Source organism: Schistocerca americana, chromosome X, assembly GCF_021461395.2.
Source record: "Schistocerca americana isolate TAMUIC-IGC-003095 chromosome X, iqSchAmer2.1, whole genome shotgun sequence".
Taxonomy (NCBI): domain Eukaryota; kingdom Metazoa; phylum Arthropoda; class Insecta; order Orthoptera; family Acrididae; genus Schistocerca; species Schistocerca americana.
Window position 1 is genome coordinate 768,346,653 of NC_060130.1, and position 72,089 is coordinate 768,418,741.

The window sequence follows — 72,089 nt, forward strand, 5'->3', positions numbered from 1 at the left end:
TGAGTGGCGGTGGAGATCCTGACGGAGGGGGGGGGGGGGGGGGGGAAAGCGACACAAATGCCAACTGGCAATCCCACCTGTGGGTGGCTGTTATGATGGAGACATCCCTCGTTTACTAAGAGGGCAGGGTACACGGGATGGTCAGGGAATCGGCGAATGGCGATTGCGTAGGACACCAAGAGTTGACTCTTGTCTTGTTTGTAGAGGGGGAACACCCACTTCTCCTAGGAGACTGTCAATGGGGCTAGTGGGAAGGGCACCAATAGCCAGATGCGCCCCACAAAGGTGAACAAGGTCAAGTATTTTCAGAGTGGAAGGAGCTGCTGAGTCATAAACTTGAACACCATAATTATTCCAGACAAGATCAGAGCATTGTAAAACTGGAGAAGAGTAGATAGTACCACGGTCTGCACCACCAAGATGCATGGGCCAGGAGGCGGAGAGCATTAAGCTTCCACATGCATTTAGTCTTCAGGTGGTAAATATGAGGCAGCCACATCAGCTTCTTATCAAAAATGAGGCCCAAGAAACGGGACTGTGCTACAACATCTAGGAGCTGGTCGCCTAAATAAAGTTATGAATGTTACTTAAAATCCGTCTTGATTGCAAATTTTTTTATTATTCATATGACCGGTTTCGGTTCATTCAGAACCGTCTTCAGATCTGTAAAAATAATTATACTAATTTACTATTTCACGAAATCAAATCTTTTTTATCCTATCTAATCAACATTATTTATCTTATCTAATCAACATTAGATAGGATAAAAAAGATTTGCTTTAGTGAAATAGTAAATTAGTATAATTATTTTTACAGATCTGAAGATGGTTCTGAATGAACCGAAACCGGTCATATGAATAATAAAAAAATTTGCAATCAAGACGGATTTTAAGTAACATTATAAAATCACTGATTGCTGTTATCCCATAAGACAATATGTCTGTTTTTGCAAAGTTATGGATCGCAATGTACTGTGGGTCGACGACAAAAATGCGTAACTCACGTTTTGGAGGGAGAAAACTGGAAGCCACAGGAGACAGCCTATGCAGAAGCCGGTAGGATGGGGCCTTGGAACCAGCTCTCGGCAGATGTAAAAATCGTTGGCATACAACGCTGGGATATCCATAGACCAAAACAGAGGTTACAAGCCCATTGGTGGCTATGAGAAAGAGTGTGACACTTAACACACAATCCTGAGAGATACAATTCTCCAGACACTGTGGGGTGCTCAGTGAAGTTCTAACTCGAACCTGGAAGAGCCTGTGGGATAAAAACTCGTGGATAAAAATCTGAAGGAGACCGTAAAAGCCCCAGTCATGGAGAGTAACTGAAATGTGATGACGCCAAACCATGTCGTATGCCATATGTAGACCAAAGAAGACTGTGACAAGGTGCTGGCAGTTAGTAAAAAAGCCCAGCAGTTTGCAGTTTCAAACCTGAGTAAATGGTCAGTTGGAGATCGTCCTTCCTGGAAGCCACACTGATACAGGGACAATAGGCCCCAAGATTCGAGTACCTAACATGATCGAAAGCTAATAATCTTCAAGGAGTTTACAAAGTACATTCGTCAGGCTAATTGGGCAGTAGCTGTCGAGAGATATTAGGTTCTTCCCGGGTTTAAGAACAGGAATAACCATACAATTGCAAGGGGAAGGCAATAATGAGCCAAATGCGGCTGAAGACCCTGAGCAGATGTTGCCTCTGGGGAGCATCTAAGTGTTGTATCATCTGGTTGTGGATGGAATTCAGGCCTGGGGTCGTATCATGTGAAGAGGTAAGAGTCTGCAAGAATGCCCATTCAGTGAAGGGTTCATTATAGGGTTCAGTTTGGTGGGGGTTGTAACAGAGAGGGGTCTGTTCAACACGGCATTTCTGCCAGGAAAAGGTATCAGTACAGGAAGAGGACGCTGATGCTGTCGCAAAGTGTGTCATGAGGTGTTCTGGAAGAATCAATGTATCAACACACGGAGCCCCTTGGAGGATAAGGTCCTGGACAGTTCATTTTCACTGGCAGCCCAGAAGGCTACAGAGCTTGGTCTGAATGTGCAATGAAGAGGCATACAGCCCCAGGGGAGAAACATAGCGCTCCCAGTATTTCTTTTTATTCTGCTTCATAAGGTAGCAAGCCTTAGCACGGAGATGCTTAAAAGCGAGGTGGTCTGTCTGAAAGATGTCGCTTAAATCGCTGCAGCATCTGTCGGCAGTCTTGGACACTGATTGCTACGTCCTTTGCCAACTGCGGTACTGATCGACGACGAGGGGGACTTTTGGATAGGTGGATAGAAGTGCCAGCCGCATGAAGACTAGTCACACAGACGCCCTGCCCGATCGCATTAACGCAGTTCGAAAGAGAGGTGATGAAGTGTATAGCGGACGTATATAATGGCCAACTGGCCCTGCGGAATGCTCAGCATGGAGGCCTGTCTGCCTGGCGGCGGAAGGAGAACGATAGAATCATCGGAAAGTGGTCACTGTCATGAAGATGATCATGGGGTGACCAATGTAGAGAAGCCACAAGAGCAGGGGAGGAGATCGCAAGATCGATAGCAGAGAAGGTGCCATGAGCAGCACTGGAGTGGCCAGGGTAACCGTCATTGAGGAGACAAATCGAAGTCTGTAGTGAGTTGGTTAATTACAAGACACCTACCTACCGAAGTGGCACTCCCCCACAGAAGGTGGCGTCCACTGAATTCTCCAAGGAGAAGATACAGGGTCGAGAGTTCTGTGTTAAGGTAGACAGTTCAACGAAAGGAAGTGGCCTACCTGGAGGGAGGTAGACATTGAAAACGGTGATTGCTGGAGTCGTTTGCATTCTTATCACTATTGCTTCCAGGTTGGTACGAAGGGGTATCCAGACACTAATGATATCAGTGCGAACCAAAGTGCAGACCCCCTCCAGATGCTATTCTGGGGCCGGCACATTCCCGACAGAACGCCTGATGACCACTGAACGTTGGTGAGTGGTCATCACGAAGTGCTTTTCTTAAAGAGCAAGACAATGCAGAATAATAGGAAACAACTTTTTGTTTTTCCGTAGGTGACGATAATATCTGTTGTAATTTCACTGGATTATCATATGGTAACAGCCCAGGTAAGAAAAAAAAAAAAAAAAAAAAAAAAAAAAAAAAAAAAAAAACTAAGGAGAGGCCATGTCAGTCAGTGGTCGTTACCATCAAGGATGGGGGTGACATCCATGAATAAGACATCAGATTGTGAGTGCGGAGATGGCACCTCTGTAGGCATTGGGGGTGGCGGGGGGCATGTCCTGGGAGTTATGTATCTTCTCTTTCAGAGGTGGAGGGTGGCAGGGCACAGAGAGACAGGAAGCTTCTGCACGATCTGGAACTGAAAGAGAGCAGACGACCTTGGGGTGCACAGATGGTGCATCTCATGGTTGAGATGCAGTACTAGGCTTCGAGCCTGAGAGGAGTGGAGGGGAGTGGAGTGGAGTGGATGTCCACAGTCGCCACACAGAGGGTCAGCTGCACAGTGGGAAGACATGCCCAAAATACAAGCACCGAAAGCACCTCATGGGTAGTGCGACATACAGCTTCACGTTGCATCTGTAACACACAACCTTGACCTTCTCTGGGAGAGAATCACCCTTGAAAGCCAGACTAAAGGCGCCAGTATCAGTGTCATTGTGTTTGCGATCCTTCTATACATGTTGAACAAAATTAACGCCACGTCACTCCAGATTAGCCCGGAAATCTTGAAAAGTTTGCAGGATGAAATCCCTATGAAAAATCTCTCCCTGGACCATATTCACAGCTTGGTAAGGGATAATAGACACTGGGACATTGCCAAGACGATCACAAGCTTGAAGAGCTGAAGATTGGGCGACAGAAGCTTTGATCAACAGAGAGCCCAATGGCATCTTACTGAGACACCCTAATTCACTTCACTTAACATGTCCTCAATAGTCTTCACAAGAAACAATGGCTTTTTGGAGGTGAATGTGATCCCGTCTGTCCTAGTACAGACCAGGTAATGGGGAAAGTGTTTCATCCCAAGACAGTGAGCCTAGCTCTCCTCCAATAGTGTAGCCAGGGAAGGGAATGCTGCTGGGTCATTCCAAGTAGTATTCAATGATACTTTACCATTTGAAAATACGGCCATTTGAGAACGGCCAGATTTTTGCAGCTTGATACACTTCATGTGTCAAGCATCCACCCTGATACCACCCACTCCTATCGGGGCCCTCCCAATGGGCGCCACCTAGCCACAGCAAGGGCCACCTGGCACAGCAGCCGTTGCCTGGAGTTCCAATGCTCCAGGAAGACAAGCAACCACTCCTTGGCATACATGGAGAGGGACCAGCTCAGGTATCAGTAGTTTTTTTTTTTTGGGGGGGGGGGGGGAGGGTTTAAGGGCGCTCAACTACTGAGGTCATTAGCGCCCAGTCACTGTTGTTAGAGCACATGGAATCTAGTAAAACTCAAGGGGATGGGGGGGGGGGGGGGACACCAGAAGGACCTGACAAAGATGCAGAGAAAATAAGTAAAAAGGTTAGATGTCTTTGGACAAGCCAGTCAAAGTTATAAAACGCAGAATACGAGCAGCTGCTCGAGCGTCATCAGCTAAAACATCTGGTAAAGTAGATGGCAGGGACAGGACAACACGAAATTGACTAAAACGGGGACACGACAATAAAACATGGCGCACTGTTAAAGCCTGACCACAAGGGCACTGCGGGGCTGGGTCACTGGAGAGCAGGTAGCGGTGGCTAAACCGGCAATGCCCAATCCGCAACCTGGTCAGAAGGACCTCCTCTCGCCGAGATGGTCGGGAGGAGGTTGTCCAAGCAGTTGGGAGCGGTTTTACTGCCCGGAGCTTGTTTCCTGGGAGAGATGACCAAGCATCCCACCACAACGACACAAGCCTCTTACATACATCCCCACGAACGTCAGATGACGGGACACAATGGGAGGCTGGCCGAGGCAGGGGGACTGCAGCCTTGGCTGCAGCATCTGCAGCCTCATTCCCAGGCACTCCTACATGTCCGGGAACCCAAAGAAAGCTGACAGGAGAACCATTATCAGCGAAAGAATGGAGGGACTGCTGTATCCGTTGAATCAAGGGATGGACCGGATAGGGAGCTCCAAAGCTCTGAAGAGCACTGAGTGAGTCAGAGCAGAGTACATACTATGAATGGCGGTGGCGGCGGGCATACTGAACGGCCTGATGGAGAGCAAAAAGCTCGGCCGTAAAGCTCGAACATTGGTCGAGGAGCCGGTATTTAAAGGTGGCGGCCCCGACGACAAAGACACAGCCGACACCATCGTCAGTTTTGGAGCCATCGGTGTAAATAAAGGTGTGACCGGCAAGTCGAGCACGAAGTTCGACAAACCGTGAGCAATACACTGCAGCCAGAGTACCCTCCGTCGGGAGTGAGCTGAGGTCGAGATAAATATGAACCGGAGCCTGGAGCCAAGGTGGTGTCGGGCTCTCACCCTCTCTGAAGGTAGTAGGGAGGGCAAAATCCAATTGTCGAAGCAGGCGACGAAAGCGGACTCCGGGGGGGCAGCAGGGCAGACACATACAACCCGTACTGACGGTCGAGAGAATCGGCGAAGAAGGACTGGTAAGAGGGGTGGCCGGGCATAGACAACAGCCAGCAGGCATACCGACACAGCAGTACGTTGCGCCGGTAGGTCAATGGTAATTCGGCAGCTTCAGCATAAAGACTCTTGACAGGACTAGTGTAGAAGGCTCCGCTCGCAAGACGTATCCCCCGATGGTGGATGGAGTTAAGCCGGCGTAAGAGGGATAGCCGAGCGGACGAAGCTCCCATAAACCAGCTTCGATCCGACAATGGACCGATACAAGCGAAGCAGGACAGTGTGATCCGCTCCCCAATATGTACCGCTAAGAACTCTGAGGACATTAAGGGAACGTGTACAACGGGCCGCCAAATAAGAGACATGTGGAGACCAACACAGTTTCCTGTCCAACGTGAGCCCTAGAAACTTTGTTGTGTCCACGAATGGGAGAACAACGGGACCGAGATGTAAGGATGGCGGAAGGAACGCTTTATATCGCCAAAAGTTGATACAAACCGTCTTCTCTTCAGAGAACCGGAAGCCATTTGCCACGCTCCATGAGTAGAGGCTGTCTAGACAACGCTGATGGCAGCGCTCCAGGAGGAATGTTCGCTGGGCACTGCAGTAGATCGCGAAGTCATTGACAAAGAGAGAGCCTGAGACATTAGGTGGAATGCAATCCATAATTGGATTGATCGCGATGGCAAAAAGGGCTACGCTCAAGACGGAGCCCTGAGGCACTCCGTTCTCCTGGAGGAAGACGTCGGACAATGCGGAACCCACACGTACCCTAAACTTTTGATCCGTTGAAAAGGAATCAATAAAAAGGGGCAGACGACCACGTAGGCCCCACCTGTGCATAGTGCGGAGGATACCTCCTCTCCAACAGGTATCATAAGCCTTCTCCAAGTCAAAGAACACGGCTACCATTTGGCGCCTTTGCAAAAAGTTGTTCATGATGACTGTCGACAAGGTCACAAGGTGGTCAACAGCGGAGCGGCGGCGACGAAAGCCGCATTGGACATTAGTAAGAAGTCGTCGAGATTCAAGAATCCAAACTAACCCAGCATTAACCATGCGCTCCATCACCTTACAGACACAGCTTGTAAGAGAAATGGGGCGGTAACTAGAAGGAAGGTGTCTATCCTTCCCGGGTTTGGGTATAGGAACAACAACAGCGTCACGCCAACGCATGGGGACTTCACCGTCGGTCCAGACGCGATTGTAGGTACGAAGAAGGAAGCGTTTGCCCGCCGGAGAAAGGTGTGCCAGCATCTGAACGTGAATGGCATCTGGCCCCGGAGCAGAGGACCGGGACAGTGCAAGCGCACGTTCGAGTTCCCGCATAGTAAAGGGGGCATTATAAGTTTCCAGATTCAGCGAGTGGAAGGAAGGTCGCCGAGCCTCGTCTGCCTCTTTCCTGGGAAGGAAGGCAGGATGGTAATGGGCGGAGCTTGAAACCTCCGCGAAAAACCGGCCAAAGGCGTTGGAGACAGCCACAGGATCAACAAGGACCTCATTACCTGAGGTCAGGCCAGGTACCGAGGAGTGGGCCTTAATGCCCGACAGCCGGCGCAGCCTACCCCAAACGACGGAAGAGGGAGTAAAACTGTTAAAGGAGCTGGTGAAAGAGGCCCAACAAGCTTTTTTGCTGTCTTTGATGACTCTACGGCATTGCGCTCGGAGTCGTTTGTATCCAATACAATTCGCCAACGTAGGATGGCGGCGAAAGGTGCGTAAAGCACGTCGTCGAGCACGGATAGCGTCCCTACAAGCCTCGTTCCACCAGGGGACGGAAACGCGACGTGAAGAAGAAGTAGTACGAGGAATGGAACGTTCGGCAGCATTGATGATAACAGCCGTGAGGTATTCGACCTGACTGTCACAACTGGGAAAATCGTGGTCCGGAAAGGTCGCCAGGGAGGAGTAAAGTCCCCAGTCAGCTTTCAGTATGTTCCAGCTCGAAGGACGTGGGGATGGGGTGTGGTGCAGGAGATGAAGGACACAGGGGAACTGGTCGCTCGAATAGGTGTCAGAAAGGACATATCACTCGAACCGACGGGCAAGAGTGGTAGAACAGATCGAGAGGTCCAAGTGGGAGTAGGTATGAGTGGAGTCCGAGAGGAAAGTCGGGGCGCCGGTATTGAGGCAGACAAGATTGAGATGGTTGAAGACATCCGCCAAGAGTGAGCCTCTTTGACAGGATGCAGGAGAGCCCCAAAGGGGATGATGGGCATTGAAGTCGCCAAACAATAAGAACGGCGGGGGAAGCTGGACGATCAGGTGCATCATGTCAGCCCGACTAACAGCAGATGACGGTGGAGTGTAGATGGTACAAACTGAAAAAGTAAAAGCAGAAAGAGTAATGCAGATAGCCATTGCTTGGAGTGGGGTGGTCAATGGGATGGGATGGTAATAGACATCGTCCCGAACGAGCAACATGACCCCACCATGAGCTGGGATTCCGTCCACAGGGGTGAGGTCATACCGCTCCGAGGTATAGTGGGTAAAGGCAATACGGTCAGTCGGGCGCAACTTGGTTTCCTGGAGACCAAGGACGAGCGGACAGTGCAGGCGGAGGAGCAGTTGTAATTCCTCCCGATTAGATCGAATACCTCTTATGTTCCAATGAAACAACGCCATTGCCAGTCAAAAAGTTGGGGGAACGAGATGGGGGAAGAGCTGGTCACCTCGATGGCCGCGGAGGGCCAGTTTGCGAGGGAACAACGCTACAACCGACGGGAGGCGGATCCGGTTCCATCGACTCGTCGCCAGCTGCGGCCGCTGTCCCTGATTGTGTAGGAGGGGCCGCATCATTTGCCGACGAAAGGCCGGCGGAGCTCCTGGCAGCAGAGCGTCCCGGCGAAACTGAGGACGGCCGGGAGCAGCGACTCACGGATGAAGCGTCAGACGAAACGCGCCGGGGTGGAGAGGGGGATAGAAACTTCTTCTTGGAGGCCTTCTTGGAAGGCCGAGGAGGCACAGGGATGGTGGGCTGGACCCGAAGAAGGTCCTCACGCGCGGGGTCCGTTTTGGAACGCCGATCCTCGGAAGCTGGGGTCCGGAACGTTTCCCCGATGGACGCCTGAGAAGAGGATCGCTTCTCAGGTGGCGGGGGGAGAGGAGGAGAAGGAAGGGTGGCCCCTGGGGCAGAGGGGATCGGGGGCCACGGGGGAGGAGGATTTGGAAGGGAGGGATTTGGGAGGCGGAGGCAGAGCCCCCTGACGGGCGGAGGAGGCGGAGGGGGGACAGGATAGGGGTGAGGATACTGCGTAAGGAGTGGACACAACTGAGGCAAACGAAGTGGTCAACGGCACGGGATGGAGGCTGTCATACTTCTTCCTGGCCTCAGAATAAGAGAGCCGATCCAAAGTTTTGAATTCTTGTATCTTCTTCTCCTTCTGATATGCGGGGCAGTCTGAGGATCTAGGCAAGTGGATGCCAGGACAATTAATGCACCGAGGTGGTGGGGTGCATGTATGTTCCTCACGAAGAGGACGTCCACAATTGCCACAACGGGGCTCAGCCACACACCGTGACGACATGTGCCCAAAGCGCAATCACCGAAAACAGCGCATAGGAGGCGGGACGTAAGGTCGCACGTCGCACCGGTAGCACATCACCTTGACCTTCTCTGGGAGAACGTCCCCCTCGAAGGTGAGGATAATGGCCCCGGTGTCGATGCGACAGTCTTTGGGGCCGCGCTGGACTCGCCGGACAAAATGCACGCCTCGGCGCTCCAGGTTGGCCCTGAGTTCCTCATCAGATTGTAGCAGGAGGTCACGATGAAAAATAACCCCCTGCGTCCTATTTAGTGCCAGATGCGCGACTATGGACACTGGGATGTCCCCTAGGCGGTCGCACGCCTGGAGCGCCGCCGACTGTGTGGCGGAGGTGGTCTTGATAAGAACGGACCCTGAACGCATCTTGCTGAGAGCCTCGATTTCCCCGAAGATGTCCTCAATGTGCTCAACAAAGAACATGGGCTTGGAGGTGGTGAACGTCCCCCCATCGGTTCGAGAACAGACCAAATAGCGGGGGAAGTACTTCGCCCCAAGCCGGCGGGCCTGTCCCTCCTCCCAGGGAGTGGCCAAGGGGGAAAGGGCAGGAGAACCAGAACTAGAAACGGTACCTTTTCTTTTGAAAGACTCGGCCACAGAGCGACCTGATACATGTTGACGTTTCATCTGCGAAACGTCCGCCCCGATACCACCCACTCCGACCAGGGGCTCTCCCCACGGGCGCCACCCAGCCTCAGCAAGGGCCACCTGGCAGGATGACCGTTGCCGGGAGTCCTGATGCCCCAAGGAGACGGGCATCTACTCCTTGGCCGACGTGGGGAGGGTGCAGCTTAGGTATCGGCAGTACGATCCCTGTGTTGTCAGGGGGCTACAACCTAGAGGGTACATGACGACCCCACCACAACGGGCTGGCTATCGTGCTGGATTTCTGGTGCCATGGAAAGCCCATCATGATCGCTGGTGCAGATGGGGACTCACTATGGGCGTAACTTGAACAACCCTTCAGGCGTTTAGGCCCAATTTGAGGAATAGTGGGTATGGTTACAACGCCAGTACAATGCTGAGTGCCAAGGTCTTAGTGCACTTAGGACCAGTGGTACACTACGTAAGGTGTCCTTCCCCAAAAGGCTCGTACTTCTGTAGAATTTTGAAAAATGGAGGTCAAACCCCAAGGGGGACCATCACATGGAAGGCCGAAACGGTTGAAACTCCTTTTAGTCGCCTCTTACGACAGGCAGGAATACCTCGGGCCTATTCTTACCCCGGACCCGCAGGGGGTATCAGTAGTGTGTTCCCTGTGCTGTCAGGGGCTCAGCCAGATGGGTACAGAACAGCCCCACCACATGGAATGGCTACACATGCTGGTGACATAGCAGCAGGGTGGAGGGGGGCTCAGTTGGAAAGGAAGGGGGGAGAGAGAGGAATCCACGCCATAGACGATAGGGAGTGAGTTCTTCCCTAAATGGCTCACACTAAAAACAGGAAATTTAGAAGGTCAGACACCACATGGGGACCAAAACACAAAGAAAGATGGAAAAGAACGGACAGGAGGAACAAAATTACAAGTAATACAGGGAACTTAGTGGATAGCCGGGTCGACCTAAACCAGAACACCAAGAGAGAGGTAGGAGGGGGCAATTGGGAAGAAGCGAGGATAGGGAGGGGGGGGGGCACTGAAGAAAATGCAACCAAGGAAGAATGGGCTGCAATAGATAGGGGCTAGATTTGCACGCACAAACTCTCAAATCGTGAGCCCCTGGGGTTGGAGAGAGAAGAAATTCTGGATAAAAATAGGTAAACTGCCCCAGAAACCCTACTCATGCACTGTACACAAGGTGTGATGTCACCATATGGTATCGTATGCCTTCTGTAGACCAAGGAACAAAGCAATCAGATTTTGATGATGGGCGATAGAATTACACACTGCTGATACCAGACGAACTAGATGATCTGTGGTGGACCTGAGAGTCCAAAAGCCACTTTGGAATCATGATACTCTTATGCACTCTGGCGTCAAAGCACCAATGTAGACAGTGGCTGACCAATCTGTTCGAATAGCTTACACAGCCCATTTGTCAGAGATTGGCCAGCAGTTGAAATATCTGGGTGCTTTTCTAGTTTTAGGACAGGGATAACAACAGGTTCCCACCATTGAGTGGGGAATTCTCCTTCCCCCAAATACGATTTAAAAGCCCGAGGATATATTTCATGCTGCTGGCAGGAATATGTTTGAACATTGGGTTGTGGATTTTCTCGGGTTCAGGGGCTGTATTTCGACAGTCCGCCAAAGTGCTGCGAAGCTCCCATTCACTAAAAGGCATGTTGTATAACAGAGAGCCATGTGCGTGGAACCATATCAGGTCGCACTCAGTGAAGTAGTTCTGGGTCAGGAAATGAGGGTAGTAAATTACTGCAAGTGGACACTTGACGGAAGGGCGCCACAAAACATTCAGCAAGTACCATGGGATCAGTGCACACGTTACCTTTGGGTATGATGCCAGAAACCACCGTGGGTGGTGGATGGCCGCAGATGCGATGGAGTTTATTCCGTACTTGGGACGATGGGGTGTGGGATTGGACAAACAAAAATTACGCGAAGCGAAATTTAGTGTGGGGAGGGCTATGCGAGAGGCGTTCAATGAATTCGAAAGTAAAGGTCTATGTACTGACTTGGCAGAAAATCCTAAGAAATTTTGGTCTTATACACTCTGTGACCAAAATGGTACTGAAACAGAGGTTGACAGACTAAAGGACGAAATACTAAATGTCTTTTCCAAAGATGTTTCACAGAGGAAGACTGCACTGTAGTTCCTTCCTTGCTGGCTACATCCGCCTTAAGGTTTGCTCGTTTGTTCCTAACCCCATGCGATGCTATAAATGTCAAAGATTTGGCCATACCACTATGGGATGTAATGGGAAGGCTACGTGTGGCAATTGTGGAGGCTCCGGTCACGAGTCAGGGACTTCTTGTACACTTCCTCCAAAATGTTTAAACTGCTCTGGGGATCACCCAGTGAGGAGCAGAAAGTGTGGGGTTTACACCAAGAAAAAGAAAATTCAAGAGCTGAAAGTACAGGGATGCATACCGTATGGTGAAGCTAAAAAGGCTGACAAAACCATGCAACCACCGGTTTTTGCAACTCTTTTGCATCAGCCCTTAAAACACCAATAGCTAAGTGTGACTCCTTCACAGATGAGAAAATGGTGGATATCGAAATAGACGACAGAGGGATAGAGAAACAATTAAAATCGCTCAAAAGAGGAAAGGCCGCTGGACCTGATGGGATACCAGTTCCATTTTACACAGAGTACGCGAAGGAATCAGCAGGTGTACCGGATACATTTGGTGAAGTGCACAGAGTAAGCGAAGGAATCAGCAGGTGTACCGGATACATTTGGTGAAGTGCTTGCAGTGCACTAAGAGAGTCGGAACAGACAAGAAACTCGTATGGTAATGTCTGTGAACCCTCTCCAGTGCTATTAAAATGCCATAAAACTCCACATTGTAATTTGTAAATTGTTCTGGTAGACGTACTTTAAAACCACAGAACAACCGAGAGGATTCCCCTGCTGGGATCCATCTGTATAAATAACGATAAAACTACGGTACATACTTAAAATAGACTAAAGAAAGTTGTAAAAACCATATCTGGAATACAATGTTTCGAGTACTGCGTCAAGCTTAAAATCACTTTGGGCCTCCGAAGACACCAAGGCGGCAGTGCGTTCCATCCCTGGGTGTGTATTTTCATGCCCGAGAGATCCAGATCCATGAGGCAGTCCGTATCATGTATATCAAATGGCTGGGTCGCTTGGGGTCGATTCCTGAACAGTCGTTCGAAGGTGGGTTGGATCACTGGACTAAATACCAATGACTGGGGTGACGCTGAGATTTTCAGCGCCTGTCGAGCCAAAAGGATACGTCGCCGAATCCAGAGTGGTGGTTCACCAGCCTCTGCACACAGACTCTGAACTGGGCTGGTCCGAAAGGCTCCAGTCGATATCCGAATGCCTGCATGGTGGACAGCATCTAACATTCGAAGGTAGGAAGGACGGGTCGATCCGTAGACCACGCTGCCATAGTCTAAGCGTGATCGAACAAATGCCCTATAAAACTGTAGGAGGCATCACCTGTCAGCTTCCCATGTTTTTCCGCCAAGGCATTTCATTTCAAAATGTTTAGCAACTGGGTGCCCTTTGCACGCAGGTCTTTCAGGTGTGGGAGCCATGTTAATTCCTAGTCAAATAGACCCCTAAATAGCACCTTTTTTTTTGAAAATGTAAAATATTGTCCCCCATTGTGAGCATTGGTTGGTTAAAGCTTCGACGAGCACAGTTAAAATGTACTCATGTCTTCTTGGGTGAGAACCGAAAACCAATTGCCCTGGCACAGGTTTCCAGTCCCCTATTGGTGAGCAGTAGCTGCCTCGTCTTTGTAAGATCAGAGGAAGAGCAGAAAATTTTAAAGTCATCCACAAGCAAAGAGCATTTGACAGGGCTCCTGACTGAAGAGGAAATGCCATTGATAGGGAAGGCAAACAATGTGACTGAGGACACTGACCTGGGGCACACCATTCTCCTGAACATAGCAATCAGACATGGCATCGCCAATGCGATAACGAAAACGCCTGTCCTCGAGAAAGGATTCGATCAGAAGCGGCAGGCGTCCACGTAGTTCCCATTCATGAAGTTGACGAAGGATGTTTTACTTCCAAGTAGTGTAATATGCAGGTACAAAGAACACACTGTGATAGTAAACGGTGAGAACTTTCACAGCAATTGCTTGGATGGTCGTGGTAAGAGGGACAGGAGAGGAGTGGTATCTGTCATCAAGAAAAATAGCCACTCCACCTTTAGCCCTGCCTACAGTAGTATCGTCTTTCCTGTATATGTGGTAGCACCGTAACGTAGGTGTGTCTGCGACTTTAAGATGCGTCTCTTGTAAGCAGATGCAGAAAGGTTTATCCTGGACCAGCTGCTGCAATTCTTTCAAATGTGAGCGATATCCACTCAAATTCCACAGCAACACAGAAGTCCTTATGGAAGTCATTGGTTAGGAATGGTGGTTCTTTCCTTTCTCCCTCTGAGGCGGTGATTTACCGGGGAGATCAGGGGGAACGTTAGCCGGTTCCGCGTTCTCTAGTTCCCCGATTGAAAGCCCATATCTTCAAGAGCATAGTCGCCATCAGAAAGGGAGAGCGCTCGTCGATCCCAAGTCTTACCTACTGCTTTTTGGAATTAGAACTATACTTAGAAGGACGTTTTTTTTTACTGACAGGAGGAGGAGGCTGCCTGAGTTGCTGGGATGGCTTAGGTGGGTTCTGAAGTTGGGGAGTGGTATGTGGCTTAGGTGGCAAGTCTACTGCTGACGGCTTCCGAGCGACATCAGTTGCAAGTGGATGGTTTCCCCCACAGGTACAGCGACAAGTGCATGTGCTCGTACTTGAATCTGTGGTCTGAGTGTGTGTGAAGGAGTCACACTTAGCTATTGGTGTTTTAAGGGCTGATGCAAAAGTTGCAAAAACCGGTGGTTGCATGGCTTTGTCAGCCTTTTTAGCCTCGCCATAGGGTATGCGTCTCTGTACTTTCAGCTCTTGAATTTTCTTTTTCTTGGTGTAAACCCCACACTTTCTGCTCCTCACTGGGTGATCCCCAGAGCAGTTTAAACATTTTGGAGGAAGTGTACAAGAAGTCCCTGACTCGTGACCGGAGCCTCCACAATTGCCACACGTAGCCTTCCCATTACATCCCATAGTGGTATGGCCAAATCTTTAACATTTATAACATCGCATGGGGGTTATGAACAAACGAGCAAACCTTAAGGCGGATATAGCCAGCAAGGATATGTTGCGGTAATTCTGGAATACTAAACGTTAGAACAAACGTTGCAGATTTTTCCAATTTGCCATTGACTCTCCTCATATAGTTCTGCACCTCCATGACGCCCACATTCTTCCACTCTTCACGCAACTCTGTGGGATCCATCTCCATTAAATCAGAGCAGGTAACCACGTCCTTTCTATAGTTATGGGTGTTATGCAATTCAACTTCGATTGGGTAGTCACCTAAGGCCTTACGTCCCAGAAGCTTAGATATTTGGGTGGAATTAGCAGTTTCAACCAAAAGCGTTCCATTACATAATCGTTTGACACTTTTCAGAGACCCAGCAATACCTTCCAACGCCTTATTCATATAGAAAGGGGATTTCTTCTCAAAGGTTCCCCCGCTTCGCTTGATTACAATGAAAGTGTTATGGCACACTAATGCCCTGCTGGTATTACTTGGAGACTTCTTTTCAGGAGGACTGACCAACCGAGCTCTCTTTGAGGAGTGGGTGTAAGTGTTGCCTGACGGTACACACATCCCTTCAGTAGTAGTAGTTTCATGAGACAGTTCCATAAGGATCCCACGAGACGATAGGGAAACAACTGTCGACCCAGGCACAGACCTGCATGCCTCAGCAAGCCTGATTCAACTGGGGTGTGGCAGGTGCCCCAGAGGTTGCTCGCTAAAGACTGTTTCACGTCAGCAGCCATTCACCTCCTCAGCACGTAGCACAACTTGAGGTTGAGGGCTTTTTCATAGAGGTGGGTACCTTCCTCGCAGTCCAGGCAGAGAAGCCAAGACCCCTTTCTCCGAAACACACAACATTCCACTGCTGCGCCGCACGGTGGTCGTTGAAGTATGATCAGAGCTTACGGTGACAGAGCACTGGTGGTGCTTACCAGTCCCCAGCTCAGGAACCCCAGGGTCGCCAAGCCCGTACTCAGCAAACGAATGCTGACCCTCGAGGGGATCAGAAGAGGAAAATAAGGCCTGACATCATTCTCATAAACCATGACAAACTTCTCAGGCCAGTTTAGAAGCTCCAGTGTCCACTCTATGATCTTTGGGCTCCTTCCAGATGCGGCAAACAAGACTGACGCCACGCCACATGAGTATGCAGCTCTTTATCAGTTTACAGCGTTAGGTCCTGAAGGAAGATAACACCTTGAATTCTACTAAGATTGTTATGAAGAGAAATGGTGATTGGTGTATCACCTAATTTGTAACAGGCCTGATGTGCCTGCGATTGGTTGGCATGTGATGTTTTGACAGCAAATATCCATTTTAAATCTCTATCTCAGCAGCCTCCCGAATCCTATCTTCAATATTTTCAATGAAAAACAGTGGCTTCGTCCTAGCGAATGATTCGCCTTCAGTTCAGGAAGAAGCCAAGAACTCGGCAAACTGTCCACTTCCATTTCTGCTTAACTGGCTCTCATCTTGAGGCATGGTCAAAGACGGAAATGCCATAGGATTGTAGATCTCTGCATTAGAATGACCGTTCCTCACTGTTGAGACAGTTGTTTTGGCGTGGACACTTAAGTCTGGTCCGTTTCATTGTGGATCATCTGCCCCAATGCCACTCCGATTGGAGGGTCTCCCCACGCGCGCCACCCCACCACGGCAAAGGCCACCTGGCACAGTAGCCGTTGCCTGGAGTCCTCGTACCCTGAAGTGGATAGGTACCTTACTTTGACTGACACGGAGAGGTTATAGGTCATGCATCAGCAATGCGATCCTACATTGTCAGGTGGCTACCACAGAGGGCACACGAGAACCTCATCATGACGGACTAGCTACTGTGCTGGGTTTCAGGTGCAAAGATAGATCCACTTGATTGGTGGGTGCAAAAGACAACAGTGCACAGTGGAGAGTTCATGCACCACAGTACGACGTCTCTCCCCAAATGGCCTACACTTGTGTAAAATTTGGGAAATGAAGGTCAAACTCAGAATGGGGAACCAAATTTAAAAATCAATAGAAGAGGAGGGGAAAAGCGTTAAGAATCCAAAAGAGCGAAAACCTTCAGAAGTCCAAAGATTAGTCAAAATACCAAGGTTAAAAAGTGATCAAATAAAGAGACACTTATCAGTCGCCTCTTACGAGAGGCAAGGAAACGCTGCTGGTCTGCTCTAGCCCCCGACACGACAGGGGGGGGGGGGCTGGGAAAAAATCTGCCGCTAGAAAACATTACAGCTTTCCCCATTCTGTGGGTGAAAATTTTGCCAGTCGAAAGTGCCAAGAAAAAATGCATTTCTTGACATGTTTAAGTATATCCCAGCTGAAAAACATTTCTATGAGCTATTATGAAGTATATAGCTGCTTTGCACGTCTGTCTGGCAAAACTCATTGACTGAGGTCACGAAATGTAATGCTTATGATCCATGTTTAATGTATTGCAACAATAACGGTATTAAGTTTTCGCCTGCCTTCTTCTTCTTCTTCTTCTTCTTCTTCTACTTCTACTGCTGCTGCTGCTGCTTCTTCTTCTTATGAAGATATGGATTGCAGCAAACTTTATGAGCTTTGACCTGTATTGCTGTACGTCTTCAAAATCAATTTCTGCAATAAGTAACACAGGAAAGCCCGTCTTTCAGGAGCTCAAAATTGGAACAGCGCAGATTCAACATTATTCGCCCAGGAAAATAAAAAAGGTAGCCCTATTTTTATCAAAGATAACATAAGTAACTGTGTAGTAACTATTACAAAAATATGCAAGATAGCATTTTACCCCTTAAGCATAAAATAATTAAGCATAACATCCAGAATACAGAATATTTCAGTTATATCAATAGCAAAATCCCATTTCTCATACATTACTTGCGGGAATACACGCCATTTGTCCGACAATACTTTTACAACGGGTAAGAAAAATTTATGTATACTGTTGGATCCGCGATTATATACTTCTAGTTTTAAAATGAAAATAACTCTGAATGCAATAGTAACTTAACATGTTGTTCTAGCTGCCTTTATAAATCACATGCGAAAAACTAGCCACAAATAAGTTTAGCGCGAGGCCATTATGTCGAGTGTTGCGCGTCGTAGCTTGTCGAGGCCAAGCGTCAAAATACAGGGTGATTCAAAAAGAATACCACAACTTTAAAAATATGTATTTAATGAAAGAAATATGATATAACCTTCTGTTATACATCATTACAAAGAGTATTTAAAAAGGTTTTTTTTCACTCAAAAACAAGTTCAGAGATGTTCAATATGGCCCCCTCCAGACACACGAGCAATATCAACCCGATACTCCAACTCGTTCCACACTCTCTATAGCATATCAGGCGTAACAGTTTGGATAGCTGCTGTTATTTCTCGTTTCAAATCATCAATGGTGGCTGGGAGAGGCGGCCGAAACACCATATCCTTAACATACCCCCATAAGAAAAAATAGCAGGGGGTAAGATCAGGGCTTCTTGGAGGCCAGTGATGTGCTCTGTCACGGGCTGCCTGGCGGCCGATCCATCGCCTCGGGTAGTTGACGTTCAGGTAGTTACGGACAGATAAGTGCCAATGTGGTGGCGCTCCATCCTGCTGAAATATGAATTGTTATGCTTCTTGTTCGAGCTGAGGGAACAGCCAATTCTCTAACATCTCCAGATACTGTAGTCCAGTTACAGTAGCACCTTCGAAGAAAAAGGGACCAAAAACTTTATTGGCTGAAATGGCGAACAAATGTACAACTAAATGAAACTTTATAGCTGCCTTAATTCGCCGACAGATAGTGCTTAGCTCTGCCTTTTGTCGTTGCAGAGTTTTAAATTCCTAAAGTTGTGGTATTCTTTTTGAATCACCCTGTATATCATTTATGTACTCGGAGCTCGGAAGAGGTACATCTCTCCTCTCACCGTTACATTTCGTTCACAGAAACTTATGTCCTAAAAACCCACCACACGTAAACAGGCTAGTGACCACAATCGTCATGCTAACTCTTCAAAATATGTCTGGTGGTTTACTTATTTGGGAAGTATCACAACAACTCTGTGCAATAACTAAAATAAAACCAGTTCACTATCAACCTGTGATGTCAGACTACTGGATGTCGAAAAATCAATTTTGACGAATAATTTCCTCAACATGATTGAGAAAGGCTATACAACAGAGAAAACATGCGAATCCCAACGAGTGATTTGTAGTGTTTTACGCAAAAAGTAAGAGTTTTGCTGAGAAATCACCTACAAAGACGGCTGCAGCTTTACTTTGAGGTCTCCGCCACGCGTCCCTTCGGTGCGCCACTCGTGACAAAGGACGAGGCGCGGACCACGAAGCGACGCGTCCAACGCCAAGCTAAGTGTGTGAATTGCTCCATTTGTTAATACACTACTGACTATTAAAATTGCTACACCACGAAGATGACGTGCACAGATGCGAAATTTAACCGACAGAAAGAAGATGCTGTGATATGCAAATGATTAGCTTTTCAGAGCATTCACAAAAGGTTGGCGCCGGTGGCGACACCTAGAACGTGCTGACGTGAGGAAAGTTTCCAACCGATTTCTCATACACGAACAGCAGTTGATCGGCGTTGCCTGGTGAAACGTTGTTGTGATGCCTCGTGTAAGGAGGAGAAATGCATACCATCACGTTTCCGACTTTGATAAAGGTCGGATTATAGCCTATCGTGATTGCGGTTCATCGTATCGCGACACTGCTGCTCGCGTTTGTCGAGATCCAATGACTGTTAGCAGAATATGAAATCGGTGGGTTCAGGAGGGTAATACGGAACGCTGTGCTGGATCCCAACGGCCTCGTAATCATAGCAGTCGAGATGACAGGCATCTTATCCGCATGGCTGTAACGGATCGTGCAGCCACGTCTCGATCCCTGAGTCAACAGATAGGGACGTTTGCAAGACAACAATCATCTGCACGAACAGTTCGACGTCGTTTGCAGCAGCATGGACTATCAGCTCTGAGACCATGGCTGCGGTTACCCTTCACGCTGCATCACAGACAGGAGTATCTGCGATGGTGTACTCAACGACGAACATGGGTGCACGAATGGCAAAACGTCAGTTTTTCGGATGAATCCAGGTTCTGTTTACAGCATCACGATGGTCGCATCGCCATACTGGCATATCACCCGGCGTGATGGTATGTGGTGCCATTGGTTACACGTGTCGGTCACCTCTTGTTCGCACTGACGGCACTTTGAACAGTGGACGTTACATATCAGATGTGTTACGACCCGTGGCTCTATCCTTCATTCGATCCCTGCGAAACCCTACACTTCAGCAGGATAATGCACGACCGTATGTTGCAGGTCCTGTACGGGCCTTTCTGGATACAGAAAATGTTCGACTGCTGCCCTGGCCAGCACATTCTCCAGATCTGTCACCAATTGAAAACGTCTGGTCAATGGTGACCGAGCAACTGGCTCGTCACAATACGCCAGTAACTACTCTTGATGAACTGTGGTATCGTGTTGAAGCTGCATGGGCAGCTGTACCTGTAAACGGCATCCAAGCTCTGTGACTCAATGCCCAGGCGTATCAAGGCCGTTATTACGGCCAGCCAGAGGTGGTTGTTCTAGGTACCGATTTCTTAGGATCTATGCACCCAAATTGCGTGAAAATGTAATCACATGTCAGTTCTAGTATAATATATTTGTCCAATGAATACCCGTTTATCATCTGCATTTCTTGCTGGTGTAGCAATTTTAATGGCCAGTAGTGTATATAGGTGGCACGAAACAGAGCCATGTCCGCGCGACGCCATTTCTGCGTGAATTGGGTCTAAGGTACTGAGCATGCGACCCCTCGAGAGACTTTCAACATCCTGTCGCTCTTTTACGACGACTGCCAAGTCGGCCATTTCGTTAACATTACTTTAAACTTTCTCCTGAGGGCAATTAAAGAAGGAAGACTTTTGTAAACCTAGTGCAAAAACTAACTCCGTTGACAATTCGATCTTTACTGAACCCTTATAAGAACAGCAATTTCATACTAAGGGGGCGGAGGGGGGCACAAAAACGATTTATTTGTTTATTTTATACTGTAAACATTCACAATATTTTAAGGTTAAATTTAAAGAAACGTAAACTTTGCGTTTTTTAAGTGTACGAACAAGGAAATGTTAATATTCACGAACGATTTTAGCCAAAATCTCGTGCGCTGCGCATGCTCTGTAGGTTATGTGGCTTTTTGTAGCCTAATTTGATGCATATCCGGTTCGATAGACTACACGTGTCCTATGTAAATTTGTTCGCCCCGACTTCGCATTCACTGCTTTGGAACGTAGTGAACGGTTGTCGTTTACAACCTAGTATACGACAATTTTCGCCAAACGGCCTTGCCGCAGTGGTAACACCGGTTCCCGTCAGATCACCGAAGTTAAGCACTGTCGGGCTGAGCTAGCAGTAGGATGGTTGACCATCCTGTCCGCCGAGCGCTGTTGGCAAGCGGGGTGCGCTCAGCCCTTGTGAAGCGAACAGAGGAGCTATTTAATTAAGAAAGAGAGGCTCCGGTCTCGTAAACTGACATACGGTCGGGAGAGCGGTGTGCGGATCATATGCCCTCCCTATCCGCATCACAGTGACGTCTGTGGTCTGAGGATGACACGGCGTTGGGTCTTCATGGCCCGTTCGGGTGAAGTTTAGTTAAAGATAACTTTCGAAGTAGCATTTTTCCTCTCTGCTTTATAATTAAACAAGAAAAAACTGTTTCCAAAGGGATAAAGCGATGCCGTGGTGAATCCTCCACTGACCACGCTGAAGTGGCAAATTTAATGACTATCCCTGTACTGGGCTATTAAAACAGTGTTGTGTTAAAGCCTACTTGAAAAATTGACTGACGTATGATATGGAAAAGAACTGGAAACGAACAGTGCACACTAAAGTCGTGTGGCTGCTTCATGAAGCTCTGTCAACATCTCAGTGGAGAATATCGTCAGTCCGTCGATAGTCTACCTCACACGCTCAGTACTTATTGGGAATACTGAGAATGTTTTTGAGAATATCAATATTGTTCGTCAGTATTTCTGGTACTAACAATAGGTCAATACACGCCTTTAGACAGTCAATATGTTGACGGTTTTACGATATTTTTGAATGTGTGAGGATCCCTTAAGCGACTTCGCCCAGATATCAATTTGCGACCTGTGTCTGTATCCAGATGATAGAAACATTACAGTGAGCGAGCTCGACAGATGATGTGGATACGACATTTTGAACACTCAATACCTGACGAGAGGACACGTGCAAACTGATAACAGAAAATTTAGCTGTTGGATGAACCAAATACTGATTACAAGGGAGTGTCTGAATTCCATGACCTTCATAATAACTGGAGTGTAATTCCAAATAGGTCTTCGAGTTTTACTGGCTGCTTCCAGAGCACGTGCGCATACGAAAAGCGAACAATGTTGGCGGCATATGCAGAAATTATCAACGTTGGTTATCCATTGTGCTGCATGTTGTCAGTGACTCAGATCACAAATTCAACGCCATTGGGATGAACGGTAAGGAGAGTGACTGTGATATGTTTTCCAAATCCAAACTTGCCGCACTCCTTTAAAGAGGAACTGCATCGTCAGTTGGTTTCCACATTGCCCAGATCGAATATTGAAGTTCTGTAGGTGCTTTTTGGGATGAAGCACATCATGTTAAAATATAGCAAATGGGGCCATTTCCTGTCTCTCAACCTGAGCTACGTAAGCAGTATTTAATAAGCGACTTTCAAAAGGCGGGCGAAGTCACTGAGTGTACCTCCCGTTTCATGACCGACAAGTGGCGAGTGTTTCAGAAATGTATTGAGGTTGAACCTTGTTTCGCTGATGTTATTGTTAAATGTGTTTGCTTGTTGCGCAGTATTGTCACATAGGAGAACGATGTGCTGCTGCATTACAAGAACAACAACAAACAAAGCAGCAAAGCTCCCTCTAGATATGCTACCACTACATGGAAACAGAAGCGTCTCTACTATTTATGCAATCAGACACATTTGGAACATCCTCAAATTATCTTTACAACTTAAGACATAAATACCTTTGAAACTAAACTACATATTAACAAACAGTTATCAGCATGTGATAACTCAAAGTTTTGTTTCATCATTCATACCCATCAATGTGTGCACCCTTAGTGGCAAGGATAACGTCTAGTCTGAATTCCATTCTTCTCAACGGACGATTCGAGATCTTCACGGTCTCATGTTCAGCTGCATTGCAAATATGTGCCTTCAAGTCCTGCAGGCCTGTAACCTTGGTTCTGTACATCTGTTCCTTTACAAAACACCACAGGAGGTAGTCTAGTGGTGTGAGGTCAGGGGAGTGTGACAGCCACACACTGAGCCTTCTCCTCGTATGGCGCCCACATTTATCAAAGTTTTATAAAAATTGCGTCACCAGAAGGTAGAAAAAGCTGATTTATCATATTTTGAAAACCATTTATTAATATATATTGTAATTGTAAAGTTATTGAAGTCATAAGTTTTAAAGATAATTTATGGACACCCTGTATTTCTGTGAACATTAACGTGCGCGCGCGCGGGCCCTGCATTTCTTTATTCAATTAATGCCACCAAAAACATCTGGTACCATTAAAATTACACACATATACTAAACAAGTTGAGGCGCAGTATACCGATCCTGCCTTGGAGGCGGTTAAGTGGGAGATGTGTCTCAGAGCTGGATAGTGACAGATGGTGACACGAGACTGGACGCGCACTTTAGTTCGTGTATCAGCCAACAGAGGACAATATTGGATAGGGGGACTGATTTTAGTTTCGATTGTGCCCACTAGAGTGCACTAAAGTAATAGAATGTTTTTCATAAACTGTTCCAGTATTTTCATAAAGTGTTATGTCTTTTTGTGTATGTAAAATGTTATAAATGTGTTTTAGCAGTATGAATGATGCGTGAGCGTGGTTTGATGTTAATATGAAGATAATTGTTTAACGAGTTGTGTAGTGAGATTTAGTGTGGGAACATTTCGAAGAAGTATGGATTTGGACAATGGGGATTTTTGTAGAATAGATTTGTAATGTAAGTTTATGGTGAAGGGAAAGTTAATTCAGGTATAAATAACAATAGTAAATAACTTTATGCATCAGTAAAACTTCAGCATATTAGATAATTACTAATTACGTCGGTAAAAAGTGCAGTCGTTAGGTTTACTATTTTGGGATTGGTTATTGATGAAAGGCGCGGACTGACGCGGGAGAATGTTTTGCTATTGGCTGTTGAGTAAACTGACCAATGGTAAAGCAATATTCTTCGCGCGCCTTTCTCTGCTGGTAGAGAAGGCTTAGAGTATTCTAGAGAAGAGTGGGAGCCTAGCCACGAAACAGTTCGGACGTGTGTAGTAGTAGTAGTAGTAGTTCCGATGGAAACGATAAGTTGCCGGATCTAGCAGTGTTTCATACATCAAAAGTGTGGTAAAGTGACGGCACAATTATTCCGATGGGCGTGTAGAAATTTCGGAATTTTTAAGTGAATTTGGTGACGAGAAAAGACATTCCGCGTGGCGTATTGAGCAGGTCGGTGGCTAAAAACTGTGACTGCATTTGGTACAGACAGACTTAATATTTGGCGAGCATTCTCAATCAAAAACAATCAGTATTTTTGTAGCTATTACGTTTTCGGGAAATGCAACACAAACTTGCTAACGTGAGTGAAAGGGATTGTGAGTGACTGTGTTAAGACTAGCACGGGCTTGGCAGTGACACTTGTTCACCTAAGCTTCAGAATATATTAAGGGAGGACAAAATTTCCAACCTTTCATTTCGTGTGAAAACTTTCTCCCGAAACGCAGATTAGTGACTTTCATTGCAGCCTGGTTCACGTCGAAGTACAGTAGGTTTCGCTCGGCTTTCCTACTGATGATCTGCTGAGACAATGTTCACAGGTAGGTGCAGGTTCGTCGTAAAGGAACGGAAGGAACCGCGCCGCCGCAAAGTTAATACATACTTACCGCTGCTGCCACCCAGTTCCTCTGCATCTTTCGCTGATAGTTTTCGCTGAATATCACGAGAACGATACTGACTGTCTTTCACATCCCACAAAAGTGTTGTGCAAATTACAGAAATTAATTTCTCACAGTCCACATTCGTGAAGATTGTTGTAGCAGCATGTGTACTAGCATAGCTAAGAGTGCCTACAAACTAATAATCCCGTTCCAAGCTGATCCGTCGCTAATAGTCGCATCGAATAGTCACTGGTAGTGGATGCTGTTCCACATTACTATTCGCTCTGGGATCGGTCACACGACACCGCTAGTATTCGCTTTTTCTCATAGTCATGCATAACTGCTTCCAGTGGTAGATCAGCCTCAGACGGCGATATTTCTGAGTCTACACCTATGTCTATACCCAGGTAATCACTAAAAAGTCTGAGGCAGGGGACGCTTTAGAGTACTTGAGGCCCAAATTTACACAAATGGTGGAGGTTCATAAGCCGATTACATAGAGATAAGGTGCTAACTGCTTGGAATGTTTATTGACATAACTTATAGTGTCCAACTACATAACCTTTCGAAATGACAACCGCCAAAACATGATCCATGGACAAAACTGAACTCTGGGTTCGATATCAACTGGCCCCATTACATGTACATGTTTATGATCGCAGTGCGACTGCAGGTCGAACAATGCTCTCCACACTGTATTGTTGGTAGTGTTCTCTGTTTTGCCACATCGAATTAGCATGCACCTTAAGGTAGGCAACCCAGTGAATAAAATTCCAAAGTGCCCTGCAACTGTTGTGACTACAATGAACTGCATGCATGTGATCTTCCGCCCATATTGGCTTTTGTCGTTTCACGAACTGTGCCTATACTGCGCACCTGTAACTTGAGTTAACAACTAAAATGCTCTATCCAATGATGCGTATTTTCTGTATATAAGAATTTTCTATACTTCGTCAAAAACTTCAGCCAGGTCAGTGTGGATGAATAACTCGCTTTTTCGTAAGTTTCTACCCAAGGTGATTAATTTCTCTATCTATAATCATTAGCAGGAGAGCAAGGAGACAACGAGGACAATCTGCATTATTGCAAAATTTATTCAAGATGTCATCAGCAGATGTGGCAACATCATACAAGTGACTGTAGTATCTTGTACCACAAGGAAGAGGATGATGTTATGGAAGGCCAGTATCCTCTTTCTACAACAAAATGGTTCAAATGGTTCTGAGCACTATGGGACTTAACATCTGAAGCTGATCCGTCACTAGACTTGGAACCCAGACTTGGAACCCAGACTTGGAACCCAGACTTGGAACCCAGACTTGGAACCCAGACTTGGAACCCAGACTTGGAACCCAGACTTGGAACCCAGACTTGGAACCCAGACTTGGAACCCAGACTTGGAACCCAGACTTGGAACCCAGACTTGGAACCCAGACTTGGAACCCAGACTTGGAACCCAGACTTGGAACCCAGACTTGGAACCCAGACTTGGAACCCAGACTTGGAACCCAGACTTGGAACCCAGACTTGGAACCCAGACTTGGAACCCAGACTTGGAACCCAGACTTGGAACCCAGACTTGGAACCCAGACTTGGAACCCAGACTTGGAACCCAGACTTGGAACCCAGACTTGGAACCCAGACTTGGAACCCAGACTTGGAACCCAGACTTGGAACCCAGACTTGGAACCCAGACTTGGAACCCAGACTTGGAACCCAGACTTGGAACCCAGACTTGGAACCCAGACTTGGAACCCAGACTTGGAACCCAGACTTGGAACCCAGACTTGGAACCCAGACTTGGAACCCAGACTTGGAACCCAGACTTGGAACCCAGACTTGGAACCCAGACTTGGAACCCAGACTTGGAACCCAGACTTGGAACCCAGACTTGGAACCCAGACTTGGAACCCAGACTTGGAACCCAGACTTGGAACCCAGACTTGGAACCCAGACTTGGAACCCAGACTTGGAACCCAGACTTGGAACCCAGACTTGGAACCCAGACTTGGAACCCAGACTTGGAACCCAGACTTGGAACCCAGACTTGGAACCCAGACTTGGAACCCAGACTTGGAACCCAGACTTGGAACCCAGACTTGGAACCCAGACTTGGAACCCAGACTTGGAACCCAGACTTGGAACCCAGACTTGGAACCCAGACTTGGAACCCAGACTTGGAACCCAGACTTGGAACCCAGACTTGGAACCCAGACTTGGAACCCAGACTTGGAACCCAGACTTGGAACCCAGACTTGGAACCCAGACTTGGAACCCAGACTTGGAACCCAGACTTGGAACCCAGACTTGGAACCCAGACTTGGAACCCAGACTTGGAACCCAGACTTGGAACCCAGACTTGGAACCCAGACTTGGAACCCAGACTTGGAACCCAGACTTGGAACCCAGACTTGGAACCCAGACTTGGAACCCAGACTTGGAACCCAGACTTGGAACCCAGACTTGGAACCCAGACTTGGAACCCAGACTTGGAACCCAGACTTGGAACCCAGACTTGGAACCCAGACTTGGAACCCAGACTTGGAACCCAGACTTGGAACCCAGACTTGGAACCCAGACTTGGAACCCAGACTTGGAACCCAGACTTGGAACCCAGACTTGGAACCCAGACTTGGAACCCAGACTTGGAACCCAGACTTGGAACCCAGACTTGGAACCCAGACTTGGAACCCAGACTTGGAACCCAGACTTGGAACCCAGACTTGGAACCCAGACTTGGAACCCAGACTTGGAACCCAGACTTGGAACCCAGACTTGGAACCCAGACTTGGAACCCAGACTTGGAACCCAGACTTGGAACCCAGACTTGGAACCCAGACTTGGAACCCAGACTTGGAACCCAGACTTGGAACCCAGACTTGGAACCCAGACTTGGAACCCAGACTTGGAACCCAGACTTGGAACCCAGACTTGGAACCCAGACTTGGAACCCAGACTTGGAACCCAGACTTGGAACCCAGACTTGGAACCCAGACTTGGAACCCAGACTTGGAACCCAGACTTGGAACCCAGACTTGGAACCCAGACTTGGAACCCAGACTTGGAACCCAGACTTGGAACCCAGACTTGGAACCCAGACTTGGAACCCAGACTTGGAACCCAGACTTGGAACCCAGACTTGGAACCCAGACTTGGAACCTAGACTTAGAACTACTTAAACCTAACTAACCTAAGGACATCAGACACATCCATACCCAAGGCAGGATTCGAACCTGCGACCGTAGCAGCCATGTGGTTCTGGAGTGTAGCACTTAGAACCACTCGGCCACCACGGCTGGTTCTTTCTACAACACAAATGCACACATGGATTAAGACAGTTCTTCATTTACATGAACTAGAACATTTACACTTGAAGAGAGTCCATGTTTTGTGGTACAAGCTCATCAGTAATAGTCTCGCTATAGTGACTATTCTGGTAGCTGCGTACTGTCCTAGCCTTTGACGAACTAAACCCACTCTGCGAGTAAACTGACAGAGATCGAACTGGATGAATGAGTCAGTGAGTTCGTTTCTACACAGAGTACGCGAAAGAACTTGCCCCCCTTCTTGCAGTGGTGTACCGTAGGTCATATCTCTAACGTCGATCAGTTGTAGAATTTTGGAACACGTATTATGTTCGAGTATAATGTCTTTTCTGGAGACTAGAAATCTACTCTGTAGGAATCAGTATGGCTTTCGAAAAAGATGGTCGTGTGAAACCCAGCTCGCGCTATTCGTCCACGAGGCTCAGAGGGCCATAGACACGGGTTCACAGGTAGATGCCGTGTTTCTCGACTTCCGCAAGGCGTTCGATACAGTTCCCCACAGTCGTTTAATGAACAAATGGTTCAAATGGCTCTGAGCACTATGCGACTTAACTTCTGAGGTCATCAGTCGCCTAGAACTTAGAACTAATTAAACCTAACTAACCTAAGGACATCACACACATCCATGCCCGAAGCAGGATTCGAACCTGCGACCGTAGCGGTCACGCGGTTCGAGACTGAAGCGCCTTTATCCACACGGCCACACCGGCCGGCGTTTAATGAACAAAGTAAGAGCATATGGACTATCAGACCAATTGTGTGATTGGATAGAAGAGTTCCTAGATAACAGAACGCAGCATGTCATTCTCAATGGAGAGAAGTCTTCCAAAGTACGAGTGATTTCAGGTGTGCTGCAGGGGAGTGTCATAGGACCGTTGCTGTTCACAATATACATAAATGACCTTGTGGATGACATCGGAAGTTCACTGAGGCTTTTTGCAGATGATGCTGTGGTATATTGAGAGGTTGTAACAATGGAAAATTGTACTGAAATGCAGGAGGATCTGCAACGAATTGACGCATGGTGCAGGGAATGGCAATTGAACCTCAATGTAGACAAGTGTAATGTGCTGCGAATACATAGAAAGATAGATCCCTTATCATTTAGCTACAAAATAGCAGGTCAGCAACTGGAAGCAGTTAATTCCATAAATTATCTGGGAGTACGCATTAGGAGTGATTTAAAATGGAATGTTCATATAAAGTTGACCGTCGGTAAAGCAGATGTCAGACAGATTCATTGGAAGAATCCTAAGGAATTGCAATCCGAAAACAAAGGAAGTAGGTTACAGTACACTTGTTCGCCCACTGCTTGAATATTGCTCACCAGTGTGAGATCCGTACCAGATAGGGTTGATAGAAGAGAGAGAGAAGATCCAACGGAGAGCAGCGCGCTTCGTTACAGGACCATTTAGTAATCGTGAAAGCGTTACGGAGATGATAAACTCCAGTGGAAGACTCTGCAGGAGAGGCGCTCAGTAGCTCGGTATGGGCTTTTGTTGAAGTTTCAAGAACATACCTTCACCGAAGAGTCAAGCAGTATATTGCTCCCTCCTATGTATATCTCGCGAAGAGACCACGAGGACAGAATCAGAGAGATTAGAGCCCACACAGAGGCATACCGACAATCTTTCTTTCCACGAACAATACGAGACTGGCATACAAGGGAGAACCGATACAGGTACTCAAGGTACACTCCGCCACTCACCGTCAGGTGGCTTGCGGAGTATGGATGTAGATGGAGTGAGGCCCTCCAGTCAGCGACGGCGGCGTAAATATATGCCGTCAAGAAGAGGACATTGGCGGCGTGTTAGTCTCTCTCTCTCTCTCTCTCTCTCTCTCTCCTCTCTCTCTCTCTCTCTCTCTCTCTCTCTCTCTCTCCCCCCCCCCCCTCAAGTGATAGGCGCGCTTAGTCCAGCGTCCAGCACCTACTAACCGATCTATGCTTCGTCTTTGCTGACCGGTTTTCTGGCGACAGCTTACGCCAGCACAGTGAAGTCATGGGTTTTCCCTCTCCACCCCTTCTCACTCCCCATACCATACCCAACCCTACCCCACTCCATCCTCTCCCCTCATCCTTCCCCCCACATGGAAACCGATGGGGAAAGCTCAGTCTGTGCTGAGCTGTTAGTGTGGAATGATCTCTTTATTTCATAACTTTTTTTGTAGGCATGCAGCTGTTTGACAGATTTCCAGTACAACTTGAAATTGGTGGAAAACGCTCAGGAAGGTGCAAGTATTATGCTGTCCAGCAACTACTTGTCTGAATTACATAATTACTCCGCTACAGATCACCAGTCTAAAAAAAAATCGTAGGCACAGCTACAGGTCCAACAACATATTGTAAAAACCTCAAGTAGAGATCATTTGAAGATTCGTGATATACTGCAGAAAAAGGTATCCCAACACAGTTAAAAGCCTCACTTCAACTCCACCTGCAGGCCATATAAAGATCTAAACATACTGCAAGTACCATGAAATAAAGTACGCCAATAAAGTTCACCTACAGACCAACACACACCCTATGTAACGTAGATGGAGTCTTTAATAATACTTGCACTGTCCGTTGACAACTCCGAGCAGATGCGTGCTACTAGAAAACATCATTACTGCACTACACTAAGCGCCAGGACCGCCGACAGCTCCAAGCAGAAACACCGCTACTGCGCTACACCAGGACCACTCACACAGGTTACTGGAGGGCTGTCGGCTGCTGGCTGCCTGGAGTAACCGCCAGCGTCTGACAGCGTAAGAGGCAATTTCCACCGATCTGACAGGTAATATTATTCTTAAGTGCCACATTCTGTGATGGACACACTAAGGACAATAGTAATATGCTAAACTAATAGCTGTTCTCCAAGTAGCCAAATAGATGTGGCTGCAGCGACCTGTCCAATTGTTTTGGGGGTGTACAGGTGTTAGCGTTTTTGAAGGAGGATTCACAGTACCATCCATCCCCCCCCCCCCCCAAATTCCGGCGCCGCCCCTCCCCCACTTTTTCTGATCATGTGTGCTCTCCTTTACGTGTGGGGGGCTGACTGGCCTAGTTCACAGTACTCCCACCAGAGGGCACTCAAAACTGTGTCCAGGGTTTTCCCCCTCCCCCACTTGACAAAGGCCAGTTGCCAGTTCAAGCCTGTTGTGTTATTTATATAAGAGTGGAATTCTGATTGACAACTGAGTGGGGACCATCAGGCCTCGTTCTCAATACCACCACCAGAGTGTGCTCTGAATTGTGACATAATGGGTTTCGCCCCCTCGAAAATTGGCGGGAAGAGCTGTGCTGTTGGCAGATGCCCTAATTATGTACAGGTTATGAAAATGATAAAAGCATAAATGCACAGCTACAGAGTCAAACATACGGCAAATATTGTGAAAACCTCATTTGAACTTCACCTAGACAACATAAATATGCACTCTGTGTAACACAAATGCCATACTGCAAGGCGTCTGACTGAGCTGTCCTTAAAGTACTGATTTGTAACAGTTCGTTGTGTCAGGTGCTTACATGGCTGCTGTGTCGACCGAATTGCTCCTGAAGGCTGCTCCACAATCTCGGGAGCATGGGGGGGGGGGGGGGGGGGGGGAGACTGCACTTTGGCAAGCCCACTGACATGTTAGTGCGAGTTGCAAACACGCAATGCAAATAGATCACAGACTACTCGCACTTAAACTGCTGCAGATCTTCCACATAAATATCTGTTATGAAGTGATACATTTCACATCACTCAAAAATCTTTAAATTTATCCAGTTTATCCTTTACACCGCAAATGGATAGTCATGAGAGAACGTAAATCTGCTGTCTTAGCTTTTTCCGAAGTATATTTCTTGTGTACTGGCCGTGGCTGCCAGTTCCATCACGTAAGCCACACTGACAATTCGGCCAAATACCACACAACCTTTCCGTCATGCACCACTGCCACAAGAAGTAAGGGTCTTATGGGAAACACTTGTGCAAGGCCTATAATTCCCTAGGGAATTACCTGCAAAGCGTAAGCCGGAAGGCAGTTTGGAAACTCCGAAGCTGCAGCGGCTCACCCACAAGCGCTGCAAGTCGTCGGCTGCGTTTGACAGGTGTCGGTTGGTGCCATCACCAGCCGCCGGAGCGGCACGGCCTAGCTGGAGTCGCTTCATGCATCTTGTGCGTGTCCACTCTTATGTCTGTCGTCAAGTGTGGTCATATTTAATGCAAATGTCAATGACCATCATTCCATATTGACCATCATCTGCCACAAACCACCACACACAACCGTTCACTGCTGACCATCATTCAGTTTTCACACCACAGTATAAACAATTGTCGCCGAAAGTTTAGCTGTGAATCCCAGAATTTAGAGTCGGTGATGCCAGAGTCGGCAGAGGCGATCCTTGACAACCTTGGGGACATGGTTTATTGTGGAGGTAGAGTGATATCGGTAATTTATACACTCATCCTTCTTGTTCATTTTTGTTTTTTGTTGTAGCAGTACATAAACCAGTGTCTTTCTTTGCAGCAGGCGAGTTTAATCACTGTCTGGAATATTGTACTTATTTTCGTTATTCTTTCCCCCTCTCTACAGCTGAGGGGGGTGGTGGTGGTGGTGGTGGTGGTGGTGGTTATTTGAAGTAAGGGGGCCTCGACAGCATGGTCATCAGCGCCCTGACGGGAAGTCAGCATGCTAATCTTATTGGTGGGGGCGAAGGCTGTCCCCAAATGCGACTTCTAACACTGGAATCAGTATCTGCGAGGATAGTGGGTAGATCTCCATCGAAACTGAGGGCTGCCCTAATATCAGTATACAGGGTATTACAAAAAGGTATGGCCAAACTTTCAGGAAACATTCCCCACACACAAATACAGAAAAGATGTTATGTGGACACGTGTCCGGAAACGCTTAATTTCCGCGTTAGAGCTCATTTTAGTTTCGTCAGTATGTACTGTACTTCCTCGATTCACCGCCAGTTGGCCCAATTGAAGGAAGGTAATGTTGACTTCGGTGCTTGTGTTGACATGCGACTCATTGCTCTACAGTACTAGCATCAAGCACATCAGTACGTAGCATCAACAGGTTAGTGTTCATCACGAACGTCGTTTTGCAGTCAGTGCAATGTTTACAAATGTGGAGTTGCCAGATGCCCATTTGATGTATGGATTAGCACGGGGCAATAGCCGTGGCGCGGTACGTTTGTATCGAGACAGATTTCCAGAACGAAGGTGCCCCGACAGGAAGACGTTAGAAGCAATTGATCGGCGTCTTAGGGAGCACGGAACATTTCAGTCTATGACTCGCGATTGGGGAAGACCTAGAACGACGAGGACACCTGCAATGGACGAGGCAATTCTTCGTGCAGTTGACGATAACCCTAATGTCAGCATCAGAGAAGTTGCTGCTGTACAAGGTAACGTTGACCACGTCACTGTATGGAGAGTGCTACGGGAGAACCAGTTGTTTCCGTGCCATGTAGAGCGTGTGCAGGCACTATCAGCAGCTGATTGGCCTCCACGGGTACACTTCTGCTAATGGTTCATCCAACAATGTGTTAATCCTCATTTCAGTGCAAATGTTCTCTTTACGGATGATGCTTCATTCCAACGTGATCAAATTGTAAATTTTCACAATCAACATGTGTAGGCTGACGAGAATCGGCACGCAATTGTGCAATCACGTCATCAACACAGATTTTCTGTGAACGTTTGGGCAGGCATTGTTGGTGATTTCTTGATTGGGCCCCATGTTCTTTCACCTACGCTCATTGGAGCAAGTTATCATGATTTAATACGGGATACTCTACCTGTGCTGCTGGAACATGTGCCTTTACAAGTACGACACAACATGTGGTTCATGCACGATGGAGCTCCCGAATATTTCAGTCGAAGTGTTCGTACGCTTCTCAACAGATTCGGTGACCGATGGATTGGTAAAGGCGGACCAATTCCATGGCCTCCACGCTCTCCTGACCTTAACCCTATTGACTTTCATTTATGGGGGCATTTGAAAGCTCTTGTCTACGCAACCCCGGTACCAAATGTAGAGACTCTTCGTGCTTGAATTGTGGACGGCTGTGATACAATACGCTATTCTCCAGGGCAGCATCAGCGCATCAGGGATTCCATGCGACGGAGGGTGGATGCATGTATCCTCGCTAACGGAGGACATTTTGAACATTTCCTGTAACAAAGTGTTTGAAGTCACGCTGGTACGTTCTGTTGCTGTGTGTTTCCATTCCATGATTAATGTGATTTGAAGAGAAGTAATAAAATGAGCTCTAACATGGAAAGTAAGCGTTTCCGGACACATGTCCACATAACATATTTACTTTCTTTGTGTGTGAGGAATGTTTCCTGAAAGTTTAGCCGTACCTTTTTGTAACACCCTGTATAGGACACACATTGCCACAATATGCTAAACTGAAAGTGGCACGCCACAAACATCCCAGAGTGGTGGATCCTCCTGCTGGAGGAGAAAGCCACGTGTTAAAGGGCTATGTCAAATACGCATTCTGGTAAGCAGAACCTCTTTCCAGTGGTGAGGCAGCATTAAGTCCACCATGCCGTTGTGGATGATTTCAGCGAATGCAGTTTGTTTTCTGTCGCCTGCAACTGTTCAGCCTCCCACTGATATGATGATGCGACTGTCAGAAAATGAGATGGCGTGCAATGGGATGGCATATTTATGGATAGCACCATCTAGACATGCTTCCTTGGCGGCTTTGTCAGCCATGTCGTTGCCTTGTATCCCAATGGGGCCAGGTACCCAGCAAAATATCACCACCTTGCCACAGTTTGGAGCCGCTGTAAGAAGTCATGGATGAGCTGAATCAGTGGGTCTACTGGATACATTTGGTGAAGTACTTGCAGTGCACTAAGCGAGTCTGAACAGACAAGAAACCTTTTACGATGATGTCTGTGACCCATCTCCAATACCATCAGAATGTCATATAATTCCACACTGTAATTTGTAGATTCTTCTGGAAGATGCACTATCAGGGAAAACAACAGAACAACTGAGGACATTCTCTAGCTGGGATCCATCTGTATAAACAATAAAATTATGGTACAGGCTTAAAATTGACGAAAGCAAAGTTGAAAAAAAAAAAATCTGGAGTGCAAGTTTTCTTGTACTGTGTCAAGCTTAAAATCAACTGAGCTTCGGAAGACGCCAAGTCGGCAATGCGTTCCACCCCTGGCTGTGTATTTTGATGCCTGATAGATCCAAATCCTTGAGAGAGGCTGTAGCATGAATCCCAAAGGGCTTGGTTGCATGGTGCAGATTCCTGAACAGATGTTCAAAGGGGGGTTGGACCACCAAACTAAATGTCAATAACTGAGGTGACGTTGAGATTTTCAGTGTCTGTCGAGCCAAAAGGATACGTCGCCGAATCCAGAGTGGTGATCACCAGCCTCTGCACACAGACTCTGAACTGGGCTGGTCCGAAAGGGTCCAGTCGATATACGAATGCCTGCATGGTGGACAGCATCTAACATCCGAAGGTAGGAAGGACGGGTGGATCCATAGACCATGCTGCCATAGTCTAAGCGTGATCGAACATATGCCCTATAAAACTGAAGGAGGAAGCACCTGTCAGCTTTCCATGTTTTTCCGCCAAGGCATTTCAAAATGTTCAACAAATGGATGCCCTTTGTACGTAGGCATTTCAGGTGTGGGAGCCATGTTAATTTCGAGTCAAACAGACCCAAAAATCGCACACTTTCTAGAAAATGTAAAATGTTGTCCCCCATTGTGAGCATTGGTTGGTTAAAACTTCGACGAGAGAACCAAAAACCAATTGCCCTGGCCCAGGTTTCCACCCTCCTATTGGTGAGCAGTAGCTGCCTCGTCTTTGTAAGATCAGAGGAAGGGCAGAAGATTTTAAAGTCATCCACAAGCAAAGAGCATTTGACAGGCCTCCTGGCTGCAGAGGAAATGCCATTGATATGGATGGCAAACAATGTGGCACTGAGGGCACTGCCATGAGGGACCCCATTCTCTTGAACATAGCAGTCACACAATGCACCGAAAAACTCGATATCGAAAACGCCGATCCTCGAGAAAGGATTTGATAATAAGTGGCAGGCGTTCACATAGTCCCAATTGATGAAGTTGGCGAAGGATGTTTTACCTCCAAGTAGTGTCATATGCTTTTTCGAGGTTAAACACACAAACCATGTGGTTCCAGCATAAGGACCACCCCTGTATCGCGGTCTCCAGTAGAATTAAGTTGTCAAGGGTGGAACGGTAACGCCTGAAATCGCACTGGGAGTGGCTCAGGTGACCTTGGGATTCGAGCAGCCAGACAAGGCAGCGGTTGACTACGTGTTCAAGAGTCTTAACCCATACAACTGGTAAGGGCTATACTCCGGTAACTGTTAGGGATGCTACAGTCCTTACCTGATTTCCAGAACTGAATTAATATTGCCTCCTTCGAAGTTGTGGGGTACTGTCCATCAAACCAGATCCGATTGAAACAAGAAAGGAGCTATCTCTTCGATTCACGGCACACATTACGACGAATGGAAAAATAGATCTCATCAGGTCCTGGAGCAATGTCTCTAGCTGCAAAGCCAATTCCAGTTTCCACACTGAGAACGGAAGGTTGTAGACTTCCTCATTATGTGAGAAGAAATTAAGATTCCTTGTCTTTGAATCCTACAGAACACCTGAGAAGTAGGAGCTTGTCTGGATGAAGCAGTAACGGTACAGAATGTTTTCAGATAAAACCTGAGCTATGTCTTCTGGCGTGTCCACCAACACCCCATTGCTTAACAATGCCGTAAGGGAATACGCACTGACCTTACCTGAAATCCGTCTTATTGATTTCCAAACTTGCGCAGTGGAAGTGGACCAATTAATGGAAGTCATGAATTTCCTCCTGGAAGCCCTCTTCCGTTCTTTGATCACTCGCCTCACATGTGCTCTCACAGATCTGAATACATGAAGGTTTTCTGTAGTTGGACAGTGTTTTGAAGTTCCGCAGAGCTGTTCACCTGGCCCTGCTTGCCAATCGACAGTAATCATTCCACCAAGGTACAGGCCGTCATCTGAGGTGCTTACTGGACTGGGGGATGGACTCTGCAGCCGCCTATTTGATCTCAAGTGATGTGGGACACCGTCTCCTGCCCATAACCCTTTTGTAAAAAATAGGCTGTCGACTGCACTGTGACCAATTTACCCTTTGTATCATCCATCTTCGTGGACTCCTGTCAGCCACCGTCCTAGTCAGCAGCTGGATCCACACTGGGAAGTGGTCACTAGAATGTAAATCTGGAGCCACTTACCACTGAACTGAGTCTGCAATAGCTGGGGAAATAAACAAAGGTCAATGGCTGAAAAAGACCCTATAGCTATGGAAAAGTGTGTCCTCTAACCCGCGTTCAGAAGGTAGATATTCTCAGAATGGACAAGTCGGTCGATCATCTGACCCCTGGAGAAATTGGTAGCCGCGCCCCACAGGACATTGTGAGCACTGAAGCCCCCCCCACAAGGAGGAATGAGCGTGGGAGTGCTCGGAAGATTCTGCCAATGCATCTGCATCCAAAGCATCATTAGGTGGAAGGTACACAAAACAGTTATATTAAAGGGTGCGAGAACAAACACGACAATTGCTTGCGTGGCTGTGGTAAGAGGGACAGGAGAGGCGTGGCATCTGTTATCTGTGAAAACAGCCACTCCACATTTAGCCCTGTCTCCAGTAGCATCATACTTCCTGTATGGATGGTAACCCCATAATGCAGGTGTACCGGTGACTAAGATGTGTTTCTTGTAAGCAGATGCAGAACGGTTTCTCCTGGACCAGGAGCTGTAATTCTTCCAAATGTGAGAGATATCCACTTAAATTCCACTGCAAGACAGAAGTCCATATGGAAGCTATTGTTTAGCAGTGATGGTTCTTTTCTTTCCCCCTCGGATGTGGTGATTTACCAAGGAGGTCAGGGGCAATGTTAGCCAGTTCCCAGCTCACCAGTTCCTCCGATTGGAAGTCCGTAAACTCAAAAGCATAGTCCCAATCAGAGAGGGAGAGAGCTCGTCGAATTTAAGGTTTATCTAGCGCTTTCTTGGGATTTAAACTACTTTTCTAAGGACATTTGTCTTTAGTGATGGGAGGAGGTGGTTGCCTGGGTTGCGGGGACAGCTTAGTTGGCTTCTGATGGTGGGTAGTTGTATGATGTGGCTTAGGTGGTAAGCCCATTGCTGACAGGTTCCGAACGACTTTAGTTTCAAGTGGAGCGTTTCCCCAACAGGCACACTGACAAGTGTATGTGCTCGTTTTTCAATCTGTGATCTGAGTTTGTGTGGAGGCATCACACTTGGCGATTGGTGTCTTAAGGGCTGACGCAAAAGAAGTAGCGAAAACTGGAGGTTGTATAGCTTTGAAAGCTTTTCTAGCTTCACCATAGGGTATTCGTCTCTTGACTTCCAACTCCTGAATTTTCCATTCCTCGTTCTAGACCTCACACTTTCCGCTCCACACTGGATAATTCCCAGAGTAGTTCACACATTTCGGAGGAAGTGAACAAGAATTGCCTGAATCGAGAGCTGAGCCTCCACAATTGCCACACACAGCCCTCCCATTACATCCCATAGTGGTATGGTCAAATCTTTGACCATACCATCGCACTGGGTTAGTAATAAAGGGGCGACCCTTAAGACAGATATAGCCTGTAAGGGTATGTTCAGGTAATTCCAGAGTACTGCACGTTAGAATAAATGTTTCCGATTTTCCGAATTTGCCACTGACTCTCCTCATACAGTCTGCACTTCCGTTCAAATGATCAGATGTGTGTGAAATCTTATGGGACTTAACTGCTAAGGTCATCAGTCAGTCCCTAAGCTTACACACTACTTAACCTAAATTTTCCTAACGACACACACACACACACACCACACACCACACACCACACACCACACACCACACACCACACACCACACACCACACACCACACACCACACACCACACACCACACACCACACACCACACACCACACACCACACACCACACACCACACACCACACACCACACACCACACACCACACACCACACACCACACACCACACACCACACACCACACACCACACACCACACACCACACACCACACACCACACACCACACACCACACACCACACACCACACACCACACACCACACACCACACACCACACACACGCCCGAGGGAGGACTCTAACCTCCGCCGGGATCAGCCACACAGTCCATGACTGCAGCGCCCCAGACCGCTCGGCTAATCCCGCGCGACCTGCACTTCCGTGACGCCCAATCAGAGCAGGTAACCACACCCTTACTGAAGTTAAGGATGTTATGCAACTCAGACTCGACCAGGCAGTCACCTAAGGCCTCACATCCTAGAAGCTTAGATATTTGGGTGGAATTAGCAGTTTCAACCAAAAACTTTCCATTACGTAGCTGTTTGACACTTTTTAGACACCCAGCAATACCTTCCAATGCCTTGTTCACATAGGAAGGGGATATCTGCTCAAAACTTTCCCCTTTTCGCTTGATTACAATGAAAGTGTTACGGCACACTAATGCCCTGTTAGTATTACTCTGAGACCTTTTCGGGAGGACTGACCAACCGAGCTCTCTTTGATGAGTGGGTGTAGGTACCACCTGATGGTACACCCGTTCCAGCAGTAGCAGCAGTTTGAGGAGACCGTTCAATAGGGATCCCACGAGATGCTACGGAAACAACCGTCGACCCAGGCAGAACCCTGCATGCCTGAGCAAGCCTGATTCAACTGGGGTGCGGCAGGTGCCCCAGAGGTTTTTTTTTTTTTTTTTTTTTTTGGTGGGGTTTAAGGGCGCTCAACTACTGAGGTCATTAGCGCCCAGTCACCGTTGGTAGAGCACATGGAATCTAGTAAAACTCAAGGGGAGGGGGGGACACCAGAAAGACCTGACAAAGATGCAGAGAAAATAAGTAAAAAGGTTAGATGTCTTTGGACAAGCCAGTCAAAGTTATAAAACGCAGAACACGAGCAGCTGCTCGAGCGTCATCAGCTAAAATACCCGGTGAAGTAGATGGCAGGGACAGGACAACACGAGATTGACTAAAGCAGGGACACGACAATAAAACATGGCGCACTGTTAATGCCTGACCACAAGGGCACTGCGGGGCTGGGTCACCGGAGAGCAGGTAGCGGTGGCTAAACCGGCAATGCCCAATCCGCAACCTGGTCAGAAGGACCTCCTCTCGCCGAGATGGTCGGGAGGAGGTTGTCCAAGCAGTTGGGAGCGGTTTTACTGCCCAGAGCTTGTTTCCTTGGAGGGATGACCAAGCATCCCACCACAACGACACAACCCTCTTACAAACATCCCCACAAACGTCAGATGACGGGACACAATGGGAGGCTGGCCGAGGCAGGAGGACTGCAGCCTTGGCTGCAGCATCCGCAGCCTCATTCCCAGGCACTCCTACATGTCCGGGAACCCACAGAAAGCTGACAGGAGAACCATTATCAGCGAAAGAATGGAGGGACTGCTGTATCCGTTGAATCAAGGGATGGACCAGATAGGGAGCTCCAAGGCTCTGAAGAGCACTGAGTGAGTCAGAGCAGAGTACATACGATGAATGGCGGTGGCGGCGGGCATACTGAACGGCCTGATGGAGAGCAAAAAGCTCGGCCGTAAAGCTCTAACATTGGTCGAGGAGCCCGTATTTAAGAGGTGGCGGCCCCGACGACAAAGGCACAGCCGACACCATCGTCAGTTTTGGAACCATCGGTGTAAATAAAGGTGTGACCGGCAAGTCGAACACGAAGTTCGACAAACCGTGAGCAATACACTGCAGCTGGAGTACCCTCCTTCGGGAGTGAGCTGAGGTCGAGATAAATATGAACCGGAGCCTGGAGCCAAGGTGGTGTCGGGCTCTCACCCTCTCTGAAGGTAGTAGGGAGGGCAAAATCCAATTGTCGCAGCAGGCGATGGAAGCGGACTCTGGGGGGCAGCAGGGCAGACACATACAACCCGTACTGACGGTCGAGAGAATCGGCGAAGAAGGACTGGTAAGAGGGGTGGTCGGGCATAGACAAAAGCCGGCAGGCATACCGACACAGCAGTACGTCGTGCTGGTAGGTCAATGGTAATTCAGCAGCTTCAGCATAAAGACTCTCGACAGGACTAGTGTAGAAGGCTCCGGTCGCAAGACGTAACCCCCGATGGTGGATGGAGTTGAGACGGCGTACGAGGGATGGCCGAGCAGACGAGTAGACGAAGCCCCCATAATCCAGCTTCGATCGGACTATGGACCGATACAAGCGAAGACAGTGCGATCCGCTCCCCAAGATGAACCACTAAGAACTCTGAGGACATTAAGGGAACGTGTACAACTGGCCGCCAAATAAGAGACAAGCGGAGACCAACACAGTTTCCTGTCCAACGTGAGCCCTAGAAACATTGTTGTTTCCACGAATGGGAGAACAACGGGACCGAGATGTAAGGATGGTGGAAGGAACGCTTTATATCGCCAAAAGTTGATACAAACCGTCTTCTCTTCAGAGAACCGGAAGCCATTTGCCATGCTCCATGAGTATAGGCTGTCTAGACAACGCTGAAGGCAGCGCCCCAGGAGGCATGTTCTCTGGGCACTGCAGTAGATCGCGAAGTCATCGACAAAGAGAGAGCCTGAGACATTAGGTGGAATGCAATCCATAATTGGATTGATCGCGATGGCAAAAAGGGCTACGCTCAAGACGGAGCCCTGAGGCACTCCGTTCTCCTGGAGGAAGACGTCGGACAATACGGAACCCACACGTACCCTAAACTTTCGATCCGTTAAAAAGGAATCAATAAAAAGGGGCAGGCGACCGGGTAGGCCCCACCTGTGCATAGTGCGGAGGATACCTCCTCTCCAACAGGTATCGTAAGCCTTCTCCAAATCGAAGAACACGGCTACCGTTTGGCGCCTTTGCAAAAAGTTGTTCATGATGACTGTCGACAAGGTCACAAGGTGGTCAACAGCGGAGCGGCGGCGACGAAAGCCGCATTGGACATTAGTAAGTAGCCACCGAGATTCAAGAATCCAGACTAACCGAGCATGAACCATGCGCTCCATCACCTTACAGACACAGCTTGTAAGAGAAATGGGGCGGTAACTAGAAGGAAGGTGTATCCTTCCCAGGTTTGGGTATAGGAGCAACGACGGCGTCACGCTAACGCATGGGGACCTGACCTTCGGTCCAGATGCGATTGTAGGTACGAAGAAGGAAGCTTTTGCCCGCCGGAGAAAGGTGTGCCAGCATCTGAACGTGAATGGCATCTGGCCCCGGAGCAGAGGACCAGGACAGTGCAAGCGCACGTTCGAGTTCCCGCATAGTAAAGGGGGCATTATAAGTTTCCAGATTCAGCGAGTGGAAGGAAGGTCGCCGAGCCTCTTCTGCCTCTTTCCTGGGAAGGAAGGCAGGGTGGCAATGGGCGGAGCTTGAAACCTCCGCGAAAAACCGGCCGAAGGCGTTGGAGACAGCCACAGGATCAACGAGGACCTCATTACCCGAGGTCAGGCCAGGTACCGAGGAGTGGGCCTTAATGCCCGACAGCCGGCGCAGGCCACCCCATACGACAGAAGAGGGAGTAAAACTGTTAAAGGAGCTGGTGAAAGAGGCCCAACAAGCTTTTTTGCTGTCTTTGATGACTCTACGGCATTGCGCTCGGAGTCGTTTGTATCCAATACAATTCGCCAACGTAGGATGGCGGCGAAAGGTGCGTAAAGCACGTCGTCGAGCTCAGATAGCGTCTCTACAAGCCTCGTTCCACCAGGGGACGGAAACGCGACGTGAAGAAGAGGTAGTACGAGGAATGGAGCGTTCGGCAGCATTGATGATAACAGCCGTGAGGTATTCGACCTGACTGTCACAACTGAGAAAATCGTGGTCCGGAAAGGGCGCCAGGGAGGAGTAAAGTCCCCAGTCAGCTTTCGGTATGTTCCAGCTCGAAGGACGTGGGGATGGGGTGTTGTGCAGGAGATGAACGACACAGGGGAAGTGGTCGCTCGAATAGGTGTCAGAAAGGACATACCACTCGAACCGACGGGCAAGAGTGGTAGAACAGATCGAGAGGTCCAAGTGGGAGTAGGTATGAGTAGAGCCCGAGAGGAAAGTCGGGGCGCCAGTATTGAGGCAAACAAGATTGAGATGGTTGAAGACATCCGCCAAGAGTGAGCCTCTTTGACAGGATGCAGGAGAGCCCCAAAGGGGATGATGGCATTGAAGTCGCCAAACAATAAAAACGGCGGGGCAAGCTGAACGATCAGGTGCATCATGTCAGCCCGACTAACAGCAGATGACGATGGAGAGTAGATGGTACAAACTGAAAAAGTAAAAGCAGAAAGAGTAATACGGACAGCTATTGCTTGGAGTGGGGTGGTCAATGGGATGGGATGGTAATAGACATCGTCCCGAACGAGCAACATGACCCCACCATGAGCTTGGATACCGTCCACAGGGGTGAGGTCATACCGCTCTGAGGTATAGTGGATAAAGGCAATACGGTCAGTCGGGTGCAACTTGGTTTCCTGGAGACCAAGGACGAGCGGACAGTGCAGGCGGAGGAGCAGTTGTAATTCCTCCCGATTAGATCGAATACCTCTTATGTTCCAATGTAACAAGGCCATCGCTAGTAAAAAAAGAGGGGGAACGAGATGGGGGAAGAGCTGGTCACCTCGACGGCCGCGGAGGGCCAGGTTTCGAGGGAACAACGCTACAACCGGCGGGAGGCGGATCCTGTTCCATCGAGTCGTCGCCAGCTGCGGCCGCTGTCCCTGGTTGTGTAGGAGGGGCAGCATCATTTGCCGCCGAGAGGCCAGCTGAGCGCCTGGCAGCAGAGCGTCCCAGCGAAACTGAGGACGGCTGGGAGCAGCGACTCACGGATGGAGCGTCAGACGAAACGCGCCGGGGTGGAGAGGGGGATAGAGACTTCTTCTTGGAGGCCTACTTGGAAGTCTGAGGAGGCACAGGGATGGTGGGCTGGACCCGAAGAAGGTCCTCACGTGCGGGGTCCGTTTTGGAACGCCGGACCTCGGAAGCTGGGGTCCGGAACGTTTCCCCGATGGACGCCTGAGAAGAGGAGCGCTTCTCAGGCGGCGGGGGTGGGAGGAGGAGGAAGGGTGGCCCCTGGGGCAGAGGGGGTGGGAGCCACGGGGGAGGAGGATTTGGAAGGGAGGGATTTGGGAGGCGGAGGCAGAGACCCCAGATGGGTGGAGGAGGCGGAGGGGGACAGGATACCACGGAAGGAGTGGACACAACTGAGGCAAACGAAGTGGTCAACGGCACGGGATGGAGGCGGTCATACTTCTTCCTGGCCTCAGAATAAGAGAGCCGATCCAAAGTTTTGAGTTCTTGTATCTTTTTCTCCTTCTGATATGCGAGGCAGTCTGAGGATCTAGGCGAGTGGATGCCAGGACAATTAACGCACCGAGGTGGTGGGGTGCATGTATGTTCCTCACGAAGAGGACGTCCACAATCGCCACAAAGGGGCTCAGCCTCACACCGTGACGACATGTGCCCAAAGCGCAAACACCGAAAACAGCGCATAGGAGGCCGGACGTAAGGTCGCACATCGCACCGGTAGCACATCACCTTTACCTTCTCCGGGAGAACGTCCCCCTCGAAGGCGAGGATAAAGGCCCCGGTGTCGATGTGACGGTCTTTGGGGCCGCGCTGGACTCGCCGGACGAAATGCACGCCTCGGCGCTCCAGGTTTGCCCTGAGCTCCTCATCAGATTGCAGCAGGAGGTCACGATGAAAAATAACCCCCTGCGTCCTATTTAGTGCCAGATGCGCGACTATGGACACTAGGATGTCCCCTAGGCGGTCGCATGCCTGGAGCGCCGCCGACTGTGTGGCGGAGGTGGTCTTTATAAGAACTGACCCCGAACGCATCTTACTGAGAGCCTCGATTTCCCCGAAAATGTCCTCAATGTGCTGAACAAAGAACATGGGTTTGGAGGCGGCGAACGTCCCCCCATCGGTTCGAGAACAGACCAAAAAGCAGGGGAAGTACTTCGCCCCAAGCCGGCAGGCCTGTCCCTCCTCCCAGGGAGTGGCTAAGGGGGAAAGGGCAGGAGAACCAGAACTAGAAACAGTACCTTTCCTTTTGAAAGACTCGGCCACAGAGCGACCTGATAAGTGTTGACGTTTCATCTGCGAAACGTCCGCCCCGATACCACCCACTCCGACCAGGGGCTCTCCCCACGGGCGCCACCCAGCCTCAGCAAGGGCCACCTGGCAGGATGACCGTTGCCGGGAGTCCTGATGCCCCAAGGAGACGGGCATCTACTCCTTGGCCGACGTGGGGAGGGTGCAGCTCAGGTATCGGCAGTACAATCCCTGTGTTGTCAGGGGGCTACAACCTAGAGGGTACATGACGACCCCACCACAACGGGCTGGCTACCGTGCTGGATTTCTGGTGCCATGGAAAGTCCATCATGATCGTAGGTGCAGATGGGGACGCACTATGGGCGCAACTTGTACAACCCATCAGGCGTTTAGGCCCAATTTGAGGAATAATGGGTATGCAACAACGCCGGTACAATGCTGAGTGCCAAGGTCTTAGTGCACTGAGGACCAGTGGTACACCACGTAAGGCGTCCCTCCCCAAAAGGCTCGTACTTCTGTAAAATTTTGAAAAATGGAGGTCAAACCCCAAGGGAGACCATCACATGGAAGGCCGAAACGGTTGAAACTCCTTTTAGTCGCCTCTTATGACAGGCAGGAATACCTCGGGCCTATTCTTACCCCGGACCCGCAGGGGGGACCCCAGAGGTTGCCCGCTAGAGATTGTTTTACCTCAACGACTCAACGATCATTCACCTCATCAGCAGGTAACACTTTTTTTTATAGAGGTGTGTACCTCGCGGTCCAGGCGGTGAAGTTAAGACCCCCATTCTCCGAAACACAACAATCCACCGTTGCGCCGCACGGTGGTCGCTGCAGCATGCCCAGAGCTCATGGTTACCGAGGGCTGGCGGCGCTTACCAGTCCCCAGCTCAGAAATCCCGGTGCTGCCAAGCCCGTACTCAGCAAACGAATGCTGATCTCCTGAGGTGTATACATAGTGAGCCGACAGTGCCTTGCGCATTTATGTTACGCACCTGTGAGGTGCTGCCTACAGTCGTTTTAACGAAACTGTATTATTTAAAAAAAATAACAGTCCATACTTGTACTCATTACAATAAAATCAGCTGATTTTGGACGTTAAGATTCTAGCATGAATCCACCTCTCGCATATCGGTGGAGCTCCGAAAAAGTGTTGTCGATGACAAATCAAGTAATACGTGAGCCTAATACTTTTGAGAGGAATGGTTGCAGAGTCTATGTGCATAGTGATATATTATAAAGTCGATTGTACTAGGAGAAAAATGTTCCGAGACAAATATGCAGTAACTTGGGTCAAGTTTATCATCTTGATGGGACTTACTTAAAAAAGCGTTCTGAGAAGTTATGTAGTGTTACATTACGATCGATGTGTCGCAGAACAGACTCATGCAATGTTTCCTACGAACAAGGATGAAAGAGCTATGATCAGCCAATGTGTTTTCTAACGATGCTGGCCAACTTTGTAGCAGTGACTAGTTTGTCACTGTAACATTAGCCTTACTAAGTGGTTGACTTCTCCCATGTCTAATATTTCTTCGGAATTATACGTATGTAAGCACTGGACTGTTAGTAAAAAATATATAATTCTATGGTAGCAGCTCTTGCGATAATTCTAGCCTACAGCCATTAAACCAACCTGGCAAGGGCCTCAAACTTGATGAAATCTTTTATTTTGTCATAATACATCATGGTAATCCTAATATATTATGTACACGATAAATAATTCTTGATTCGAAGACCAATTACGTATCACCATACTGAAATTAGCACTGTGTAGTGAAGTGGTGATATCTGCAACCCTACCCGCGAAATAATGTATGTGTTCACAACACAATAACGTCAACACACTACATCCAACAGCAAATGGTTCAAATGGCTCTGAGCACTATGGGACTTACCATCTGTGGTCACCAGTCCCCTAGAACTTAGAACTACTCAAACCTAACTAACCTAAGGACATCACACACATCCATGCCCGAAGCAAGATTCGAACCTGCGACCGTAGCAGTCGCGCGGTCCCGGACTGAGCGCCTAGAACCGCTCGGCCACCGCGGCCGGCACATCCAACAGCAATCCATGTGTATTAGCGTTAGTGTTGCCATTTGGAGGAATGACTATATACCTTAGCTGCATCGGGGTTCTGTATCAAAGTTGGATGGCATAAAAAAGAAAAATAGCTAGCCACATCTGTCTGTGTAAGCAATAAGAGTATATTTGTACTTTTACATCTACATATGGAATATGTAAGAAATGGATAAATATCCAGAAAGCGGGAAATAAAAAAAAAATCGGTAGGAAATCTCGATACTCTACGGTCACATAGGATATTTTCATTTATACTTAAGAGTGTAGTCGAGAAGTGACTTAAGGACTACATAGAAGTGTCTGGAGAGAACTCGTGGATGCTTTCCTAGACAGCTATGAGTGAGTGATCTATTAGAATCACTGTGCAATATGCTTCCTAATTGACATGTGTTAAACGCTGAGAAAGCACTCTCATCGTAGTCCCCTTGGAAATACATACATATATATATATATATTATTGTTGTTACCTATACAGAGGAAGTGACAGACATGGTGTCACAGATGTACGGTACTTAGAAAAAAATCATCATTATACAGATGGAGCAATCGGTCTAGAAGAGCTGTAACTAGTAGATATCAGGGTAGTGGTGACACCACATATATCATACCGATTACGTCACATCATAGCATAACTTCCTGCCAGCTATGTGATTGCGGACAACGATAACACACTTTTAGTGGAATTTAAAGTGCATGACCTATTATAAATTAGTATGTCAAATCACAGACCCAGGCGTGAACAAGGTTACCGGTAACCACCTCATAGATTTTATAAAATGTTCTGACATGCAACTATGAGCAGCTTTTTTTACAAACTCCTTCGCTGATGACCATTGTATTACCGGACTGGAGGTTACAGTATACAACTACAGAATGTCTCGTGTGCTTGACTTAGTACAAAACTGCTTACGCGTTTTTAACTATAATAAACCGTATTTACAGTGTGAGCTACTGCAATCTGTGTCAATTACATCCTCGTGGTATCGATTAATTGGTAACTTGCAGGACAGCAACAGATTGTCTACTGGAGGTAGTAACAATACTCGAAAATTGCCTTAAACCGTCCTAAGACTCAAGACCAATGAAATTTATTATGTTCTGTCTGCGTAAAATTTTAATTATCTACTATATGGAAATAACTAACACTGAATCCCACAAAGACGAAGTAAATGTTACTCAGAGGTGGTACATAACAGGATGAGAAACACATTTCTCTCAATCCCAGACACTGTTCTCCATCATACAATCACATGAAGATCTCGCTAAAGTAGGAATGGAACCCACGAACAATACTGACTACAACAATAGATCCTTGTGGTAGGTCACGGTTGCTGCTGTAATCGAATCATCAGAGACGCCGATGTCATGTACCGCCCACCAGTCCATATCTGATCGCTACCAAGTGTGGTAGTTCATGCCCATCACTGCTGAATCGTCCAGGTTCAACAGCAGCTCTGCCTCCTGCGAGCTTCTCCAATCATAGTCCACCAGTTGTAAAAATATTCGAAAAAAATATTGCTTATAAACCAGAATTCTTTTTCCATACACTGCTGGGTATTCCTCGTAAGTAAATTGGTACGCTGTAGAACCGTGTTTCCTCCTCCTCTTTCTCTGTGCGCAAGGGATGCGATGTTCATCCATTCGTCAGACATACTACTAAATCGAGACAGACATGATTTTTATTGACTCCGTAAACCTGTTTCAAACACTCAATACTCGCATGGCCATTCTTGCCTAGCTTTGCAAGAAACTTGATGTTGACGCGCTATTCCTCAATCAGAGAGAGCTCCACGCCGATGGCAGGTGAAAAAGGGTAACGGTCAACAAGCTGCCGCAGACTCCCACCTTCACGCAGAGTGCTCTGACTCGAACTGAGCGTTGATGGGATTGATTACAGCAGTAGTCCCACCTGGCGGTGACTGCAACTTGTAACATAAAGACATTATTCAACTTTTATACGTATTATCCGGACAAACCTCGTATGTCCACACTTGACGATAGACATGCAAGTGGACATGTGCAAGATCCGCGGAACGACTCCAGCTAGGTGGTGCAGGCGCCCCGTCAAACAGTCTACAATTTGCAGAGCTTGCAGGTGAGCAGCTGGATTACTCTTCGCAGATAGCTCCCCAGAGCACATAGGCTGCGCCCAAGTGATTCCCGCGGACTCTAATGTCCTGAGGCAGCGGTGTGCGGTGAAAAGTTTATGCGGTATTTGGCGGAATTTTCACTGCACCTCAGGCGACGGAACTGGAAGCTACGGCTAGCGCGCTAGAGAAATACTTCGGTAAAAATTCAAGACAGCAGATTTACGCTTATCACATGACAATCCATTTGGAGTGTAAAGGATAAACTGGATGAATATAGAGAGATTTTCGAGTGACGTGAAACGTCCGCTTCGTAACATTTGTATATGGCGATGACCTCTATCAGTGTAGCTAAGTTTGAGTATTCTTTGATTATTTGCATTGCATATTTGCAACGTGCATTGCTCATTGTAGACTTTGTACTGCCTGAAATACTAATTTCTGACCATTGGTTGATTAATACCCTCTACCACCTGTGTGTTGCCCTAAAGGTCTGGTACATCCTACACATTAAGGCTTCTTTCCATTTTATTCATCGACAGTGCATCAGAGTAATGATTATTTATACACGATTATATAAACTTTCTACATCTACATCCATACTCCGAAAGCCACCTGACGGTGTGTGGCGGAGGGTACCTTGAGTACCTCTATGGGTTCTCCCTTCTGTTCCAGTCTCTTATTGTTCGTGGAAAGAAGGATTGTCGGTATGCTTCTGTGTGGGCTCTGATCTCTCTGATTTTATCCTCATGGTTTCTTTGCGAGATATACGTAGGAGGGAGCAATATACTGCTTGACTCCTCGGTGACGGTATATTCTCGAAACTTCAACAAAAGCCCATACCGAGCTACTGAGCGTCTCTCCTGCAGAGTCTTCCACTGGAGTTTATCATCTCCGTAACGTTTTCGCGATTACTAAATGATCCTGTAACGAAGCGCGCTGCTCACCGTTGGATCTTCTCTATCTCTTCTATCAACCCTATCTGGTACGGATCCCACACTGCTGAGCTGTATTCAAGCAGTGGGCGAACAAGCGTACTGTAACCTACATCCTTTGCTTTCGGGTTGCATTTCCTTAGGATTCTGCCAGTGAATCTCAGTCTGGCATCTGCTTTACCGACGATCAACATTATATGATCATTCCATTTTAAATCACTCCTAATGCGTACTCCCAGATAATTTATGGAATTAACTGCTTCCAGTTTCTGACCTGCTATTTTGTAGCTAAATGATAAGGGATCTACCTTTCTATGTATTCGCAGCACATTACACTTGTCTACATTGAGATTCAATTGCCATTCCCTGCACCATGCGTCAATTCGCTGCAGATCCTCCTGCATTTCAGTACAATTTTCCATTCTTACAACCTCTCGATATACCACAGCATCATCCACAAAAAGCCTCAGTGAACTTCCGATGTTTTCCATAAGGTCATGTATGTATATCGTGAATAGCAACGGTCCTACGACACTCCGCTGCGGCACACCTGAAATCACTCTTACTTCGGAAGTCTTCTCTCCATTGAGAATGACATGCTGCGTTCTGTTATCTAGGAACTCTTCAATCCAACCACACAATTGGTCTGATAGTCCATATGCTCTTACTTTGTTCATTAAACGACTGCGGGAACTGTATCGAACGCCTTGCGGAAGTCAAGAAACACGGCATCTACCTGTGAACCCGTGTCTATGGACCTCTGAGTCTCGTGGACAAATAGCGCGAGCTGGGTTTCACACGACCATCTATTTCGAAAGCCATACTGATTCCTACAGAGTAGATTTCTAGTCTCCAGAAAAGTCATTATGCTCGAACATAATACGTGTTCCAAAATTCTACAACTGATCGACGTTAGAGATATAGGTCTGTAGTTCTGCACATCTGTTCGACGTCCCTTCTTGAAAACGGGGATGACCTGTGCCTTTTTCCAATCCTTTGGAACGCTACGCTAGACCTACGGTACACCGCTGCAGGAAGGGGGGGGGGGGGGGGGGGCCAAGTTCCTCCGCGTACTCTGTGTAAAATCTAACTGGTATCCTATCAGGTCCAGCGGCCTTTCCTCTTTTGGGCGATTTTAATTGTTTCTGTATCCCTCTGTCGTCTATTTCAATATCTAGCATTTTGTCATCTGTACGACAATCTAGAGAAGGAACTACAGTGCAGTCTTCCTCTGTGAAACAGCTTTGGAAAAAGACATTTAGTATTTTGGGCTTTAGTCTCTCATCATCTGTTTCAGTACCTTTTTGGTCACAGAGTGTCTGGACATTTTGTTTTGATCCACCTACCGCTTTGACATAAGACCAAAATTTCTTAGGATTTTCTGCCGAGTCAGTACATAGAACTTTACTTTCGAATTCATTGAACGCCTCTCGCATAGCCCTCTTCACACTACATTTCGCTTCGCGTAATTTTTGTTTGTCTGCAAGGCTTTGGCTATGTTTATGTTTGCTGTGAAGTTCCCTTTGCTTCCGCAGCAGTTTTCTAACTCGGTTGTAGTACCACGGTGGCTCTTTCCCATCTCTTACGATCTTGCTTGGCACATACTCATCTAACGCATATTGTACGATGGTTTTGAACTTTGTCCACTGATCCTCAACACTATCAGTACTTGAGATAAAACTTTTGTGTTGAGCCGTCAGGTACTCTGAAATCGGCTTTTTGTCACTCTTGCTAAACAGAAAAATTTTCCTACCTTTTTTAATATTTCTGTTTACGGCTGAAATCATCGATGCCGTAACCGCTTTATGGTCGCTGATTCCCTGTTCTGTGTTCACTGTTTCAAGTAGTTCGGATCTATTTGTCACCAGAAGGTCTAATATGTTATCGCCACGAGTTGGTTCTCTGTTTAACTGCTCAAGGTAGTTTTCAGATAAAGCACTTAAAAAAAATTTCACTAGATTCTTTGTCCCTGCCACCCGTTATGAATGTTTGCGTCTCCCAGTCTATATCCGGCAAAACAAAATCTCCACCCAGAACTATAACATGGTGGGGAAATATACTCGAAATATTTTCCAAATTATCCTTCAGGTGCTCAGCCACAACAGCTGCTGAGCCAGGGGGCCTATAGAGACATTCAATTACCACGTCTGAGCCTGCTTTAACCGTGACCTTCACCCAAATCATTTCACATTTCGGATCTCCGTCAATTTCCTTCAATATTATTGCACTTCTTATCGCTATAAACACACCTCCCCCTTCTCCGTCCAGCCTGTCTCTGCGTGGTATACGAGGGCGGTTCAGAAAGTAACCTCCGATTGGTCACAGTGCGGGTTGTGGGGGGAGTAGCGACGCCATCTGTGCCTTCACGCACTCAACAGGTCAGTCGGCATCAAGCCGTGGTCGAGTGAACGTCGTACCTGCGCTAGTTTAGTTTTTGTGGCAGTTTGAAATGTGTGCTGCAATAGAAAACCCCGCCAAATGTGAAGTGCGTGCTGTCATAAGGTTTTTTACAGCCAAAGGATATTCTGCAGCAGCTATTCATCATGAGCTTTGTGCCGTGTACGGACCAAGAGTTATGAGTGAAGGAGTTGTCCGTGAATGGGTACGTTTATTTAAAAGTGGACGAGAAAACGTTCATGATGAAGAGAGGAGTGGTAGACCATCATTGGTGACTGACGAACTCGTTCAGACAGTTGATGCAAAAGTTCGTGAAAATCGACGTTTCTCAATGTCTGAGTTGTCTACTGGTTTTCCACAGATTTCTAAGACTCTCTTGTACGAGATAGTGACAGCAAGATTGGGTTACCGTAAGTTCTGTGCACGATGGATGCCCAAAATTCTTACCGACCACCACAAAACTCAAAGAATGGCCTCTGCATTAGACTTTCTGTCACGTTATGAGGACGAAGGAGAACCATTGTTAAACAGAATCGTGACCGGTGACGAAACCTGGATTAAGTACATGAACCCTGAGACAAAAGAACAATCAAAGATGTGGGCACATTCAAATTCGCCTACCAAACCAAGAAAAGCCTCGCAAGATTTTTCTGCCAGAAAACTGATGGCAACGGTGTTTTGGGATGCCAAAGGGGTGTTGTTGGTTGAATTCATGGAACGTGGTACAACCATTAAACAAGACGTGTACTGTGAAACAATAAAAAAGTTATGACGGGCTATACAGAACAAACGCATGGTATGCTGACTTCCGGTATCGTTTTTTTGCACGATAACGCCCGTCCTCACTCTGCTCGCAGAACAACGGCCCTTCTTGAGTCCTTCAAGTGGGACGTTATCAACCATCCACCTTACAGCCCAGACCTGGCGCCAAGTGATTATCACCTCTTCACGCATTTGAAGAAATGGCTCGGGTCACAGCGGTTTGATGACGACGAAGAGCTCAAAGATGCGGTCACAGGTTGGCTCCAGGCACAAGCGGGTGATTTTTATGCAGAAGGAATTTCAAAGTTTGTGAAGAGATGCGATAAGTGCCTCAATCGCTATGGAGACTATGTAGAAAAATAGTGCAAAGATGTAGTTGTAAGATGTATATATTAAAATATTTTTATTTAACTTCGTGTATTTTTTTAAATCAACCAGAGGTTACTTTCTGAACGGCCCTCGTACATTCCACTCTGAATTTAGAATTTCATTACTGTTTACATTTGGTTTCAGCCAACTTTCTGTCCCTAGTACTATATGGGCGTTGTGACCGTTTATTAATGAGAGCAGTTCTGGGACCTTTCTATAGACGCTCCTGCAGTTTACTATTAGCACATTAATATCGTTATTCCTTGTTGCATTTTGCGTACTCCTACCTTGCCGCGTCTCAGGAGGCGTCTTGTCGGGCCTAGGGAGGGAATTCTCTAACCTAAAAAACCCCCATGTGCACTCCACACGTACTCCGCTACCCTTATAGCCGCTTCCGGCGTGTAGTGCACGCCTGACCTATTCAGGGGGACCCTGTATTTCTCCACCCAATAGCGGAGGTCGAGAAATTTGCACCCCAGATCTCCGCAGAATCGTCTGAGCCTCTGGTTTAAGCCTTCCACACGGCTCCAAACCAGAGGACCGCGATCGGTTATGGGAACGATACTACAAATAGTTAGCTCTGATTCCACCCCGCGAGCGATGCTTTCCGCCCTCACAAATTCCGCCAACCGCCTGTACGAACTGAGGATGACCTCTGAACCCACACGGCAGGAGTCATTGGTGCCGACATGAGCAACAATTTGCAGTCGGGTGCACCCAGTGCTCTGTATCGCCGCCGGCAGGGCCTCCTCCACATCTCAGATGAGACCCCCGGCAAGCAGACAGAGTGAACACTGGCCTTCTTCCCTGACCTTTCCGCTATTTCCCTAAGAGGCTCCATCACCCGCCTAACATTGGAGCTCCCAATAACTAATAAACCCCTCCCCCTGCGACGAACAAGTTGCCGACCAAAATATCCCAGACATGTCGCATAGTTGACATGTCCAGCAGACGTGCAGGCGAACCATAAAGCGACACCTGTAGTTTTCCAATAAATGTTTGCACATTCCACCTCACAAATTGCCAAGGCATTGTTATGCTGAAATATGACATGTGGAGGTGCCTTAAGGAGAGAGAATACCTCGAGCCCTTAAACCGATCTGACGAAGTGGCAGCAGTTGATCTTCCCTGCAATACTTGTAATGTTGATTCTAACATCATCCAGAACCATTACACTTCTCTGGGAGACACCCAGGTTGGTATCTGTAGACGAGTTCTCCAATATAATGTGATGCGCTGTGTTCATCGCTCCCATAGCAGGCATGTCAAGATGTGCACTATGAACGTATATCACTAGTACTGAGCTGAAATTGGTACTGTAGTAAACCGAAAGCTCTTCGAGAATGAACTAGCAGTTTGGTCCCATAGATCAGAACCGACCAACACACAGAAGAAACCCACAAAACCAGCATGGCAACACAGGCTACAGATCAGAATAGAAAAACTGAGAAAAGACATCGGACAGCTAACACAATTTATAGGAAATGAAATGTTAGAAAAAAAAACGAAAAAGGTTAGGTAAAATCTCACAACAAGAAGCGATAGAGCAATTAGATGAAAAGAAGCAGAAATTACAAGCAGTGGCTAAACGACTTAGAAGATACACAAAAAGTGAAAATAGAAGGAAACAAAACCAAACATTCAACACAAATCAAAAGAAATTTTACCAGACAATAGATAACACACACATTAAAATAGACAATCCACCAAACATAACAGACATGGAACACTTCTGGAGCAACATATGGTCAAACCCGGTACAACATAACAGGCATGCACAGTGGATACAAGCAGAAACAGACACATAGAAGATGATACCACAAATGCCTGAAGTGATAATTTTGCAACATGAAGTCACCAAAGCGATTAATTTTACTCACAATTGGAAAACCCCTGGAAAAGTAAAATAGCAAATTTCTGGCTAAAGTAGTTCACCTCAACACATTCACATCTAACTAAATTATTTAACAGTTGCATTGCAGACCCATACACATTCCCTGATACACTTACACATGGAATAACTTATCTGAAACCTAAAGATCAAGCAGACACAGCAAACACAGCTAAATATCGACCCATAACATGCCTACCAACAATATACAAAATATTAACTTCAGTCATTACACAGAAACTAATGACACATACAACACAGAACAAAATTATAAATGAAGAACGAAACGGCTGTTGCAAAAGAGCACGAGGATGTAAAGAGCAACTGATAATAGATGCAGAGGTGATATATCAAGCTAAAACTAAAAGGTCGCTACACTACGCATACATTGATAGTGTACCCCACTCATGGTTACTACAAATATTGGAAATATACAAAGTAGATCCTAAATTGATACAGTTCCTAAACATAGTAATGAAAAATTGGAAAACCACACTTAATATCCAAACAAATTCAAATAATTTCACATCACAGCCAATACAGATTAAGCGTGGAATATACCAAGGAAACTCATTAAGTCCTTTCTGGTTCTGCCTTGCTCTGAACCCACTATCCAACATGCTAAATAATACAAATTATGGATACAATATTACTGGAACATATCAACACAAAATCACACATTTGCTATACATGGATGATCTAAAACTACTGGCAGCAACAAATCAGCAACTCAACCAATTACTAAAGATGACAGAAGTATTCAACACTGACATAAATATGGCTTTTGGAACAGACAAATGTAAGAAAAATAGCATAGTCAAGGGAAACACACACTAAACAAGAAGATTACATATTGGATAACCACAGCGACTGCATAGAAGCGATGGAAAAAACAGATGCCTATAAATATCTAGGATACAGACAAAAAATAGGAATAGATAATACAAATACAAAAAAGAATAACTAAAAGAAAAATATAGACAAAGACTACCAAAAATACTGAAAACAGAATTGACAGCAAGAAAGAAGACAAAAGCTATAAATACTTATGCTATACCAATATTGACCTACTCATTTGGAGTAGTGAAATGGAGTAACACAGATCTAGAAGCACTCAATACACTTACACGATCACAATGCCACAAATATACACTCCTGGAAATTGAAATAAGAACACCGTGAATTCATTGTCCCAGGAAGGGGAAACTTTATTGACACATTCCTGGGGTCAGATACATCACATGATCACACTGACAGAACCACAGGCACATAGACACAGGCAACAGAGCATGCACAATGTCGGCACTAGTACAGTGTATATCCACCTTTCGCAGCAATGCAGGCTGCTATTCTCCCATGGAGACGATCGTAGAGATGCTGGATGTAGTCCTGTGGAACGGCTTGCCATGCCATTTCCACCTGGCGCCTCAGTTGGACCAGCGTTCGTGCTGGACGTGCAGACCGCGTGAGACGACGCTTCATCCAGTCCCAAACATGCTCAATGGGGGACAGATCCGGAGATCTTGCTGGCCAGGGTAGTTGACTTACACCTTCTACAGCACGTTGGGTGGCACGGGATACATGCGGACGTGCATTGTCCTGTTGGAACACCAAGTTCCCTTGCCGGTCTAGGAATGGTAGAACGATGGGTTCGATGACGGTTTGGATGTACCGTGCACTATTCAGTGTCCCCTCGACGATCACCAGTGGTGTACGGCCGGTGTAGGAGATCGCTCCCCACACCATGATGCCGGGTGTTGGCCCTGTGTGCCTCGGTCGTATGCAGTCCTGATTGTGGCGCTCACCTGCACGGCGCCAAACACGCATACGACCATCATTGGCACCAAGGCAGAAGCGACTCTCATCGCTGAAGACGACACGTCTCCATTCGTCCCTCCATTCACGCCTGTCGCGACACCACTGGAGGCGGGCTGCACGATGTTGGGGCGTGAGCGGAAGACGGCCTAACGGTGTGCGGTACCGTAGCCCAGCTTCATGGAGACGGTTGCGAATGGTCCTCGCCGATACCCCAGGAGCAACAGTGTCCCTAATTTGCTCTGAAGTGGCGGTGCGGTCCCCTACGGCACTGCGTAGGATCCTACGGTCTTGGCGTGCATCCGTGCGTCGCTGCGGTCCGGTCCCAGGTCGACGGGCACGTGCACCTTCCGCCGACCACTGGCGACAACATCGATGTACTGTGGAGACCTCACGCCCCACGTGTTGAGCAATTCGGCGGTACGTCCACCCGGCCTCCCGCATGCCCACTATACGCCCTCGCTCAAAGTCCGTCAACTGCACATACGGTTCATGTCCACGCTGTCGCGGCATGCTACCAGTGTTAAAGACTGCGATGGAGCTCCGTATGCCACGGCAAACTGGCTGACACTGACGTCGGCGGTGCACAAATGCTGCGCAGCTAGCGCCATTCGACGGCCAACACCGCGGTTCCTGGTGTGTCCGCTGTGCCGTGCGTGTGATCATTGCTTGTACAGCCCTCTCGCAGTGTCCGGAGCAAGTATGGTGGGTCTGACACACCGGTGTCAATGTGTTCTTTTTTCCATTTCCAGGAGTGTAGAATACACCACATACATTCAGCAACAGAGAGATTCACATTAAGCAGAAAGGAAGGAGGAAGGGGATTTATCGACATAAAAAACTTACATTATGGACAGGTAGGCAATTTAAGAAAATTCTTTCTAGAACGAGCAGAAACTAGCAAAATAGACAAAGCAATCACTCATATAAATACATCGGCTACACCACTGCAATTTCATAACCACTTCTACAACCCTTTAGATCACATAACATCAACAGATTCGAAGAAAGTAAATTGGAAAAAGAAAACACTACACGGCAAGCACCCTTATCATCTAACACAGCCACACATCAATCAAGACACATCCAACACATGGCTAAGAAAAGGCAATATATACAGTGAGACGGAAGGATTAGTGGTTGCAATACAGGATCAAACAATAAACACCAGATATTACAGCAAGCATATTATTAAAGATCCCAATACCACAACAGATAAATGCAGACTTTACAAACAACAAATAGAAACAGTAGATCACATCACAGGCGGATGTACAATACTAGCAAATACAGAATACCCCAGAAGACATGACAATGTAGCAGAAATAATACAACATAAACTAATAAAACAACACGTTCCCACATACAAGTATGCACCACAAAATGTGCTGGAGAATGATGAATACAAATTATACTGGAACAGAACCATTGTAACAGATAAAACACCACCACATAACAAACCTGACATCATACTCACCAATAAAAAGAAGAAATTAACACAACTGATTGAAATATCCATACCCAATACAGCAAATGTACTGAAGATAACAGGAGAAAAAATTGAAAAATACATCCAACTGGCTGAGGAAGTCAAAGACATTTGGCATCAGGATAAAGTTGACATCTTACCAATTATACTATCAACTACAGGAGTCATACCACAAAATATCCACCAGTATATCAACGCAATACAGCTACAGCCAAACGTGTATATATATATATATATATATATATATATATATATATATATATATATATATATATATACAACTACAGAAATCTGTAGTTAATGATACATGTTCAATTACCCGAAAGTTCCTAAATGCAATGTAACATATACCGTACAGCTAAAAGGAAGTCACGCTTGATCAAGGTCCGCGTCACTTTCCATTTTTAACCAGACGTAACGTCTGAGACAGGAAAGAGAAATAATAATAATAATAATAATAATATTTCATATACTGAAATTCATGCTTTCTCAGAAAACTGAAGCAGCTCTGGAAAAAAGGGTCAAATGTTTTGTGAAATGATTTTTTCTAAATGTACGGAATAAAACAGATTAGATAAACATCTGACACCTTTGAATGGTGCTGGAGATGATGTGCCGCTTATATGTCGATTAAGAATTTTAAGTTCAATGTTTAGCTTAGAATCAGGGAAATTCTAGAATATTGGAATTTTGAAGAGTACTAGAAGATATTTGTACTGTGGAATTTCAGTCAGCGGTATCCTCGCGTCACTAACGTGTATTTCAAGTGCTGTACGTGATTTAGAGCCTAACTCAAGGGTGCTTCAAATGTTTCTCTAATGTGTTTTAGTTCTTACTTTTAGGCAAATCGTTGTACAAAATATTTGACCGTATTTTTTCAAATTTTTTCCTCAGCACACTTCAAAGATTTTATTAATTGAGACACTGAAGTTTGCCATTTGCAGAATACGTAAGCCTTCAGTGTAACTTATCAACTAAGCTTTTTCCTTCTCCTCCCCACTTGTCTGGTAGAGACGCATGGCAAGCGTTCATCAGCAGTTGCCCTCTCAGTACCTTTCCAAAGTCACTAGCGAACAGCTGTGTACTTAAAGTAGTCCGGGAGCCAAAGCACACAACATCTTTTTATTCCATTTCGTGACGTTCAGAAGACACTCTAAGTCAAATTAGTACCGATATGTTGATGTTAACTGTGATTTGGTCGTTTTGCCCTTTAAATATAATACTTTTATCACTATCATATACTTTTTACTGCGATTCCTCCACGGTAATGAAACTTTTTGGCTGTCATTGTTTACGAGGTTCCGGTAGCTGGTTCACAGAGAGAAATCGATTAAATGAAGTCCCACTGTGCACTTTGAAGCCATAGAACTATCGGAGAAGACAAAGATATCTAATCGAGTTCCAGCTGCTGATCAGTTGCAATTTGTCACGAAGGATGTCTCACAGATACTCCACCGATGAGTAGAACCTTCCATGAGAAATTTGCCACTTTTTTTTTTTAACTAGTTCTTTCACTGCTGCGCATTACAGATTTGCCCAATATTCTAGATCTTTTCCGAATGCTAAAGCGATAATCATTTAGTTTCATTTGATGGAAATGTTTTGTTCGCGAAATCGTTACTCTTACTGTTCTCTGTCAGTGAAAAGAAATCGTCTCCACGCTTCTATTGCTGCAATTCAGTTTCCCTCTGCTGCCCTTTACCGCAGTTTCCTGTATTTCGGCTTTCCTTCAAACTGTTATGGAGGAAATGCTGGTTACTGATACATTTGCAACTTAATTCCAGTTAAAATGGTGGTGTTCCTTAGTACTTCAGAGCTGCACTGCGTACTATCCTTCTCGCGGCTTTTATTCCTATTTCGCAGGAGATCGTTTGCGTTATTTTTCGATAATCATCTTGTAATATGAAACACCGCGAATCCGTTTAGGCAATTCTGATTTACTCCTGAGGTGCCAATTTATTGACATTAACAGCTCTCTACCCATGGAGATATTTCCTCATTGGTTTCTTAACCGGATTATCTACATTTTCTTTAATATTCAACAGCTTTGTTGTGGCAAACAGCCGTAAATTTCCCACCAGTGACAATGGCTCATTACCATCATAGCCTGAGAGTTGGTCTGTGAAGTGTCATTCTCTAGCTGCTTGTGTAACTTTAACCACTACCCACGCCGTAAGGCAGCTGTAATATATACAGGGTGTAAAGAGGACTACGTATGCAAAATTTTATAGTGTTTATCTCCTCGGAACACTTTCTGACAGATGTCACAGGTCCACGGTTCCCGCGCTAGAAGTTACTAGTGATGTTCGGGAACGGTATTGAAGTTGCCGTGTCATGAATTTTGTTTTAGAGATGTTACTGAATATATACGTTAACATTAATGTTAACTTGCGTGCTAATTATTACCTAACACGACCTGATTGGGCTGTATCTCCTGCCTAGCATGTTCGGCGGAGTAAATTACCGCATCTTTCTACGTGAAGTACTACCGGAATGTTTGATAACGTGCCGCTATTAATCAGACAATTACGATTTCACCATGGCGGGGCTCCAGCATCCTTTACCGTTGATATCAGAACATTACGACAATGTCTTCCCCAAATGTTTCATTTGGGAGAACTGAGCCATTACCGTAGCCAACACGTTCTGCCAAAATCAATCCTATGGATTTCTTTATGTGGAGGACATGAAGTGTGTGCACGAGAGACAGACAGCCACTCCAGAAGAGCTGATAGCCAGTGTGGCTGAAGCTGCAGCCATTGTTCGTGAAATACCTGTTTGAGTGTGTGAGAGGACATTCATCAAGCAGATTCGTCTGCAATGAGTAGCTGCAGTGTTACTTTGTGGTGATGTATTAGACACTTCCTGCCTCTGGGGCAATGCCAGGTGAAGATTTGATTACAGAATTAAGTCAACTAGATATTGTATTCTGTTAAAATAATGACATGTCTACAGCATTAGAAAGCCCCAACTTTAAAAAGTAGCATTTTTACTTTTTGTTCCTTTCATCTCACTAACATGCTAAGGCAGCTGGAATTGCGACGGAATCCTGAAACACAGTATTGTTAAACAACGGAAACAAGACAGATGATTAACTTATTTTAAAAAAGCCCGTTCACAATATGAAAATAACTGTGCAATTTCTGCATTTATGTTGTTCTAAACCCACACCAATTCTCATGTCACCAGATATTGATGCCCTTAAAAATTACATTATTACACTGAAACAACTGTAGTTGTTTATAAATAGCGGTGGATGAAGTTTAGCATATTAGCCACAGGTGTGGAATGAATGTACAAAACTAACCAAGCTTATGATAATCTTATGTAGACCTTGTTTTACAAGACACAATCCTTGATGTAGTGAAGCACACGATCAACACTTCGCAGTCTCAACAGCGTGACATGTGCGATTAAGTGCCAGTCCAAGGCTTTGGCGGCGATTCTAGGACGTGAGACATGTTAGTCACATGCCAGTACAAGGTCGACTAAGAGTACCCACTTCACATGACCGATAACCGACCTTAGCTGTAGGATGAAATACAACGATATCTGCAACACAGTTGTCTGCGGAGCTTACACACGCTTCCGGACTGTTTCCCGACATATAGTGTGTAAGAGGCAATTGGCCCGTATGCCAGCCGTCCGTGAATGTGTATCCCAGTCATGCTAATATAGAAACCGGCCCGTTTGTTGTTGAAAATTGAGACTGGGTCATGAATACACTCTTTCCAGAATAATCCCTCTACAGGTAGCAGAATGATGTTTGTGGCACATTCGTTCTGAATGAAAGTTTTAATTCTTACAATCACAGCATTGTCTTTGAGAGATACCAGTGGATGAGGAAGCGGCATATGAGATGGACGTATAGAACTTCAGACCACTTTCAATGGTCAGAATAATACTTAACAGCCAGAGATACAGACAGGCACTGCAGTCACGTATGTGTGGTCTTAGAGACGAGGTTGGCCCACAGTTCGTATTCAAGAACAGTAATATTCGTTAAGACAATAGCAGCAATGGCTCCATACAGCAGCCATAGTATACAGCTAGTGCGAAGATTTTAATTTTCTTAGTTCTTTGCCTGCTTCTATGAGAAAGCAAACAGCTGATCTAAGTTCTTTAGTGCTTCTGAATGGCTTATTTCCGTCATGTGTGTATTCGGTACATCTAGACCGATTATTCTCTGGGGTCAGTTGTAGCGAGAGTACTTGCTCGTTACTTTTCATATTTCGACTGATTTACTTGCATGTGCTTACGGCACCTAAGGCCGCCTGTAAAGATTACGCTGGATCTCAACAATCTTGGGCCGTAAGCCACTTTTAATACCCAACAAATGCAAGCGTCAGATCTTCCGGCAGTTTTTTAGATTATCTGAACAGATTAGTAAGGTTTATATCTTAATTCTCTCGCATGCTTTGTTTTATCTGATCGTGAAAAATGTCTAAGGATTGTGTTTGCATGTGGGTGCAGAAATAATTGGTAGTTGTCGATACAAATGTAAGATGCGTCCGCGACATTCGACATGCTTCAAACTGCTGCTACAGATTGTGACGTCGGGGAAGTGCTTGGTATTATGGCCGCGACTCCTCTGTAGGCGCGCTAAGCAATTCCTTTACATGTAGTTCACCATAGGTTAACTTTTAGCTATGCAAAGGTTGCCTTTCCCTGCCGATTATAAAATGAAAATGTATAACTTAACGTAAGTGCAGAAGTGTTCAGGGCAAGATTTTTGATTCACTCGAATTTATTAATAGCAGAAACGCGGTAGAAGTATTTAGAAGAGAAGTTTGTCAGAACCAGAAACAAGCAGCGGAAAAATCTTTAATTTCGAATGGAGTAACTATCAGAAAGGAACATGTGAAATAATATTGCTGAGGGTCTGCGTTAAAAATAAAAATAAGGACACGAAAATTTGTAGTCAACAACTCGCTGGCGACATCAGAGAGTGAATGGTTCAAATGGCTCTAAGCACTATAGGACTTAACATCTGAGGTCATCAGTCCCCTAGACGTAGAACTACTTAAACCTAACTAACATAAGGACATCACACACATCCATGCCCGAGGCATAATTTGAACCTGTGACTGTAGCAGCAGCGCGGTTCCGAGCTGAAGCGCCTACATCTGCATCTACCTGATTACTCTGCTATTCACAATAAAGTGCCTGGCAGAGGGTTCAATGAACCACCTTCAAGCTCTCTCTCTACGGTTCCACTCTCTAACGGCACGCGGGAAAAACGAGCACCTAATTTTTTGTGTGTGAGCCCTGATTTCTCTTATTTTATCGTGATAATCATTTCTCCCTATGTAGGTGGGTGCCAATAGGATGTTTTCGCAATCGGAGGAGAAAACTGGTGATTGAAATTTCATGAGAAGATCCCGTCGCAACGAAAAACGCCTTTGTTTTAATGATTGCTACTCCAATTCACGTATCATGTCTGTGACACTATCTCCCCTATTTCACGATAATACAAAACGAGCTGCCCTTATTTGTACTTTTTCGATGTCATCCGTCAGTCCCACCTGTTGCGGATCCCACACCGCACAGCAATACTCCAGAATAGGGCGGACAAGCGTGGTGTAAGCAGTCTCTTTAGTAGACCTGTTGCACCTTCCAAGTGTTCTGCCAATAAATCGCAGTCTTTGGTTTGCACTACCCACAATATTATCTGTGTGATCGTTCCAATTTAGGTTATCACAGCGGCCGGCTCAGAGAGTGAACACAAGCTCTACGTGAAGAACGATATAAAAAGAAATCCGTCATATACTTTTCCTTAAGCGATTTAGGAAAATTACAGGTAATCAAAATCTGAATGGCCTGATGGGATTTTGAACACCCGTAATGAGAATCTAAAGCTTTAATTACTGCACAACTTCGTTTGGTGATTGTCACGTGAACTGGCCGCTTCTATGGGACATCTAAATCAGTAATAACTGATAGAACACTTCAGAACAATGTATTGGGGACTGTCTCCAATACATTGTATACACGGTCACACTATGATAGAGGGACTTCAATTTGCCAGCTGTTAACTAGGAAATATTTGCTTCTTTAGTTACGAGAGATGATATCCGAGATGCTTTCATTTGATAGCAAAAAATATTAGATTTGAAGGTACCAAACATACTGGAATTTTTTATTGCGTCAACACAGCGAGGAAACAGAACACAAGGATCTTCAGCTCTAACGATCACTATAGTTGAAAGGGAAGTCAAGAAATTAAGTACATATTTCAGCTGAACCAGAGCGACAAGAAAATGATTAGTCAACCCCAACAACAGGCAGCAAACATCTGAAAGTATCATATGCCACGTGATGTATAAGTTTGTGGCGTGGAAAATGAGACAAGGTGAAGTTCAACCATGGCTCAATAACTATGTTAGGCTGTTACTACGAAGGCTGAGAGAGCTTCGTGACAGACTGTAAGCCAAATCGTTTATAACAAAAGACGAACGCAGCCAAAACCAGTTCAAAAACAGCCACAAAAGAATGTTTCATTCAGTTCGGAAATAAGATGCAGAGTTTTCAAAATGCCAGGGAAATTTTGGGTCTCTGTTAAATCAGTCAATTTATTAACGTTATCTAACAGATTTTCTTTCAATATAATAGCGTCGAAATAAAGGACGATATAGGAAGACTGAAGTACTAAATTCTCTCTGTACAAATTGTTTTGCTGATGAAGGTTGCAACACAGTTTCTACTTTCCATTGTGGAGCGGATGTGAACATGACAATTTCTCGTCCAGCACGTGGATCATCATAGTGACAATTCCCCAACTTTTGTAATAGCTTATAAAAAATCTCCGCACCAGTTGCACTTTTTATTTAAAACCACGACCGGTTTCGTTTCCCAGTGACCGAGTGGTATGTCAGGCGTGCTGAGAGGGCATACGACGACGGTTGATAGTCACACTGTACCCTTTCGGCTCGATAAAAATAACAGTGCATCTGGTGCGGACATTTTCTTTTAAACATATAGTGTTAATACGGCACTGTACACAGCACGTTAGCTGTAAATAGCAATGACTATATGGCGTTACAAAACTGTCAGTCTTACCAACATCCCTGTTAAGTAATTTTGTCATTACCGGTTTTTTATTTAACGGTAGAAAAAGAGTGCGGACATGCGAATATAAAATGTGACAGTGGTAAGAAGAAATTAAATCTTGATCAATTTACTTCTCTGGGAAAGAGCGGGAAATAATAGGTTAAAGTTGGCAGGTATACCGGGCGATCAAAAAGTCAGTATAAATTTGAAAACTGAATAAACCACGGAATAATGTAGATAGAGAGGTACAAATTGACACACATTGTTGGAATGACATGGGGTTTTATTAGAATAAAAAAAAAAAACACCCCCATATTGCTAGACTTGTGAAAGATTTCATGCGCGCGTCGTTTTGTGGTGATCGTGAGCTCAGCCGCCACTTTCGTCATGCTTGGCCTCCCAGGTCCCCAGACCTCAGTCCGTGCGATTATTGGCTTTGGGGTTACCTGAAGTCGCAAGTGTATCTTGATCGACCGACATCTCTAGGGATGCTGAAAGACAACATCCGACGCCAATGCCTCGCCATAACTCCGGACATGCTTTACAGTGCTGTTCACAACATTATTCCTCGACTACAGCTATTGTTGAGGAATGATGGTGGACATATTGAGCATTTCCTGTAAAGATCATCATCTTTGCTTTGTCTTACTTTGTTATGCTAATTATTGCTATTCTGATCAGATGAAGCGCCATCTGTCTGACATTTTTTGAACGTTTGTATTTTTTGGTTCTAATAAAATCCCATGTCATTCCATGCAAGTGTATCAATTTGCGCCTCTCTATCTACATTATTCCATGATTTATTCAGTTTTCAAATTTATACTGACTTTTTGATCACCCGGTTTATAGGGACTTCAGAATGTAGTCACACCTCGCCCCAGGCTAAGAGCATTGGGAAACAAGAGTTATGCATTGTCAAACGAGAGCACATATTCCAGGTGTCCTGTAGACACAGTTCCGTTGCAGTACGGATAACAAGTTGCATCATAGTGTGGGAGTGAAACGGCGCGACAGCTGGAGACATACTACTAAGTATGCAGGACAGTATAATTCTTGGCGGTGAAATTTCTAAATTGCACGCCGATTCACGGTGGATTCTGGTGTTGTATGAACTAAAAGCAATGTAGCGTCCATCGTTAGTGACATTGAGTCAAGAATTTGACCAAGGCTGCACAGACCTGGATGGTCACGATACGCCATACCGTCCAGATCTTCCGTCACGTAATTTCCATCTTTTCGGGAAGCTGAAAGAACATCTGGGGAAAGATTTTCAAACGATAAGGACGTTCAGAAAGCGGTTCTAGAATGGATCCGTGACCAAAGAGCAGATTTCTGTTTTCGAAGAAATGGACGATTCGTAGAACGTTCCGACATTTATAGAGACTACGTAACTATGCTGAAAAATGGTGTCACCTGTCTGTAACTTTGAGGCGTAGTGAAGTATTCAAAAGTTACTTGGCCTGTCATGGTAATGTGTAAATAACGTTTTGAAGTCCTCTTGTAAAAGGAAAAGATCAGTAAATAGGGATACGGAAAGGCGAGGTAGTGCTGCTAATGTGATACTAACACTAGTCCGCTGTTGCACAGAAGGTAACAGATGAAACTTCAGTTTCCTTCTGAAGCCAGTGTGGTTGGGAATAGACACAGGTTAGTCGTTATAGAGTCGTATGACTGAAGTGCAGGAGCAGGGGGAGAATTATTTACGGTGGTAGATAGGTATAGCCAAATTGCTCATTTCCTGAAATTTTAATTTTCATTTTGGCAAGGCTGTTCTTCCCCGTAAGATCCTCATCGAAGATTAGACCGAAATCTTTTATTAATTTTCGATGGGATAACTACTTGGTATCATGGAGCATAAGAGAACCTCACCCTCAAAAATATTCCCTGATCAACTTTCAATGTTACATGTGGATGTTGTGACTTCTTTTTGTGCCAGTCGTGTTGCTCAACAAGCGCCATCGTTTACACGGTATACAGCAGGAGCAATTTATCACAGATTAAGTGTAGTAAGATCGGTGCATGGAAACGTCTTCGTGATTATGAGTTCAGAAATACAAATGAAAGAGCCAGTTGACTCATAGAATAGAGAGAGAAAACCCACCGACGATGCTCAAAGTAACAAGGTGAAACAAAACTGATTAAAAACAGTAATTCGTTTGGGAAGGGCAAATAATAGTTATTGTTGTCAACAAGACGAACAGCATTTAACTAATATTTCATTCGCCTTAGTCGTTTCAGATTGTATCAGTCCAATGTTGTACATTTCATACATTCAAATAGGAGGAAACCTGGCGCTGTAGGACGGCCTGTGCAACGGAGCATCGTCACTGACCGACGAAGACATAGCACATGTGCAGCCATCTGGTAATCATTGCTCATGTCAACACGAGAGACTGCTACTGCCTGGGATCAGAGGCCATTCTCGGTTGCTTTGATGAAGACATCCAGCATCACACTGTAGATTAAAATACAACTCGCGATTTAGATTATCGTCAACAGAACTATCTTAGGGTCCTATTTTTTGGAGCCCAGTGGGCGACTGAAAGCAGAGGCTCAAAATTATTCGACCATCTCTGATGGTGATAGGTTAGAAGACCCGGTTCATGGGTTCAGTGAGTTGCATGCCGTATTCTTAAAGGTTACAAGATAATCTACATTAAAGCCGAGGGAAATATTCCATATTTGCAGGTAGAAAGAGAAAATGCTAATACGCATAAGTTAATAGGGGCACCCATCGTAAGGTCCCACAAGCATTTTTACTTATTAAAGGTAATCATGACAAAACAGTACTAGGAACGCAGTAACTGACTTCAGCAAAATCAAAGACTGCTCAAGACATAGCACTCATCCAGGAAGAGTGAATGCCAGACAACTTTAATGTGAGTTTGCCATGGTTTCCTCAATTCAGGTGAGTGTATGGATGGTTCTTCTGAAGTGGCCTGTCGTTGTTTAGCTGAGATAAATCTCCATCTGTAAATTTGTGTCGTCGTGGCAAACTGTACCCTTCGTTCCTTCTTTCCTACATCATTAAGCTGACACTTATTTGAGAGCTTTGACTTCACAGATGGCGCAATTACCTCTGACAAATGGTTATTTTAAAAATTGCAGATATCGAATCACATCTTGACAAGGTCTTAATCTCGTGCAAGGATTCGTAACATGTTCTTAATTTAGATAAATGTACCACAGTGAAGTTATTAAACGTAAACGGTAAAAATGTCGACTCCTGTTCAAGTACAACCATATTTCTGCTCTCTGAGTGCATCGAGGGGCGGGAAGGAGGGTGGGAAGAAAAGAGCGGGTGGCGGGGGGGGGGGGGGGGGGAGAACCCGGGGGCAAGGAGGGGAAAATTAAGGTTTAATATCTTGACGATGACAAGGTCATCTGAGACAAGCTGAGGTTGGGAAGGTGAGAGTAAGCTAATCAGCCGTGTCTTTTTCAAAGGAATTATCCCGAAATTTGCCTGAAACGATTCTGATAAGTTAGTTTGTTAGTTGCATGTTCCGTAGACCATTTGAACGTTTCTCTTATTGAAATGACGTGGAACGAGTCAGTTTATAGGACATGTACAAAGGTGTAGAGTTAACATTAATGGCTTGGGCTCTGAGCACTATGGGACTTAACATCTAAGGTCATCAGTCCCCTAGAACTTAGAACTACTTAAACCTAACTAACCTAAGAAAATCACACACATCCATGCCCGAGGCAGGATTCGAACCTGCAACCGCAGCGGTCGTGCGGTTCCAGACTGAAGCGCCTAGAACCCCTCGGCCACCACCGGCCGGCGTTAACATTAATGAACACATTTTTTATTCTAATTTATACAATCACACCTAAAAGATAATTAGCTTTTATTTACAGACTACCAGTTTTTGAAATATAGATGTCCAGGTGAAATGATTTTAGGTTAGATTTAAAACTTGCTTTGCTACTTAAACGTTTATTACTAATGAGCAAATGATTAAAAATGTTTACTTCCTTTCTGAATCACTAACGGCTTTAGTAATGGTTTTTAAAGGTCATTTTTTCTCTAGTGTTTTGTTTGCTGACATTATTCTCCTCAAATTGTGATGGATTATTTATGACGAATTTCAGTAGAGAATATATGTATTATACTGCTGCAGTAAAAATGACAATCTCCTTTAAAAGGTACCTACATGAGAGCTGCAGATTATCACAAAGTACTCTTACCGCTCGCTTTTGTGCAATCAACACTTTCTTTCTAAGTGATGAATTACCCAAGATAATTATTCCACAAGACACTGAAAACCTGAACTTGGCAGCACCTGTGCCCGCCTGTAGCTGCCTCTGTGTCAAACGCTAAAAAAAAAATTTTTTCATAGAGTATAGTGATTAGGTGAGCTTATTTTATATGTAAGTTCGTTACTTTATATGTCCTCTACTCGGGCAGTTGACCTCGTGACCTGAGGTTTTGTATTTAAATGAAACGTAAAATTGCATTACGCGTGGCCTTAATAGGCCGTATTCTGTCACAGTAAACACTGTCTGATATCAAAGAGCACTCATGGTAGGTAGTGATTAAAAGTTACATTTTACTGTAAGTTAATTAAACTGTAGTTGAGTGAGTGCTGAGTTAATTATTTCCGCTTAAAATAAGACCTTTTTACGTTACGTCATATACCTGAAGCACTAACCTGTGGCATAATTTTTGCGGATCGTAAATAACAAAAATTTGTGTAGTGAAAGTATTAGCCCTTGGCCTGGACAGTATCTCCAGATTTCTCGGGACATAGTAGGCAAGAAGGTGGGCTGTGCGTCAAGCCATTGACCTGTTTAGCTGTGTTCGGACCCGTGAAAAATGCGTCTTATGACACGGACATGTCGATGCAACGTAAGGAATTGGGAAATAATAACGTTTGGGCACAATGAAATAATTCTGAAATGTCTGGGAAGAAAAGATGATCATCATTCACCAGTGAACGCAAATGATTTGTAAGTGGATAATTTATCAGCCGGCCGGAGTGGCCGAGCGGTTCTAGGCGCTACAGTCCGGAACCGCGCAACCGCTACGGTCGCAGGTTCGAATCCTGCCTCGGGCATGGATGTGTGTGATGTCCTTAGGTTAGTTAGATGCAAGTAGTTCTAAGTTCTAGGGGACTGATGACCACAGCAGTTAAGTCCCATAGTGCTCAGAACCATTTGAACCAATTTTTTGATAATGTATCAGTAAATATTTGTAAATGCGTAGTTTAAATTAATTCTGTTTTGAGGACACACTTCGACAGTTAGTAATCAACTGTGTGATATTTTTTGGAAAACAATAAGACACATGTAACGCAGCTCGACAGTTTTTACATTCCCATGTTGCACCCAGTTTCTTTTTTGTTGTACATACTTCGCAAGCTCTTGCTTTTTGAATGGCGTGGTATCTGTGTTTCTGAAAATGACCCAAATGTTGCCCATGTAGTTTCGCTGGTACATCTCGGTCGATAATGGTACTGAAGGCACGTTTTGTTATAATGCTTCTGCTGTTTGAAGTCTATACTCTGTTTAATTCTGTTTCCTTGTCATATTGTTTTTGTTGTACAGAATATATGAATTATAAAGTGCCATACGTAAAAAAGATTTTTCGGTTACATTTTCAAGTATTTCCTCATAACAGGGAAACTTGCTAATATCCTATCTTGATGGTCAATACCATTCTTCCCATGTTGTAATCAATAATAAATTTTAGTTTCAAAGTAGGGTTTCGTTGACTACCGTTTTGTTCAGTCATTTCTATAGTTTCGTGCTTTGTAGAAATAATATGGAAGTCCCGTTTATCCTTCCATTTCATCGCTAAAATGTCATTGGAGCTTCTTATTATGTACTCTTATTTTAATTTTGCTTTAACAAAATCAAGCGGCTTTGTTTTTCTATTAGAAGATACTGTCCCAACAATACAGGGTGATTCAAAAAGAATACCACAACTTTAAAAATGTGTATTTAATGAAAGAAACATAATATAACCTTCTGTTATACATCATTACAAAGAGTATTTA